At 33.5% G+C, this 68,906-nt stretch overlaps 9 protein-coding genes across 23 annotated transcripts in view; 8 read left to right on the forward strand and 1 right to left on the reverse strand.

Annotated features, from left to right (window-relative positions):
* The window catches only part of LOC105630808 (uncharacterized), a 4,980-nt gene extending 2,537 nt beyond the window's left edge, over nt 1-2,443 (forward strand). Inside the window, exons 4-6 of one of the 4 annotated variants that reach the window (XR_001046704.4) lie at nt 1-160; nt 805-949; nt 2,197-2,443. The exon at nt 1-160 is cut by the window's left edge and continues 26 nt beyond it. Coding sequence is in view for 1 of the 4 variants with exons in the window: in XM_012212777.4 (XP_012068167.1) it covers nt 1-160; nt 805-834 (190 nt within the window). In the remaining 3 variants the exon portion in view is untranslated. Of the gene's footprint in view, nt 161-804; nt 1,028-1,523; nt 1,927-2,028 lie in introns of those variants that run through there. The other 3 variants (XR_002284046.3, XR_005177747.2, XM_012212777.4) reach the window with 3 other exon arrangements.
* A 4,588-nt stretch (nt 2,444-7,031) lies between these two features.
* LOC105630807 (AP2-like ethylene-responsive transcription factor ANT) lies at nt 7,032-11,347 on the forward strand. 2 transcript variants are annotated; one of them, XM_012212776.4, is made up of 9 exons: nt 7,032-8,060; nt 8,159-8,828; nt 8,968-9,050; nt 9,222-9,230; nt 9,321-9,409; nt 9,498-9,571; nt 9,688-9,738; nt 9,830-9,906; nt 10,328-11,347. In XM_012212776.4, exons 1-9 carry the CDS (start codon nt 7,718-7,720, stop codon nt 11,005-11,007), a joined length of 2,076 nt encoding a protein of 691 aa, XP_012068166.2. In that variant the 5' UTR covers nt 7,032-7,717; the 3' UTR covers nt 11,008-11,347. The 2 variants fall into 2 exon arrangements, with proteins under 2 accessions (XP_012068166.2, XP_089581792.1); XM_089725666.1 differs by lacking the exon at nt 9,222-9,230.
* Nucleotides 11,348-20,833: 9,486 nt separating this feature from the next.
* Nucleotides 20,834-25,029, forward strand: LOC105630806 (basic helix-loop-helix (bHLH) DNA-binding superfamily protein). Of its 6 annotated transcripts, none has more exons than XR_002284022.3 (8): nt 20,840-22,848; nt 22,942-23,175; nt 23,258-23,323; nt 23,414-23,482; nt 23,913-23,994; nt 24,080-24,220; nt 24,307-24,388; nt 24,580-25,029. XR_002284022.3 is itself a non-coding variant. In XM_012212774.4 (8 exons), the coding sequence occupies exons 1-8, from the start codon at nt 22,297-22,299 to the stop codon at nt 24,600-24,602; spliced, it is 1,239 nt and encodes a 412-aa protein (XP_012068164.1). In that variant the 5' UTR covers nt 20,855-22,296; the 3' UTR covers nt 24,603-25,029. The 6 variants fall into 6 exon arrangements, 3 of the variants coding, with proteins under 3 accessions (XP_020533688.1, XP_012068165.1, XP_012068164.1); XM_012212774.4 differs by having other exon boundaries at nt 20,855-22,848; nt 23,913-23,984; XM_020678029.3 differs by lacking the exon at nt 24,307-24,388 and having other exon boundaries at nt 20,836-22,848.
* A 929-nt stretch (nt 25,030-25,958) lies between these two features.
* LOC105630805 (Chaperone DnaJ-domain superfamily protein) lies at nt 25,959-30,740 on the forward strand. 2 transcript variants are annotated; one of them, XM_012212772.4, is made up of 7 exons: nt 25,960-26,336; nt 26,831-26,872; nt 27,148-27,276; nt 28,311-28,543; nt 29,477-29,513; nt 30,189-30,246; nt 30,348-30,740. In XM_012212772.4, the coding sequence occupies exons 1-7, from the start codon at nt 26,193-26,195 to the stop codon at nt 30,425-30,427; spliced, it is 723 nt and encodes a 240-aa protein (XP_012068162.1). In that variant the 5' UTR covers nt 25,960-26,192; the 3' UTR covers nt 30,428-30,740. The 2 variants fall into 2 exon arrangements, with proteins under 2 accessions (XP_012068163.1, XP_012068162.1); XM_012212773.4 differs by lacking the exon at nt 26,831-26,872 and having other exon boundaries at nt 25,959-26,336.
* Nucleotides 30,741-31,597: 857 nt separating this feature from the next.
* On the reverse strand, nt 31,598-36,170 carry SQE (squalene monooxygenase). Its single transcript, NM_001308727.1, has 8 exons — nt 35,916-36,170; nt 34,306-34,417; nt 33,965-34,139; nt 33,547-33,715; nt 33,158-33,376; nt 32,733-33,008; nt 32,271-32,549; nt 31,598-31,890 (listed from the first exon to the last, which is right to left on the reverse strand). The coding sequence occupies exons 1-8, from the start codon at nt 36,168-36,170 to the stop codon at nt 31,780-31,782; spliced, it is 1,596 nt and encodes a 531-aa protein (NP_001295656.1). The 3' UTR covers nt 31,598-31,779.
* A 5,622-nt stretch (nt 36,171-41,792) lies between these two features.
* Nucleotides 41,793-46,305, forward strand: LOC105630802 (DNA binding protein). 5 transcript variants are annotated; one of them, XM_020678027.3, is made up of 5 exons: nt 41,795-42,135; nt 42,220-42,415; nt 42,506-42,592; nt 43,793-43,976; nt 46,165-46,305. In XM_020678027.3, exons 1-4 carry the CDS (start codon nt 41,915-41,917, stop codon nt 43,943-43,945), a joined length of 657 nt encoding a protein of 218 aa, XP_020533686.1. In that variant the 5' UTR covers nt 41,795-41,914; the 3' UTR covers nt 43,946-43,976; nt 46,165-46,305. The 5 variants fall into 5 exon arrangements, with proteins under 5 accessions (XP_012068159.1, XP_020533686.1, XP_020533687.1 ...); XM_020678028.3 differs by lacking the exon at nt 46,165-46,305 and adding an exon at nt 44,089-44,684; XM_012212768.4 differs by lacking the exon at nt 46,165-46,305 and adding an exon at nt 44,117-44,684.
* Nucleotides 45,043-48,725, forward strand: LOC105630801 (amino acid transporter AVT6A). Its single transcript, XM_012212766.4, has 5 exons — nt 45,043-45,791; nt 46,165-46,317; nt 46,758-46,961; nt 47,475-47,940; nt 48,075-48,725. The coding sequence occupies exons 1-5, from the start codon at nt 45,386-45,388 to the stop codon at nt 48,217-48,219; spliced, it is 1,374 nt and encodes a 457-aa protein (XP_012068156.1). The 5' UTR covers nt 45,043-45,385; the 3' UTR covers nt 48,220-48,725.
* An 8,630-nt stretch (nt 48,726-57,355) lies between these two features.
* Nucleotides 57,356-61,186, forward strand: CSLC12 (Cellulose-synthase-like C12). Its single transcript, XM_012212765.3, has 5 exons — nt 57,356-58,792; nt 58,928-59,236; nt 59,408-59,698; nt 59,831-59,944; nt 60,046-61,186. The coding sequence occupies exons 1-5, from the start codon at nt 58,019-58,021 to the stop codon at nt 60,667-60,669; spliced, it is 2,112 nt and encodes a 703-aa protein (XP_012068155.1). The 5' UTR covers nt 57,356-58,018; the 3' UTR covers nt 60,670-61,186.
* Nucleotides 61,187-63,007: 1,821 nt separating this feature from the next.
* On the forward strand, nt 63,008-66,861 carry LOC105630799 (putative pectin methylesterase CGR2). The gene is made up of 7 exons (XM_012212762.4): nt 63,008-63,158; nt 63,297-63,457; nt 63,613-63,652; nt 64,012-64,053; nt 64,660-65,034; nt 65,643-65,698; nt 66,591-66,861. The coding sequence occupies exons 2-7, from the start codon at nt 63,323-63,325 to the stop codon at nt 66,741-66,743; spliced, it is 801 nt and encodes a 266-aa protein (XP_012068152.1). The 5' UTR covers nt 63,008-63,158; nt 63,297-63,322; the 3' UTR covers nt 66,744-66,861.
* The last annotated feature ends 2,045 nt before the right edge of the window (nt 66,862-68,906 follow it).

The following is a 68,906-nucleotide window of genomic DNA, read 5'->3' on the forward strand; positions in this document are numbered from 1 at the left end:
ATCTGGACATATTCCACCTTATACTTTTATCTTAGTAACAATGGGAAGCACTGCCGTTTTACTTATTGGATGGCGAGCTCTATTATCAAGCATTCTTCCTAATAATGAGAGTAAGAAGAATGATGTATACCGGCGTGGTAGCCCCTTTGAACTATTTGAGGTATTCAGTTTTTCATGCCTAATTAACATTCTGAAATCTAAAATGGAAATTATATAATTTAAACTTGACACACGCAAGTTAAGTTACTTGTGAAGAATTTTGTTATTTTCTTATTATGGTAATGATACTTTTAGATCATTTTATCATGAGCTGCATATGCTCATTGTATTTCAAAAGGGCACCATTATCCATGTAATGTGCTCTTTGGTTCCATGACCAAATTCTGGTCTGTCGAACCTTAATTTTATATTTCGTGTGGTCATTTTGAAAATTTCTATTTTAAATGTATTTTGTTTTTGGTTGAATTGGAATATTTGGTGTATGAGCCTAGGGTTCTATATCAGTTATGCATATTGGAGCCTTAATTGTCTATTCTATCATTCAAAAGATTCAAATCTGAAATTAAATGTGTTAATATTGCTTCCTCATTCTGCCCCTTTTCTATGGTAATAAGTGTATTGTTGTCAACAAGACTTAAAACATATAAGCTGCACTTTTTTCATTATTAAAATCGTGTCTCAGCATCCGTTTTGTTTCTATTATTTGCTATTCCTTTATAGGTTTTGATTGCGCTTTTATGCTTCTGCTATACTTTGAGATACCAATTGTCAATTCCTAATAAAGAATTTTATAAATAATTGCAGTTGCTCACATCATTAGTGCGAAGGTGGTGAGTACGAAAGCCATTTTGTCTGTGATTGTACCTGTGATGTTATGTTCTCTCGAGGCATCAATATCTTTCTTTTTTGACTTCATACTGTTTGTAGCCATTAGCTACCATTGTAACAGGTATGAAACAAAATCCTGGATAGATGTTAATTGTATATGAGTATCATGCATTTGAATTTCAATGTTTTGCTTAATCTATATTTTAAATCCATTCTTTTCCTAGGCTGTTTAATTTTAAGATATAAGGAATGAATATTATGCATTATGTGTAATGGCTCAATAATTGGTCTGTTCCAACTTGTGCCATATTTCTTTTTAACTTCAATCTGCTTTTTTTGGGTTAACCTGAACATTTTCTTTTGAGAACTGTTATAAAATAGGATAATGCATGATATTCTAATAGAGATGAAGAAATACTATTGTCAAGCCATCTGCTGAAGTAGTTACTGTTGTATCAATTCTCGTACTATTTTCTTTCGGGTTTTTTTTTTTTTTTTTTTTTTTTTTTGGGGGGGGGGGGGGGGTTGGCGGTGGGAGAAGGGGTTAAAATTGATGTTTTTGGAATTGCTGTAGCATTTAAGGAGCACCTTAATAGGCAAAATTTGCGGCATGTTAAATAATTTTGGAAAGCTCAATTGCATTTTATGAAGTTGTTAAAATATTTTTACTGTTACAACATTTTGCTTTTTACCAGCAATTCCTGCAATGCAAGACAATAGAAAAACAAAGTTACATTCCCATCTTTCTTTTATTCTATGGATAGTCAAGTGTTTGTCATCCACGCAATGCACTTAATATCCGGACTATCAAGCATTGTGCAGAATAATAAGGCTAGACTAGGGTAAGAGCTTGAGAGTGGGTTAATTTAGCCATATGAAAGGTTCAAGATTTATAATTTCTGTTACCTCTTCTTACTGATGATAATTAATTGTTTGATATCTGTTTTTATTTACTTTTTTCTGTTGATAGTTTAGCACTTAGGTCATGTATTTTCGCTTCCTTTGGGCCTATGTGTATGGAAAACAGAAGAGTACCCTGTTTGTATATAAGTTGCAAAATGCATGAACTACCCACTAAGGGTAAAAAAGATATATGTATTCTGATGTCGCTGCTGATGCCGTAATGTTTGCCTCGTTCTTTTTTCTGCAAAATGATGCATATGGGTTATGCACATTGCTACTCGTATTTGCCTTTTGCAGTTTAACCTGCAGTGAAAATCTGGTTGCCAGAAGAGACTGAATTTTTTTCTTCACTTGTCTTTCTATAGATTTGAGACCGCAAACTGTGCTCCATTACATTCAAATTTATCCGTTTAACTGATGAAGGATTCTCATTCTACTGTTTTTTTTTTCCTTTCCTAATATCAGGAAGAATCTGCTGCCTGGTACATGAGCTAGATGCCTTGGGGCTAATAATTATCTATATCTAATTAGCTTAAACCTTTTCCATGCATTTTAAGCGTTGTTATTGCTATGAAATGGGATCGGAGAAATCTGGATTAGATGCCTTTTCCTCTGAACTGGTGGTTTTTTTGATGTTCTTTACTCTTGTTCCAAATATTTGCATTGTTAAATGAAAATGCAGCGGGAAGGGCAATTTTGCCATTTACACGTATTGTATTTCTTCTTTTTTATTTTTAAAACAACAATATGATAATACTAAATCGGATAATAGGATCGTATTGCATATTATAATGGTAAATTGGCTCTACCCTACCAGCCTGTGGTTGCCAAAAAAAAAAAAAAAAAAAAAAAAAATTCATTGCAGGAGTGTTCTTTCATCCAAAAGGTATATTCGACGCCTGGATTGAGGAATCCCAGAGCAGGGGATGGTAAAATCCTAATTAGTGACAAGGAAGTACCTAACCAGGCTGCCAAACAGCGAGCGGAGGATTTTAAATGTGATGAACTGGACAATTGGCCATGTTGGAAAAGATATGGCCAGGGCCTATATGATCCAACGGATTAAAATACTCACAACAGCCGTCATGACAGTGAGGTAGGATATGCCCTAAGACGTCCTATCAGCCCCAAAAAACTGGTAGTTTTCTTGAAATTTCTATAGCCAAGCCATAGCCCATGTTTGACCATCAAACGCTAGTGGATCATTTTGATCTCCAAATCTAGATGATTATCAGAGAGTAAATGGATAAATTTCAGTTGTAAAAGAAAGTGGGTAAAAGCTATTAAGCCTTGTTATTGCACACTAGATAAGAGAAGGTCCTCAAATGACAGGCGATCATGTGAAAAAAAATGAATTGGGCGATGGTATTGGCATTCCCTTTCGGTCACATTCCAGACCCCAGTCCACTATGCTATAAAAGGTAATGTCCTTTGAAGTCTTCTTGCATTGACAAGCATCTTCGTAACTAAGTGGTAATCAAAACTTCAAAGGGCCAAAAGGGAAAAAAAACAAAAAAAAAAAAAAAAAAAAAAAAAAGAGAGAGAGAGAGAGAGAGAAATTAAATGTTGCAGTAGGAGGTAGATCTTTTAAACCATCTTGTGATCTAAGAAGAGCATAGATTGCTTAAAGATTTTATTTCCTTTTTAGGTTCTTGATCTAATGTTAACAAAAAAAGAAGCTAATGCTTTTCTTTCTTTATACTGCATCGAAACAACTCATTTGGCTGTCTTTTGATTGAAAGAAGGCTAAGAAGCAGAAACCTTCCTCCCTTGAGGAAACAAGAAGAGGATAGAGAGAATCTAAGGTGATTGGGACGTGACAAGTGGGCTTAGATTTTGACATTTCATCGCCCGATTAAGAAAGAAGGTAGACAATGGGTTATATGTAGAGATAGGGAATCAAAGGTTTATTAGTGTTGCATGCAAATGTCTAACATTATGTTTGGTATCAGGTAAAATTTGAGTGAGGAAATGAGGTGGGTGAAAGTAGGATAAGGAGGTTGATTTTTTCTTTTTTGGGTTTGGGAAGTGAGGGGAAAGACGGAGGAAAACAAAAGAGGTGAAACAAAATACTAATAACTTAAGTCCACCATATTCGAATTCTAAGCCAAAAATGGAGTCACTCTGGGAGAAAAATTATTTGAAAATACATTTTTATCCGGAAATAAGTAATGAGTTCATATTGTGATTTCAATTTTCTATAATCTAATTTATTCCGTCATTCCTCATTTTCTCTTCTTCGTATTTCCCCTTTTCCACCGCTCTTTCCCCGAACAAAATGTAAAAGAGGACTTGTTAATGGAGAGCAGTGCTAAGGTGCATTTGAGCAATGTTTAGGAGGGTTTCTCGAGTAGGGTAATTAAAGCAGCAAACCATTTTTTCAACAGGAAAAGGTAACAGTGTCATAGTTGTCGTCCTTCTGAGTTTAGGGTAGCCAGTGATCCCATACATATATAATGTGTATATATTGTAAATCTTCTTTCGTTGGGTTGACCCCACCTATGGGTTATTGGCCATTAGTTCTTGCTGTGATCTTTCTTTAGATTTTGTTTGGATTTTGTGTTCTCACGTGATTCTCATAACTCCTCGCCACATTAAACACACAACTTGCTGCCTCAGAATTAAATGAAAGTTGAAAAGTATATCTTACAAATCTTTCTTGTCGAGAAATAATAAGAACTCTATTGTTCTTGATAGGTTATCTTCGTAGGAGTGATTATATATTGCATTGCATTTTCAAAGAACAAAGATTTAATACATGTGAGTTTTAAGCCTTAATTACGCACTAATCAGATCAAATGCTAAAAAAGAAAGAAAGAAAGAAAGAAATGTGGGTGTGGGAAAGTTGTCTCTGAAATTAATTAATTAATAAAAGAAAAAAAAAAGAAAAAAGAAAAATCACAGAAAACATTCTGTTGTCTCCTGGATTTGAATAACATTATATATATGTATATATGCAAGTGTTTGTGTCAGCCAAACTGACTACTTGGTATGGAGTTTATGTCCTCCAGCTCATTAAAATGGAACTGAGCACGGGCTCCCCATGCAATTGTTTTCTACTGTTTTTGTCTTTCTCATTAGAGTTTTTGTTCTTTCGTTTCACACATCTCCGTTTCTTTACTTCTCTGCAACTCGCAAGGTCCACATCTCTGACTATATTTATGCCTACAATTCAATGTCAAGACTTTTTTTTTTTCTTGTTTTCTTTATTTTTAGTTTGGTTTCTTTTTGTCAAGAAGATGCTTTCTTCTACTATTTTACAAGCAAAGCATTAAGATTTATTTTTATGCTTACCCTCATAATTAGACTTGTAATTAAACTGGCTTACATTAGTGAGACTAAAATAACTTAAATGGCACAAATTCTTTTTGTGCAGAAATATTGAAGAACAAGGCATTTATTAATATATGCAGATAAAGAGGAGAGTATGTAGAAATATTAAAAAAAAAAAAAAAACCTGCACCTAACCCAACCCCACCACATTTGCTTCTCAGTGAAAAAGTGTGGTGAAAATAAAGTGAATTTTGGGAGATAAGAGTCATAAGAGCATCGCTAAGGCCATTCTTTCTTTCTTCCTTTTTTTCCTTTTTCTTTTTTTTTCACTCATAGTGCTTGTGGATTGGATTCACTACTCATCATTACTACATAATCGAATGAATCATATCCCTCGAATGTCCATGCACACGCACTCACTCCCTAGTAGAGTACAGTTCCCTTTCCCTCCCAAACTCAGTCTTCCTTTCAAGGTTCAGACCAAATCATTCACATTTGAATATCTGTCTCCATGAAAATACTTTCATGCACATCTCCATGCAATACCAAAAAGAAACACACCAAATGACAAAACCCAAATAAACAACATATGCTATTGTAAATTCCTTTATTTCAAAATCCTCTGCCATTTTGCAAGTGAAAGAAAATTTTGACCAAGGAAAGGTGAAATTGGACAGATATCTATAAAGAAGAGTTTTGTTTAACAAAGGTCTTTAAAAAAAAAATTAATTTGCATATACACAGTAGCATTCCTAATTAAACAAGAAAATTAAGCAAAAATAAAATGCATTTTTCTGCAAAAACAAAAGGGTTTTCTTTTGGGGGCCCTTTGCTCATCATTCCAGGAATATTTCAAGTTGATCACAGACCCACTTCCCACTTTTTGTCTGGAAGCTGGTGATCCACCTACAATCAAAGTCCTTTAAAAAGCAAATGCAGTTTCTGCTTTTTTTTCCATTTTTGCTACAGTGCCCTAAGTTTTATATTGGATTTGGAGCTGTTGTTCAGTAAGACTGGAGTACTGATTCCTACCTTCTCATGTGTCTTGTGATTTATCTAATTATTATATATATTATTATTATTTAATTTTTGATCTATCCATTGATACAGAAATTTCATCAACATGAGTTACTTGGCACGTGATCAACATGTCATGTCATGGCACCCTAGCTGATAATTTCTTTTTTTTCATCCATATTATATATAATGAATTTTACATGTTACACCTGAGTGGACAATAGTTACAATAATTTGAATTCTCGTCGTGGGCAATATAATCCATTACAAATCCCATCGCATCTAACTGATAATTTAAGTCATATAATTAATTTTATGACATATTATATAAATCAGAAAATGCAGAAAATTAAAAAGACTTGGAACAGTACTAGCACTAGGTCATAAATCTCCTTTTTTTTTTTTTTTTTGTTCGTTTGCACTAATATCTTGTTTTTTACACGAGCTCTCAAGTATCATCAATGATAATATTCCTCGCTGATTTAATTTGTGAATTACTAGATTATCCGATGTTTTTATTAAGTTACAAGAGCATGATAAATGAAAGTTATGGCCAAATAAAAAGCATAAGGGCAGAAGAGTCACATCAGAAGACCCACATGAAAAAAGCAAAGCAAAGCAAAGCACAGCAAAAAAAGTTTTTTATCCATATCAACGGTGAGTGAGGCCGACGGGGTTGTGTGTGACCAATATATGGTGACAGATACGGTGGGGAGAGTTTTGTCCGAGTAGTAGAGTGTTTTGAATTGAATTGAAAGCTGTGAACCAAATTGGAGGAGTATTTAAGTTGAAAGGAAAAACAATAGATATAAATTGGATTGCAGAGAGGCACAGAACCAGTGTACTGTATGAAGTGACTGGAGGGACAGATTTCCTGCCCGTCAAATCTATCTAAGGCCCTGTGGACAGTAAAAATAAAGCTAACTAGTTTTGGTTACTGCCCTTTCTCCCTCCCTATTGGCATAGTACACCCACTATATTCAACTGATTATATCGTCTCATTGAGGAGAGAGAATTTTAAAAATAATAATAAAAATTGAAACTTTATGATAAGATTAGTTTTTTCTGGGTGATGACTGATGAGCGACGGAGGATATACTTAAAGAATGATTTTTTTTTTATATATATAGAAGTTAAAGAAAAGGGTTTTGGGGTTATATTGGATCTGGGTTTCTTGTAGGGTTTTAAGGGAGTGGTCTCACTCTTATTAATAAGTCTTTAAGGAAAAAGGTAAGATAAGGAAGCGAGAGATAAAAGCAAAAGACGTGGTCTTTCTCATAAACACAGATCCCTATGGAATGCAGGGGTGCTCCCCAGCATTGTTTACTAGAATTCATTCCTTTTGTTTAGTTTAAAGAGACCAGTTTTGTTCTCTTTAGTGAGAGAGAAAGAAAGAAAGAAAGAAAGAGAATTTTATGGGTGGTTGCATTGAGTGAAGATTTGTTTTTGGGGGAGGGGTCAGAGCCAAAATTTTTACTAGCAATGAGTTCATTTTGCTAGACAACAAAAAAAAAAAAAAAAAAAAAAAACAAAAAAAAAACACCAAGCTTTCATATGGAGTAAGGCAATTGATTTTGGGTATGATTAGTTTATTTCCTTCCCAATGATTGAGTTGGCTTGCTGCAATTGAGTGAGAGATACTTGTAAGGAACCTCTGTAAGTAAAAGAAAGCAAGAGAGAGAAAGAAGGCAAGAAGATGAAATCTTTGAATGATAATAACAATGGAAGCAATAATAATAATAGTAACTGGTTGGGTTTTTCTCTCTCGCCCCAAATGAAAATGGAGGTTGCTTCTTCTGACCCCCAACATCATCATAACCAGTACCATCATGAACCCGAAGCTCCTTCTGTTGCAGCTGTTTCTGTTTCCAGTTCTGTTCCAACAAGCTTCTATTTGTCTACTTCTCACTTCAACACTCCTGGAATCTGTTATGGAGTTGGAGAAAGCGTTGGCTTTCACTCTCCTTTGTCTGTTATGCCACTTAAGTCTGATGGGTCTCTCTGTATTATGGAAGCTCTAACTAGATCACAATCTGAAGGTTTGCTTCTTTTTCCTTATTTGTTTCATGCCTATCTTAAAATTAGGATATTCTTTTCTTTTCTTTTCTATACTAAACCAGTTATTTTCTTCAATTAGGGATAGTATCAAGTTCCTCACCGAAGCTAGAAGACTTTCTAGGTGGTGCAACTATGGAAAACCATCAATATAGTAGCCACGGAAGGGAAACAATGGCTTTAAGCTTAGACAGTATGTATTATCATCAGAACACGCAACCAGAAACCAACAGGCAACATTCTCTTGACCTCCATGAGCCCTATAGGCATCAGGAAACGCACTTTTCAGTTCAAAGTCATCCATATTATAATGGAATCGCATGTCATGGAATGTATCAACCTCCATTAGAGGAACAAACCAAAGATACCCATCTTTCTGACTGTGATTCACAGATCCCCACAATGGCAGATGATGGAATGCCTTGTTTAAAGAACTGGGTTGCGAGACATTATTCCACTCATAATGCACTAGAGCAGCAGATTAGCAATAGCTTGGTTGATGAAGGAGGAGCTTCTGGTTCTGTTAGTGCTCTGGGTTGTGGAGATTTACAATCTCTTAGCTTGTCCATGAGTCCTGGTTCTCAATCCAGTTGTGTTACAGCTCCAAGACAGATTTCACCTACTAGTACTGAATGTTTGGCTATGGAAACAAAGAAAAGAGGACCTTCAAAAGTAGGCCATAAGCAACCTGTTCATAGGAAGTCTATTGACACATTTGGGCAAAGAACATCACAGTATAGAGGTGTTACCAGGTTAGTAATGAAAAACTGTTATTTTTTAAAAAAAATTTGGGTTTATTTCTATTTACTTTCTACATTTTTTTAATTCAGTTGTTATTTTGTATATACCTTAAGCAATTAGCTCTTCTGAAATTATAATCATCTCACCCAGGCACAGATGGACGGGTAGATATGAAGCCCATCTATGGGATAATAGTTGCAAGAAGGAGGGCCAGACCAGGAAAGGAAGGCAAGGTTGGTCAAAACAAAATAATACATTTACAGTATATATTTGGAAGTATTGCTTTTCTCACTACAATACTTGGTCCCTCTCTGTCCTCCTGGCCTGACTCATGTTATTTAATTCTTACTTGTCATGTTTATGCTTCGTGTGGATGCTATTCCTGTCAATGTTGAATTTTTCAGTTTATCTTGGTAAGTTTTCTATTTTTTATTTGTGAACAAAACAATAATAAATAACCTTATTATGATGTTAATCCCAATTTGTTACCATTGGACTTGCAGGAGGCTATGATATGGAAGAGAAAGCTGCAAGGGCTTATGATCTTGCTGCCCTTAAGTACTGGGGACCTTCTACTCACATTAACTTTCCGGTAATTATATTTTTACTGTTTGTAAGGGTAATTTCCTCTGCATTACCATCTTTTTTTAATCAAGGTCATCCTTTTCTTTATGTTTCAGCTGGAAAATTATCATGAAGAGCTTGAAGAAATGAAGAACATGAGCCGACAGGAATATGTTGCGCATTTGCGAAGGTAACTACATGATTTGTCAACCATAAAATGGAGATACTTATATGTGGTCCTGATACATTAATTATTGATATTAATGGTTTTACATTTATTTATTCTTTTTCTCCTTTGCGTTACAGGAAAAGTAGTGGGTTTTCTAGAGGGGCCTCAATGTATAGAGGAGTAACAAGGTTCTTATTAGTAACATTAGTGAAGTTTCATAGTTTATCATTTTTCAATTTTGTCTTGTTTTGAAAATTTTGTTGCATCATCTTTATGCAGGCATCACCAGCATGGAAGATGGCAAGCAAGGATAGGCAGAGTTGCAGGAAACAAGGACCTTTATCTTGGGACTTTCAGTAAGTTTGTTATATAGTCATCTAAAATAATTCTCCAATATGTTATGTGGGCTATATTCTTTTCAATCATTCTCATTTCAAGTTCAAATTTTGTTGTGCTCCTGCTCATAAAGAACTTTTAAAAGGACTCGTTTTTTATGACACATCCGCTCGCATGTCTCCACTAAAGACTAGTTATGCTTTTATAAGGCTGATGATAGCTACTTTGCGACTGCACAATACCATGCCTCTGATTTGAGTAACCTTTCAACCTTTTTTAAGGCTGTTTTCCTCGGTTGAGATGATAAAGAAGAATAAAAAGTATTTCTGACTAAAATTCTTGATTAAAAGACCAAATCTTGAAGTAACTGTAGTCTTTTATACTAAGTTGTAGATTTCTCTTAAAAAAGTTTTTTCATGTTTTTATCGAACCAAATTCTAGGCACCCAGGAGGAAGCGGCTGAAGCTTATGATATTGCCGCAATCAAATTTCGTGGGGTTAATGCTGTTACTAACTTTGACATAACAAGATATGATGTTGAGAAGATCATGGCAAGCAATACTCTGCTAGCAGGAGAGCTAGCTAGGAAAACGAAAGAGACGGAGACGAGTAGTGGGGCTATTGAGTATAACCCGTCAGCACAAAACAGTGGAGAAACAATACCAATTGAGAATAGCAATGGCAATGGCAATGACTCAGATTGGAAAGTAGTTCTATATCAGTCGCAGCAGCAACAACAGACGAATGGTTGTGTTGATTCTCTTGATCAGAAATCGACAAGTGTAGGGAATTATCGAAATTCCTCCTATTCAATGGCAATGCAAGATTTGATTGGAATTGATTCACTTAACTCAAGCCAGCCTTTAGTGAATGAAACAAACTCGAGATTAGGGACTCACTCGTCGAACACATCATCGTTGGTTACTAGTTTGAGCAGTTCAAGAGAAGGTAGCCCTGATAGAACTGGAACTGCAATGCTGTTTGCTAAGCCTCCATTAGCATCAAAGTTTATTAGCCCTAACAGTGGTGTTACTCCATGGTTCCAATCTGCAGCTCAGCTTAGGCCTACTGCAATCTCCATGGCTCATTTGCCAGTTTTTGCAGCTTGGAATGATACCTAAAAACGCTCTCATGTGTACTATTGTCAAAACAGGTTTTTGCATGGACATGAAAGAGAAAAGAAAAGGAAACAAATGTTGTTGGAGGGAAAAAGAACGGAAGGGACCGATTAGGATTTTTCATTATGTTTATCTTTTTAGGTTAGGTTGTTAGTGGAGCGAACTGGTGAATTAATGAAAGACAAAGGTGGGCGGGCCCAACTATCTTTTGTGTAAGAAACTTTTGTCAAAATATTGGAATGAAAGATTTTGCAAAATGGAGGGAAGTGATTAAGAGAGATCTGATGATTAAAATTCTGTGGAAATGATGTTGGCAATATAGAAATTGGGCCTATTATAATTACTGAATCTTCTTTTTTCCCTCTTTATTTTCAACTTTTTAAGGTGCTCCTAAGTACATAACCAGCTCAATGTTTTGCAATAATGCAAAAGCTTTTCACTTTGACCCCAAAAACACAATCATTGCAATACTCTTCTTTATCTGAGCTTTCCTCTATCGCAACAGACATTCCCACTAGTGGTGGGAGAGATTCTTCCTCTTCAAAGTGACGACTTTAATTAGGGTTTATATTTTAGTTGGGAGTTTGTCTGCTAGGTCATATTTATTTTTTAATTTTGTGTGTAAAGTGGGTTTGGTTAAAAATTGCTTTAGCTTTTTCTTGTTCTTCCCACTTGATATACCGCACGTAAAAGCTATTCCATGTCCGATTGAGATCTCCCTCGTGTGGACACTGCTTGCGCTCATGTGTCAAAGCTAATTGATTACATCTTGACTAATGTGGGATGTAATAAATATGACAACGAGGATTTGCTGCCGGAAAAGCTGCCTCAATTATATCTCTAAATTCCAAATTACAACAAATTTCATCGTCAAACAAAAAATTATTTAAGCTTTAAGACGAAAATTAGTGTCAGTGAATGTAAACTAATATGACAATATCTTTGATCATAATTAAGGTTAACCCAGTGTATAAAATATTCTATATTTATAGATTTTGAAGAGAATTGATATATGCAATCACTGGCCCTTGTATAGTTGTCTTAAAATATAAAAGCAACCATGGAGCGAACTTCAGTATCATTAAATTGGGTAATTAATTAACAAAAGTTTGCAAGTTGATCATAGTTTTAAGTTATAAAACAAGAGGTTATGATTCTATTTTAGTATCAATCTCTCTAATAAATTTAAATATAAAAATAAAAAATTGTTATCATCGTATTCCTACCCCATGTCTAGCTAGCTAGCTACTCCAATAATTAGTATATATAGTTATTGAGAAAAAGTCATTATTTCTAATTGCAAATAAAAAATGATTGGCTACAATAAAGATTGCTCAAAGTAAAGGTTTATATTTGTCTTTTTTTGGTTATTAGCTTTATAAATTTACTACTAGATGTTAAAAAATATATATATGTCCTATAATGGGTTTATGCAATTCTTTTTTTATTATTTATTTTAAGACCAGTGTCTAGTGAAGTACTTCATGCATGTGTTACTATTGCATGATAAAACTAAAGTCTATGATCTAAAATAAAGCTTGTTCTATTCTTCAATTCCCTTTTCTTTTTGTTTGGAATTAAATGCCCTACAGATTGTAATCACCGAAAATGAGTACCTGTCAACATAAAAAAAGCCAATTGCTAGGACAAAAATACAAACTTTGATTGGACAATGAAGAAATAGGCACGTAAAGGAAACCGAAAAATCTCCAAACCAACCATAAAAATGGGAAATAAAGAAAAAAAGGAAGGTCCACCACGTCCGTTTGATGGTCAAAAAGATTGCAATTCATGAAGAAAAAGATTATAAAGTGGATAGGTACTTGTCATTTTTTTAAACACAAATAATAATAATAATAATAAAGTTTATGTAAATTTCTTCAAATCCCTTTAATCTTAGTCAAAAACTATAATTACATGCCTGTTGTTGACAGCTTGTATTATTGCCAGAGCAATTAAACAAAGTTCGTGCAAGACAGCATTGGAAAAGCAATGTGCTATATCTAAACTTGCACACGAGCTAGCAGCGGATTTTACATGGGATCTCATAATTTCAAACGTTAATTAATCATGGAAGTTCATGTCATTAAGCTAAATAATTATATGTTTTCTCTTCAGCAGATCTGGATGCACATGCAGAATATGCCAAAACACATACATAAAAGAAACTTTGGATGGTACTTACTGTTTGTATATATATGCTTCCTTGGATCTCAACCTTTGGTTAAATTATTACGTTAATGCCATTGCTTTCAGTCGCAAATATACTACTTAGTTAGTATTTGGACCCTAGGCTTCCTATTTTGCATTTTCAATCTTCAAAAATTAAGGGGGAAAAACTCAAACAGTAGTTTGATTAGGGCCATAATGTGAATTGTTCTTTTTAATGAAATGTGCATTGACATAGAGAAGTATATTTCTAAAAACATGATATGGGGTTAGGAAATTCTTGCCAAAAAAGCTAGTTATTCCATGTTATTTGGCAATGTTTTAATTCACTCGCATATTTTATATATATGTATGTAAACAGGAATATAGGTTGCTTATCAACTTAACTCACACCTTATTGGTAAATGAATCGCATTTTTAACCAAACTGATGACGTAAATTTAATATGCTTAATTAAATCTAATTTGTAGTATGCATTACCAAATCACCTTAAGTCAAAAAATAAATTTAGTTAAGTTTTTTTATTGTTATCCGGAGTTGCCACACCATTCAAATTAAAAATAGAACTAAAAAAAAGGGAAAAAAAATCTTCTTTTTATGTTCCAAACACATTTAAACATATCATTCATATAAATTATTAAAAAAGAAATTAAAAGATAACTTTGGTGAATTTTTTTTATCAGCAAAGATAATTTCATTCTATTTATTTTTTTGCATCCAAACCTAACACTTGGATGTATCAAGTAAAAATACATGGTCAAAACATCTTAATTAAATTGTAGTGTAGTCGAGTTGTTGACATCTTAAAATGGTCCCAAAATTTGGCATTGGACCCCAACGGGTAGAGCTAACGTAACAGGTGATTGGAAGATTAAAATCAAAGGCTTATGTTTATAATTACTCTGTCCAATAGAATTGAATTGATGATACGTACAGATATCCATATTTGGATGTTTGTATTTGGGAGTCTGTTTCTCCAAAGGAGACCTCTGCCTCTGCTATTTTCTGGCTTTTCCTTCAACCTCACCCCTCTCTTATTCTACACTTTCACGCCATAGCTTCCACTACATGACAAATGCTGTTAGCTAGCCCTAATCACCCTTATCAATTTTTATCTATCTAAAATTAGTTTACGCATATTCAATTTCTAATTATTAAATAGAATATTGAGCAAGTTAAGCTACAATTGCTAACGCGTAAGCTAGCACGAAACCCCACCATGGGCATTAATTACCGTTATCGTCATCATCTCCATTTCTCATAAATATGTTGTTGCAAGTTTTTGTCACTTCTTACACCAAACTTGTCCCCCATCTCTCAAGCACACACCAAACTATGACATGCTAATTAATTATCATGCATTTCTTAATGCCACCCTTCTCAAATTTATAATTACTTTCTGCAGTTCAAGAAAAAAGAACTTACTTCCCACTTTTCAGTTTTCACCATTCCATCCATGCACATAATTCGTCAGCTTTCAAAAAAATCACGACGATGGTTAATCTAATTAACATTATTAGTTTTAAACAGGTAGTTAAGGTTAATCGCTCGTTGTTGCAGAGAAAGAAACGCGTTTCTTGTTGAGCTAGCTACAATGGCAGATAGGTATATGTGTAGGGGGGCAGAGAGAGAGAGAGACAGAGGGACGGGCTGAGGGGTGAGGGTCAGGTTTATCAGGGCTTTAGGAATCAGGACAAGGACGATTGGACGTGTCAACGTCCCATATCTAACTAAGAATCTTTTGGACCAAGTCTTTGTTGACTTTTGCTTTTTGCACCTCGTGATCTCCTTCTCTCTCTTGTCTGTTAAATGTTTGATATCTATTTTTTTTCTTTCAATGAGGTACTTCCACGTGGGATTTGTACGCCGTCACTGTTACTGTTTCAGCCGTAACCGTCGTTGCGTGAGTGCCTTTTGTCCTTGAAATTTTTATATTACCGCACATACAGCATAGGCTATGGTCATAGAGGGTGGCGTAGATTCAGCTCGTAGATAAAAGTGGTAAAAAATATCTCCGCTCTGTATTTTACACGGCCAGTTACGGAACCGTTAAAAGGGATCTGAACAGTAATAATTCATTATTACCATTCAGCGGCAAAATTATAATTTTACTATATTATTTTTTTTAATTAAAAGTTTTCCTAAAATAACCTTTTCTTAATTTTTTTTTTATAAAAAGATTTTCTAAATAGCTCATTTATTATTATTTGATTATAATAATAATAAATTTAATTAAAAATAATATTTATAAAACTAAATTATATAGTTTAGAAATTGAAAATTTTCATATTTACAAGGATGAGTTGTTGTGACTAATTTGTTAGCTTTTTAATTATAATAAATTTGTTAATATTTAAAAATATTTTTTTCTCTCTTTAAAAAAGAAAGACTGTCATGTTCTTTTAAATAGTTTAGGTTTTCCTTTTAACCATAAAAACTTTTTTCATTAATTGATTTTTTTTATTGCCTCAAACATAAACAAAAATTTATAAACTATTTTCTAAGTAGAAATAATGTTTTGTTCTAGTGTAAGAAGAAGAAAACCGTTTGTCAAATATGATCCAACATGATAGAATAATTTATCATGCCATTGGCAATGCCGAAGTGGTACTAGCTAGCAACGACATTCTTGAACTCAAAACTGTTTATTTACTATTATAGGTCAGCTTCATGTTTATTAATGAAGCAAAAAGTTTCCATTTTTGAACTCGAAATTTCTTTCACTTGATTCGACAAATTGAGAAATATCTGAATAACAAATTAAAACTCTGAAAATAAAATTAATTAATTGTGGGTTTCGCCATTATTATTGTTATTTAGTTTTTATTGCAGCTGGCAAGGGGAATTTAAAATTGTGAGGTGGAAATAATATGCCCTACAGATTGTAATCACCGAAAATATGTACTTTTTGAAAGAAATGGCAAAAAACTGTGTCAAGAAAATAAAACAACACTGATTAGACAATGAAAAGGAAAGACGCATGTATAAAGCGAAACACTCCAACAACTACAACGACAAAGCCAAGAAAAAAATAAAATAAAATGGTCAGATCAAACAAATGAACGATTGATAGTCAAAAAGTTTCCAATTCATCATTATGAAAATATAAATATATATATATAAAAATTAATATAGAACAAGACATCAATTTCTTCCAACCTATATTATGATTCAGTTAAGTCAAAGATTGAGATTTATATTACGTTGTTTACAGGTTGTATTGGTGAAAGAAACAAACTTCGTACAAGACAGCAGTGGAAAAGCATGTCTTAACCTCAGTTTTTGTTCTTAATTATGCCTGATTAGCGCGTATATATAGTAATAATCGAGCACAATTCAAAAACCTTAATTATTATGTTCATGGCTATAAATGTCTGACTTTAAGGAAGGTACATAAGGAAATTTATACATACATAGTACGTGTCTTATATCTGTCTCGTGTACAAAAAATCTCAATTTATACATACATTGTAAAACTGAGATACCAAATAGGTTGTTATATACGGCCCCTAACATGTTGAACTATCTAAAAACTTCATTAATGTGAAAGTGGACGGCGAGATAAATGATTATTTATAGCAACCCTCCGATGATTTTCATTATGGTAATTCTTATATCAAACGAAAGGAAGAAGATTTTTTCACATGACAGACTGTACGCTTACGAAGAGATGGTCCATACAAAAACCAAAGAAATACCCTGTTGGAGGAAAAGTCACAAAATGGTGAGAGGTCTCCCTACAAGAAACAGACTCCCTTATGCAAACATCCATCGTCTTATTTCTCTATCAGACTGTTGGACCATATGTACAGACACCACCCCACCTGTTTGAGCCATGCAAGGCCAACGAATGAGACACAGCCTCCTATACATATTGGGACCATTTCTCATATCTATATTGAGTTTTTTAGTCCTCCAATTTTTTGAATGTGAAATGAGAGTATTATAGAATTATATGCATCCCCATTCAAAACAATATAATAACAAGGATCCTTTCTCTATTAATCAGGATTTTCAAATTCAAATATAGGTATGAAACATTTTTAAACTTTGTAAGGAATGTTTTATCCTTATGGGCCTATCCAGCTGCTCAAATCTGAATTAGTGAGAAAAGTGGATTTCCGACACAGATGATTTAAAAAAATAAATAAATAAAGCAATTAGAAAATGTGACAAATTTAGGTTTGTGTTTGTAGTTGAAGGTGAAGGTATAGCTGGGCCCCTAGTGTTAAGGCTTTCTTGGTAAAACGAACTTCGTAGTTGGGACAACCTTATATGTTTGGTCCATAGATCTCTTCATTTGCTGGATGGGCCACTTTTGTCATTGCTTATGAAGAATAGGTTGGATGTGGCCCAAGCTATCAAGGCTTTAAACTTAATGAGAAATTGAGAATGGGCCTTCATATTGAATAGGATAAGATTGGTTTAAAATCAAACCACTCTCAGCTAATTTAAATGGCGATTTCCGAACATTTTGGTTTTAGTTTAGTCTCGATTTAGAATCAAAATCAAACTACAATTTTTTTTTGGGATTTTTTTTCTTTTTTTATTTTTAGTTTTGCAGCATCAATAAATAATAATAGTAATAAACAAGTAACAGTATTAAAAAGTTTAATAAAAACTCATAAAATTTATTTAAATAATATAAAAAAAGCATTTATTTGCTAAGATTTCGAACTGAAACAGCTGATTTTTGCTTAAAAAATGAAAAATCGGCATTAAATCTTAGATAAACCATTGTGATTTAAATTGTTTACCACAATTCACTTTCAATTTGAAATCGAATCATGGTCATATCAACGAATGGAGAAGTACTTAAATTCTAACATAGGAGATTATGGTTTTAAACCCCATTAATTTTATGAACATAGTTTATGTTAGTAATTTTTCATTTTATTTTGTAAGAAGAGAATAATTCTCTCGATTCATTTTCAAAAATAAATAATTATCGAATTTTATGGATTTCGTTCCTGATTATGACTTTACAATTAGAATAGCAGAAGGGTTTACATTGTTAACCAGTTTACAGTGATATAGTTGTACAAAGCAAACTAACTGAGCAAGAAGTGGAAACATTTGCAGTAGACGAACAAATGATGTCTTTGAAGAAAAGGGTCAGTTAATATTACATTACATACATCTGCAAGTCTTTAGGTCTTGTCTCTGTAACCAGCGTAGTAAACGGAAGGGAAGTACGTTCAACTTACACTCACACATATATATATATAATATCTCTGGCATAGAGAAGAATTTGCAGAAACTTCTTTATGAGGAAAAATCAATGGCTGAAAATGATTGTTTATTTTGAGTGTCGTCATGGCCATGGGTTAGATAATCGACATATATAAATAGCAAAGCAAGCATCATTATTTTCAGTTTCCTTAACAGCAGCCTTTCTGCTTTTCATAGTTCTAAAGTGAACGAAACTGCATTATGATTACTTCTCTTCTGCGCATGCTTCCATTGGATGAGATGTTTTTCAAGATTCTTTTCTTTCATTTTCTCTCTGAACTTAACCCTCCATGATGGGATTCTTTTATGAGTTGTAGTGTGTTTTTTTAGCATCTTTAGTTTAATTATTAGTTTAATACTTTTTAACTTTTTGTAAAGAAGAGATAATTAAGAAAAGAAAAAAGCTTTCTTTAAAAGTATAAATCCCAAAAAGACCAGCACTAAGCAGTAAGCATGGGGTGTTAACTTTGTAAAGCAACAAAGAGAGAGTGATAATAAGTGATGATTTCTATTCTAAGAAAATATAGGGAGGCACAAAACTTGTGAGATTCTTTTTATCTTAGCTTAGGTATCAACCCATCATTGCTAGCTAGGGAGGACCACATCTTGTGGACCAGAGGGTACTAGGCCCACCCACAGCTTGACACTTGTCACACGCGTGATTGTTGTGGGGTCTTGTTTGATTTGGGTTTGTTGATGATATTCAGATTGTTGATCGACCGTTTCAGCAACTAAATCACTTGTGCTTAAGAGGAGGATCTTTGATCACACACCTTTTTCATTTCATTGGATCATATAATCAAGGGAGATTATCATATAAATCATTTCTTTTTTTTTTTCAAATTTTATCTGTCACTTTATTCTGTTTCTTATTATAATTGATATTGTTTCAAATAACATTATGAGCTATACGAGAATAGTAGCTTTCCTCTTAAATTATCAAATTCGTAAAAATTTTTATAGTTTCGAATTCAAAACATTACTTTATATAATTACAAGAGAGCAACAGTTTTTCAAATATGAAAAACATATCTTTTTTTACCTCAATTAGACGATTAGGAGTAATAAAATTGTGTATGAAATACTCTTAATTAGTTTACAAGAACCTAGTCCTACGTCTCGAAACTCACTTATACAAAAGAATATTGAAATATATATCGCCTATTTGCATAAATGCCGAATTATATATTAAAATTCTATCGTTCATATAAATTCATCTTTCACGTATTTAAATTTTTTCCCCGCCGATTATATCAATAATTGTAGATTCTAGTTTTTTAGTAATTTAACAATCAATACAATAATTTAACATTGTTGAAAAGAAAGATGATTAAAATTTTAAACATAATTATTCACTTTCTAATGATCAAAGCATTACCATACTTTTAATCTAAATAAAAATGAGTAATGTTTTTGCAATTTCCACAATCCGAAAACAAACAATCCATTGGAGTCCAAGAAAAAGTTTGGAACCCCTCTATACCCTAAGGCCAACAGTCTGTCCCGCTTTTAAATCGTACCCTGAAGAATGATTTGGTGTGAGTACCCACATTGATTAGTTCGGTGTACCATCTCAATCATCATATCTACATACTGATTTTGACTAGGCAGTCCCTTCACCTGGGGTCCACTCCCCATATCGTACAAAATCAAATCACTTCAATCTCACCCTACTATTAGTTCATTTCAAAAAACATGATACAATTTAATCAATCAACTTAGTGTTAATTCTTACAGTGAGGTGGCTCACACTGGATTGTGATTTTTCTGTTTGAAAAGCAGAATTAGCCGCTAATCTCGGAATAATAATTTGATTAATACAGCAAGATCACAGCCGGACCTTATGTTGACCAGATAATTTGGTTTGACCAGGTAGGTTAGGCACAGGAGGGACTACTCTAACATCTACAGCTGGAAACTGTACCAGGACAAGAAGGTAAAATTCATGATTAGATTCCATTATTCCTTATGTTCTTCTTTGCCAAAGTGAAAATTATAAATATAAATATAATATAAGAAAAGAAAAAGATTGCTGCAGGTAATATTTAATTTAATTTAATAAAAAAGAAAAAAAATACATTGGTTATATAAAAGAATGAGAACCTTATTGTATGTTTTGTAATCAGAGTATTTTTCTGCGTTGTCAAATCAGAGCCAGACACCTGTCCCACAAGCGCCTAGGTGACTAAAAATAAAAGTAAAAAAATAAGTATGTATTTGTACATGCGCCAATGTGGCCCACAGATTGAATGGTTAATGGAGAGGGATTTGGTGGGGCCATGTGATGAGGGACTGGTGGAGCTTCATGGAGAGTGATGAAGGTTAGATGCATAATGAGTCTTCTCAAAAGAAATGAAAGGGGTTGGGTTAGTTGGCACTGAGAAAAATGAGTGTGTAACAGCAAAGAGAGAGGCCTGTTAGAATAGTTGGCAAATGTGTCGGTAAAAATATACATAATATGTATAAAAAAAACATTAAAGAAAGGGAAGAAAAGAAAGTAATATGTCAAAGAAGCAAGCTTGGGGTTGAAGAGAAGAACCTCTCCAATCTCATCTCAGATAAATATTTTTTAAAAAAAAAAGGAAAAAAGGAAGATTTTAAAAAAGTTTCTAATAATTTTAGATTAAAAAATTATTTTAAAAGAGAAGGAAGGAAATTACAAGGAGTAAAGTGATTAGGTTCTGTAATAATTTAGCAAGCAAGAGCAGTTGGGCAGTAGTTAGTGTGTCTTTTAAAATCATACATGTCACCTGTTGGCTTGAGCAGGTAAGCCAAGGCGTCTCTCTCTCTCTCTCTCTCTCTTCTTTTGTGCATGTTTTTCTCTCTCTTGTTAATGTCTTTCTAGGTTCATAGGGGAAGTCTACATTGTCTGTGATCTATTTGAATAATAAAGGTTGGTATTTGATTCTTGCTTTACTGTTTGTGGAAATACCCAATTGGTGAATTTGGTTTTTCTTGTCAAATTTAAGCAAGCATTTGATGCTCTTGGAGGTACTATCAAATGCCCATTTAGGGGACTGTGAATGAAACTCTGTTTCATTTCGGTTTTTGCATAATTCAAGTAGAATTTGATGCTTTTTGGCCTTATCTGGAATCCCATCTGAGAATATCTCAAAAGGTTCTCTGCAACTTCCCTTTTCTTGGTTACTTGGGGTTGTTGGCCCTTCTGATTCAAAACTTGAACAACTAATCTTTTCAATTCTCTACCACCATTTTTTTTTTTCTAATTCCATATTCACCCCTTTAGAGTTTTGAGTTCTTCCTCCTGAGTTAGCTCCTAAATGAAGAGATTCAAAGACTGCTAAATGATATTACTAATACATTGGTGTATTAAATGAGTGGAGCTGCTTTCTTGTGCAAGCAAAAGTGAAAAGGGAATCTGCTTTCCTTTTGTAAGGTCTGGTGAGCTGTTAGTTGGCTAATGCAATTGTTTGTCTACGTCTACTTTATGCTCTGAAAGGTTCACTTTCTTGTCTGTGGGAAGCATTTTCCGATTTTTGCCTTGCATATTAGAGTAGACTTGATTCTAGGGTTTTTGAAAGACCAAGTTAGTAGCTGGTGCTGGTTAGATTTTATGCTTGATACATTGGATTTCCTCTTTTTCACTTTGTGTGTCCATGGGATGCTGCATTGAGGTGTTTCTTTTACTTTAGCATCCCCCCAGTTCTATAAAGCTGCCAATGTTACTTGTTCCTTGTTGAGTCCTGCAAGATATCACCAGCCAATTTTGGTCAAACCCACTTTGCCTTTAATTTTTTTTTTACTTCTTTCTATTTTGTGTCTATATTTAGCTTTTTATTAGCCAATCTGTTGGGTTGGGGTGTCCACAAAATCATAGATAGGTTTTGTTCCTTAGAATTTGGGGGGTTTTGCTTTTGAATCTACCACAACATGGGCAGTACTAGTGATAACAATGATGGTATGGCGTTTCAAAGTGGAGGGCAAAGTGTTATGAATTGTCAGTCTTCAGGCATGACCACAAATCCCTTCTTTGCTTCTCCTGCTTGGGATCCAGTTGTTTCACTAGGTCAGCATGACAGTTTTGGAGGTTCATCAATGGTCACTCAAACTGAATTTACCAATTCTTCTTACCCTGTTGTGATGGAAAACCAGGGAATCACTACCACTTCCCATCTTGTTCATTACCCATCTGATTCAAGTTATGTTGAGCTGGTACCCAAGTTCCCTTCTTATGGAAGTGGAAGCTTCTCAGAAATGGTTAGCTCCTTTCATCTCACAGATTGTGGTCCCCAGATTGCCAATACTGGGTCCCATCCTAATTACGCCTCAAACAAGGACCCGAATAGTGAAAGGACTGTGACAAATGGTGCACAATCTCAAGAGGATCATCAATTAACAGAGGATCATATTTTAGGAGCTTCACCTGATGGAAAGAGAAGGAAAAGATTGGCTGAGCCCAATTCTGCTTTTGATCCAAATAAGGTCTTTTGGCATTGCATCTGTTACCAGCCATGATATCAAATTCAGCAGTTTAAAAAGATTTATCTGTTTGAACTGTTTTGTTTTTAATTGCAGACTGCTGAAGGAGAGCCACAGAAGGATCCTTCTGGAAATAGCTCTGATTTTCAAAAAGAACAGGATGAGAAGAAACCAAGAACTGAACAAAATACAGGTGCTAATTTGCGGGGTAAACAAGCAGCCAAACCAACTAAGGACAATTCTAACAGTGGAGAAGCTCCCAAAGAGAATTACATTCATGTGAGAGCGAGAAGGGGTCAGGCTACCAATAGCCACAGCCTTGCAGAAAGGGTACCTTCTTACTATATGTATAAAAAACTATAAGAACATGATGTTATCATATTTTTATTGAAAACCAAGTCTGTTTATGCAGGTCAGAAGAGAAAAGATTAGTGAGAGGATGAGATTACTACAAGAACTTGTTCCTGGATGCAATAAGGTAAATTTTCTAGTTGACGATCCTTTTTTTTTTTTTTTTTTTTGTGAAAAATAAAAAAGAACGCTGATTAGTGTTGATGGTTTGTTTTAGATTACTGGAAAGGCAGTGATGCTTGACGAAATCATCAATTATGTGCAATCATTGCAACAACAGGTCGAGGTATTTAGCTCAGCTGTTCTCAGATCATATGCATAATGTATAAATTAAATTATTGATACCCTGTGAAAACATTAAGGGTCCCTTAGGATAGCTAGTCATTTGAAATGATTGAGCATTTGAAATTTTTGTTCGAGTTCGAGATCGTCAAAACCAACATGGTGAAATTCCCTACGAATTTGCTAGTGAAGTGTTGTTCTGCTGTAGAATCCTATATAAGTTTAGTGGCTGTCTCACCTTTTGGAATGGATAGGAATCAACTGGAGCCTCTTTTACAAGCATGTTTACTCATATGGGTTTTCAAATAATTCTAAAACAGAGAACAAAAACAATTGAGAATTCTATGCTTGTCTATAGAATGCTAAAGAAGTCATTCTGTGGCTTTTAAATGATCAACTGTTTGCGTAGTAATGCTATTAATTTTTTGTTGCAGTTTTTATCGATGAAACTTGCCACTGTGAATCCAGAACTAAACATAGATATTGAGAGGATTTTATCCAAAGATGTAAGCCAAGGTTCACACTATGCAAGATTTAAATTAACTTTTATTCTCTTATGGTATTTTGGATGATAGATGTCCTTGGTTTTCCTTCAATCTAGATCCTCCATCCACGAGGCGGCAATTCTGCTTTTATGGGATTCACTCCTGGAATGAATGCTCATCCTTATTCTCATGGAATGTTTCCATCAACCATTCCTGCTATTCCTAATACTAATCCACAATTTCCTCATGTCCCTCATGTAAGTAAATCACCTTGGCATTGATGCTACTCCCATTATTTGGTTGTTAAATTCTTGCAGTCACCATAATTTGTATATGTCTACAGACTGTATTAGACAACGATCTCCAAAGTCTTTTCCAAATGGGATTTGATTCCAGTTCTGCTATGGATAGTTTGGGACCCAATGGTAATAGTTTTGTGAACTCAAACTTGCGGCTTTTCTGGTGTAAATGAAAGTGAAAGTACAGAACTTGTTTATAAATTGATAGAATTTTATAAAATTGCATTCATGATAGTGAAATCAATATTTTCATTTATGGAAACAAGGCCTAGAATCTTTGCTGTTCTGACAATTAATACTATTATTAATTTCAACAGGGCGCATGAAACCGGAGCTCTAGAATTTGGAAGAGACAAAAGGCTCTAATTCCTCCTAACAAAGAATTGGAAGTAGTTCAAGTTGATTTGCACATTGAAGATCTAGGAAATGAAAAAAAAAAAAAAAGAACAGTGAAAAAAAAAAGAAAGAAAAGCTATTTGCTTGTATAGGTTTCAGCTCCTAACTGCTTTGTTCTTCGAAATTTTAGCAGAAGAAATGATCAAGTGTTTAGAATCACACAAATGTATATTTTTAGACAAAAAAAAAAGGGGAGAGTTTGATTGAAGTTCCATTTTTTTTTTCTTTGGCAGTTGGCCTTGTGAATTAGAGGAGGTTCATATGGAGCTTTGTAAAAGTGTATTTTCCTTGGGGAGAAAAGAGTTTCTTGTAGACTAGATCAAGCTGCCAAGTTAATTCCCATATATACTGCTTTGATGCAGGTTTTGTCATATTTTATCTGAACTGCGACATTGTCTTTAATTTATCTATTTGTCGTTTTTATCTTCGTTTATCTGTTTTTCGTCGCATGGAGGCGGGTCCTATTTCTGTCTGTAAAAACTGTCATTCCAAATTAGTGGGATTCAAACACGATACTCTTCAGTCTTCAGAATTCAGAGCTATTGTGGCTTGTCTGAATTCATATTACCATATATATGTACGCTGCCAATGTGAGCACAGGAACGCTATTGGGCCCATTATCTAGAAGTCCAGCCCATAAACTCACAAATTCCGAACATAAAACCAAACACTTTAATTTATTTTCTGTAAATTTTGTTTATTCAACAATAACTGTGGCTTTCTATTAAAAAAAAAAAAAAAATGGCTTAAGTGATAATGCACACTTTCAGAGGAGAATATCTGAAAAATTAAGGTTTCGGTCTAAATAAAAATAGTCTTCTATATGCGAGGATACTCGTGGTAATTCTAAAAAATTAGGGGTTCAATTTGAATAAAAAAAAAAAATAGTCTTCTATGTATGAAAATACTAGTGGTAAATTAAAAAATATATATATATACAATAAGATAGATCAGGACAATTACAATATTGTCAATACATAAGCTTTCAATTTCTTTGAAATTATGTTTGGTTTGAGCATTTTGAATGATTCATTAAGTGCAGCACTAATGGGATCTTTTTATTCGTGTACTGCAACATTAAAAATGATTGTCATAAAAGTGACAGTCGTTTCTGTTGGACGACTTGTCAAATTGTCCTGGTTGCAATGTAGCGGTGACACTCAGGGCCGCCGTAGCATGCTTTGCTTGCAAGTTGCAACAGCCAGTTAAATAACGCCACATATTAGTTTGGCGCCTCAAAAATTTTGCGTTTCATTTTATTGAAAAAATATAAATATAAAATATAGTTTCATCCTTTTCTGATTTGACGAGCAGTTTCTTCTGTCCTTGTATTACATGGCATTAACTATTACTATTACGGATACAGAAAGGACTCCCATTCGAAAGGCGGTGCAGGGAAAACTTTAGATTCTCAACAAGAATAACACTTAGGAGAAACCCTAACTATGGTTTTAGGGTTTCGCATTTCGAATTGCCATTTTCTCGGGAGGAATCGTTGAGAATTATTACTGTTGAATCATTAATCTATAAGAATATGGGAGGCGACGATATTAGTCGGAACAACGACAAACCGTGGCAGTCGCCGCCAAAAAAACCCAATCAAGAAAAACCGGAGGAGATAAAACTTTGGGGAATTTTTCTTTTCGGTCTAATTGGCGCCACTGCGACCACTTTCGCGGTGAGTTCTATCTCTCATTCTTCCTTTATTTTGTTTATTGTTTGCTTTTTTTTTTTTTTTTTTTTAAATTAATTGGGGTTGATAATAATTGTATGTATTTACGGGGAATTTGCCGTTTTTTCGATGATTGCATTTATAAAACATTAGCACAGCAGCAATCAGAAATTGAGTGATTAAGAATTAGTGTAATGTGTAATGCAATCTGGATTTTAGCTATGCTTAGGATTATGTTGTACTTTGGATAACCAATGGAAGAGCAGGACATTGTAAAGTTCTTAGAAACTATCTAACAATTTTGGGTTTCTACAAAATGTATACCCCAATTTGCTTATCCTCAACCTAGAGTAACCTTTTGGATTAGCAAACTAAGGGTTGGGCCTTGGGCGTGTGGTTAAAACATAACTCCTTGGATTCTGTGAGAGTAGATAAGTGGATTTATTGTTGGTGGACAAGTTCTTTAGAGACAACATTTGATGGCTGTAGCAATCTGGCAGGTTGGTCAGCTGCGGAGGACTGTTGATTGGTTCTATACTCAGGTATACACTTACTTATAAATGATATGCGTGGCCTTTTTGTCTTGTTATTGGAAATTGACCTAGTGTAGTGTTGAAAGGAAATCATTTTCTTTGTAGCAACTACATTCGAAAATAACATTCTTCTTTTCCTTATGGAAAAAAAAACGTATAGGATCAAGCTAGTTTAGCTGGTAACAGCGCAGTTTAGGAACATGTTATTGATTTTTTCTTTATCTTTATGACTTGTTCTTCATGCCATCTGCCAAGCTGATGATACATGCAAATGTACCTTACAGCTAACAAGGTCGCACTCATCATGGAAAGGAGGAACTGGAAGTTCTTTTAGGTCAACTTTTCAGGAGGAAGCATGGAAAAGGTATAATCGTCGGATGCAAGAGGAATATGAAGAGGAAATGGAGAGAGTAGTGAGTTTCCTCCCCTTTATATGTTAGTTTACAAAAGCAATTGTTGCTTGTTTAATTTCTTCTAGGTGCCTGCTGATTTTTTTAAGCAAATTTTAGATTGCTTTCCATTTGCATGATTATTTGCTTGGGGCAAAGTGAAAGGTTTTTTTTGGGGGAGTCGGTTGTCATTTGTCAAAAAAAGTAGCAAACAATAAAAATAACGGTTGGATATGGAAAAGATATGAAAGTATCCGTCAAGTTAGTTCCTAGACACTGCTCTGACATTTGAATCCTCCATGAGCTTCTTTTCCACAGTTTTGCCATTTAAATTTGCATCAATGCTTTGACCAGTTATAGCAGGAAGGATATAAAGGCTTGTAGTAAAGATTCAGCTTGAACATGAATTGATTTAGAGTGCACGTCTCTTTATAGTTGTATTTCAGGTTCTCCAATAATAAATAGTCCCCCACACTTGTTCATTCATTTTCTGCCAGCTTCCCTTTTGTACCCCTCTCATTGGTTTAGACTCATGGATAAGTGAATTGGTGTTGATAGTAATTTAAATAAGTGGATTATATTCTGGAAACTCATGCATATATACTATGTAACAATCTAGCAATTATTGTTTAAACTGTATTTGACAGTGCTGGGCTGAGATTCTTGGTGCTAGGTTTAGATAATATTCATGATGTGTTTAGTTATTATGACTTAGTAACTTTTCTCACATTATCTTATTATTTGCTAACTAAACTTTCCCATAAAACTTCTTAAGTGGTGTGTGTATGCTTGAAATTTGGGTTCAAATTTGGCTGACTGGAATAATGAGCATCTGAAAGCCTCTGCGGTTTCCTTTTCTAATTGCACGGTGGAGTTCGTTTGATGAATTACAGATGGTATCTTTTTTGCATGCAAAAACATTGCACTGATAAGCTTACCTTTTTCTTATGGTGTCTAACATCTCAAACTTGCAATTTGGATCTGGTGATATGTAATTGTCCCATTGCAATGTTTCTTAACTGGTTTTGGTTGCTAATATATGATATTATTGTTTGTAGGAACGTATAAGGCGCATGCAAAGTGTGTTTAACCGGGAGAGGAACAAGTACAAGAGAAGCTATGAAAGCTGGAGGGAAAATGGTCCAGGTGCGTATCATGAGCACTTTCAGCGAGATGATTGGTACTGGAAGGCTGATGCATCCTTCAGAGATCAGAGAACTAACTTCAGGACTCCAAGAGAGAGTGCAAGCTACCCATTATCACATCATTATTCAGTTTTGGGCCTTGACAGGTAATGCTAAGAGTCATCAGCACTTTATGTAAACCAAATCCTATGCACCAATTGTGTAGTGTTGGTAAAATGTTTCCTTATTGAATGGGAAACCATTTAGATAATTTGAATTTTGAAATACTATACATGCTAATCGGAATAGGAAATGTTATTTAATTTTCTGAACAGTACAATCAAGAAAAGAACAAATTTGTTGAGATATTAACTGATCTTCTCAGATAGGGATTTAAAATTGAAACATGAAAAAAGCTGTTTTCTGGTAGATTATTGTTATGGGTTGCTAATAGAACAGAATATTGGAATATGTTGTACCGAATAGAGTTTTCTTTCTTTTTATTTATTTTCATCATGTCACGAGGTTAACTTGGTTAGGCCATGCACTACATGCAAAGCGTTTGAAAATTATTAATTGAGACTTGGACAGTTAGACATCCTAATCCCAAATATCATGTTATATTGTGAGATACAGCAGTTGTAGCTCATGTTTGAATAGAAATCTCAGGGAAAATCACTGATAAAGCTCAAATATTTGTTATCAAATTGCTGTTTCATGTTATAATTGAAATTATATAGAAATAGAAAATTGAAATGCTTAAGCTTGACCTGTTTATCTTATGCTTCATGTGAAGCATTCATTTTGTTGAGCCAATGTGGAGTTGATCTTAAGTAGCTTTTGTTTGAATAACTGGATAGAAAGTCAATTTCAGAATTGGCTTGGTCAATTTCAGAATTGGCTTGATCAATTCGTGCCATGATCCTAGTGTGAGGTTGCTGATATGGCTTCTTGTCAAACCAATTGTGTTTTAGCATGTTTATCTTTCCTGGAATTAAAAGTTACTCTTCATATATAAGTTTTTCTCAGTTGAATAATGCATAGGAGGTGCATTGGTAGCAGTTGGCATTGATGTTGCAACTTTTATTTCTGTGCTGCAGGTGCAGGGCAACACCATACACGGAAGCTGAGATTAAGGTATTGCTCCTTTGAGTATGTTAGCTTCATTATTGATGTTTACTTGCAGATTTGAGAGTTGTGTTGGTTCCCAAACAGCCAACTTTGTATGTATGATTATCTTAGCTGATTGCGGACTTTTTAATATTTTTCCTACTGCTTTTTGTGCATTCAAGACCAGTGCTCATCTCATCCAGACAATATAGCTGCTTTATCCAAGATAAAATGGTTCTAATAGCTTTTTCTTTTCTTATCAATGTATTATCTCTTTCGAGAGTGCTGGTGATCCAAGTGCATGATTAACAAAGAATTAGGTCTAATAGCTGTCAAGGAATGAATAGGACATATAAAGAAAGGGTTGTGACAAGGTTTTTCTCTTGTGTTTGATTTTTGGGGACAAGTGCGATATGCACAATTTGTCTACTGACTACATTATTCACTTGGCCACTTATCATGTTTGAAACTGTTGTAATGCTCTAGAATTCCTTACTGAGTGAAAAAAATAATAATAAAATAATAAATAAATAAATAAATAAAGAAACGAGAAGGAGAGACTGGCTTTATAATGATAATTTGATTATATAATTAAAGTTGTGTTTCTGTCCTGCTTCTTTACTTACTTCAGTTGAGAGCTTATGAATTATTGCATTTCTTGACCTAGTTGTTGCTCTGATACTGAATCCTTTTATACTTCAGAAAGCATTCAGGGCCAAGGCAAAAGAGTTCCACCCAGATCAGAACCAAGATAATAAAGGTTAGATATCTCTCTCTTTTTTTCCCAATTATAATCCCATTAGCAGGTGCCACGATTATCAATTAGTTGCTCATAAGTCTATTGTTAATGATTTGGTTCAGAAGTGGCTGAGGCAAAGTTCAAAGAGGTAATGGTATCATACGAGGCCATTAAGCAAGAAAGGAAGGACATGAAATCATGAACTGGCTCACTGCTGTAGGAGTTGCAGGCCCTTCGTCACTTTTGTCCTTTTCCGTGTAGGGGAGTTTTGTTTTATACTGAAAATTGAAATTACCTCATTGCAAACTAATTTTTGGGGAGGACTTAATATTGTATCTAGAGAGAGGTAAGATATATTGTTAATTTCATAAAGTTTTTTAAGTCTAGATATAAAACAAGGGCGACTAATATATCTATGCACAGCCCTTGCAATACGTGTATTGGCGTAATTCCGGTAATTATGTAAAAAAAAAATTAATTCATTATATTAACACACTGAATAAGTTTTTTCTGCATCTGTATTGTACAGACCTTGTAATATTTTACCGTACTCGTATATGGTTACACCCCCAGTGAGAAGAAGTGATCGATATTTTGGGACAACTTATCTTCATATGGTTTTAGGTTTACACCTTCATCTATGGTCTCAGTCTATTTTCAACTTTTGTTACTTGCATCATTTATTGAATGTGTCATCATTAATTTTGTCGAATCTCATGCGATCGCAACCATATTAACATTTGCATTTTTTGCAACATTCATGTGTTGGAGCATTTGGATTCAACATGACAGAAAAGGAAGGTGCTTCCATTTTAGATGGAGAGGTAATCGTGCCCGTTTCTTGGACTATTTAAATAAATAAATGAAGGATAAGGGACGAAATTGGGTAAATGCTTAATAACACACTGAGTCTCACAAAAATGGCATGGCACCGTTGTGAATAAATTATTTTATTTATCTAACGCTGACAGTTGAAAAGCACTTAATCACTGTGCTCCGATAAACGCGGAAGGCACAAGGCTTAGGTCCTTTGCAACGTTAACAATTTATAACATACTCCTTTTTAAAATATGAGTCTGTTTTGAATATTTCAAGAAATATTTTTTTAATATTATCTTTGTTTACATTTAATATAAAAATTATCCTCATAAATAACTATTTTTAACTTTAAAATGAAAGATAATTTAATAAAATTACTCTTCATTTTATTATAATTTTTAAAAATTCTTTAATATCTGTGGAAAAACTTTAAACTAATTTATATTTTGAAATTGAGGGAGTATATCCTTAGAATAATTAGATGCTAGAAAACAAGGTACAATACCGAAAAGGCAAGGATTAGGTCTACGTGAGAAATTAATTCCATTAGTAATTTTTTTTTTTTTTATATATATATATTTTGAACTCAAGAGTCACAGTTATGAACAGCCTAAAGGATATGATAATTCACATTTCACAGTTGTCCACTTCTTTGGTAAGACATTCACCCACCCCATTTAACTTTGAAAAAGGAATGGAAATCCAATGCAGCTCTGCTTCACAAATTCTTTATCTTCAATTGCATTTAGTGGGAGGAGCTCTATAATAAGCTGGAACTGTTGCAGGGAAGAACATTTGCCTAACCCCTTCTGCCTTAATAATAGGGAAGATGATTCCCGAGGCACCCTGCATGAAAAAGTACCTTGATATTTTTAGTACTTGAAAAAAGTAATACACCGTAAATGAACTTGATGAATTGTGATGCAAACCTAGGCCTTGTTTGGTTCACGAAATGTCATAACAACAATTAAAACAGCTATCCCATGTCATGGAGATACTTTTTTTTCCTCTCTTTATAAAATGTGTTCTATAAATTGAATAATTAAATTATCTATTATAAACTATCATATTTTTTAATAAAAACTAATGAATTTGCTATTTAATGGAATAGTTATTTCATATTTAGATTTGAAGCAAAGCTAAGAATGGCTACTCCCTCCCTGTTCATGTAATATCATGAACCAAATGTGGCCTAAAAAGTGGATAGAAGAGAGATAGATATGCACCGATATCAGCCTAGCACCAATCCAGATGCGCTTGGGTGAAGGAAAAGGCAACAACAACCGACCACACCCATAAACTGCAACCGCAAAGAAATGGAGAACCAAGCTCAACGGACGAGGATTTAAACCCGAAAGCAAAGAGACTGGTCCTGTTGAGAATACGCCTCCAAGACTCAAATAATCAAAGCAAGCCCTGCGCATTTCCTGCCTTGCTTCATCAGGTGAAGAAGAAAACACCTTGTAGAGGGCCCCTGCCAGTGTATTGATTGTTGATGCCACGGGCTGCAAAGCAATGAAGATGTTGAGTTGAATGAAGTAACATGGAATCCTAATCTTTGTCAAAGTTCCATTTTGAAGTTTAGTTTCCATAACCAAAAAGCATTTCATGCCAATACGAGAAGGAAAAGCAGCCACTACTCCAGTTGTAGCAGGCATATAAAACTGGCATATGAATATAACTCATACCTTACGCAGAGTGTAAAAGGATTCAAGATACCGGCAAAGTGTAGGTGCATCATGTAGATCATGCAGAGGTTTGAGAAGATCCCGTAGCACAACAATGTCAGATAGTGCCACAGTCATTCCTCCCCCAGTTAGAGGATGGCGCATGTTGAATGCATCACCCATTAACAACGCACCAGGAGTAGGATAGGGAGAAGCTGGCATGCTTCTGTTTGGCATTGTCCTAATGTTTCCCTTGTCAATTGCAGCTATAAAAGAATCATATATTTCTGGGGGAACCTGCAATATACATTTCATAAGGTCAGTTGAACACACCATCAAACAAAAATCAAGATAAAAGCAGTTTTAACATTAATTTGTGATACAGAAAGCAATGAAAATAAAAGCTACAAATTCATCATTAAATGCATTGATCCTAAATAATATACCTGAGGTGCCACAACATTCTTCAAATACATTGCCATTTCACCATTTGAAATAGAAGGGACCTTCTGTCCAGGTACATCAACCAGACAGCGAACTTCTGTGCTACTGATAGGATAGAATAAAATTGGGGAAGGGTCTGCTAGTATAACATGACCATGATTTGCATAAGGGAGATGGCAATTCTCCAGTACCAAACCAACAAAACAAGAGGGAACATCTACCTGCAGAAGATAATCAGAATTCAGTTTGACTCTCTAATTCTAGGAATTACTTCATCACATCAAAAAGAAAGGTAGTGAAGGATTTATGTAAGAAAGGTAGATAATATGCTTAAACACATGAAACCAATCATTATTTAGCAGTAATACAGTAATGATTCCTGTGTCATCACCTTAGGGTTGCAAAGGGAGCGACGCAAGTTCGAGAAACAGCCATCACAAACAATTGTCAAAGGCGCAAAAGCTGTAAGCTCTTCACCTGTTTTTGTTTTGTACTGCACCCCTTTAATTACCCCATTTTCTTCAATTAGGGAAGTGACAGTTCCTTGCTCCAATCGTACACTGAAGAAATAAAAACGAAGTACTATTAAGATGATTATAGGATAAACCTCGTAAGATCACAATATGCCCTTAGATAACACACGGATCCCCATTTCAGAGAAACAGAGATCAGCCAATTTAACCAAATTGTTAATATGAAAAAATTATGGTAGAAATACTGGATAAACTATTGAGATCAATTTGAGATCCAGTACAATTTTCCCAAGGCATTACCACATTTATACATCTATACTCGGCGAAAAGACGTACTTGGGAAGGGATGCAGCCTTTTCACGCATCCTCTGTATGAAGCGTCCATTATGAAAGCTCCTCCCTGCCACATCCGAGTGAAACTTTTCTAAGGGATAAGCAAGTTGGGTATGTTTTCCATCCTTGAAAAGCGCATAACCGAACACCCTTTGTGCATCAATTCCATCCACGCAATCTGCAGCATGAAATATGATAAAGGTTACAGCAATTGGGTCTTACTGTAATTCAGCTAGGCAAAATATGCTATTAAACTAATAATAATAATAATAAATTCAATAAAAAAAAACACTAGTAAGCTTAAAAATTTGTACAGGTGAATAAAAAACTATCATTAAACGCACCTTCAAGTCCTAATTCAATTAACTTTAGATAGCCTCCTGGTTGAAGTAGTTCACCAACAATTCTGTCAGGTTCAGTCAAGTCTCTTTCAATTACATGCACTCGACGCCCTTCCTGTTTTCCAGATCACAAACTCAATTTAAAATTGAAATAACTATAACTTAAAATATCCAAATAAAATAACCGTATGATTCAATGGGCCAACCATGGAGCAAATCAATACGAAAAAAAAAAACAAAGAAGTCAAATTACGAAAAAAAAAAACAAAGAAGTCAAATGATGAAGCATAATTTATTAGTTTCTTTGAGAATGTTACAACAGAATAAGGATTAAAATAAGTTAAATCCCAACGAAATTAAGTAATAGTTTATAGTTACAAATTATAGAAAAGGAACTTCAACGAATCCCAGCAATTAAGAGTTATAGCATGTATGAGTTATTCAATCCATGTCTTGCTTGCTAGCAGATAATTATAATTACAAGAGCATGGTAAAGGAATAGCAAACTAATTCTATAAAACAATCAAAAAATAGACTCGACCACAATCCACATATGAAGAATTTTTTAATAATAAATTCTTTTTTGCCCAGCTTGTCCTACCCAATCGTTAATTGTAAAGCTATCTGTTACGTAAGAACTAATGTTCCACTAGATAAGACACCAGAGGATTGAAATTTTCCACCAAACAAGTCCGAACTGTTTCCATTCATCACCCAAAGACAGATCAAGAAACTGTTGAATCCGTAATACTGTAATAGAAATTATATAAAACCAAAAAACATAAAGAAAAATCATATAATTAACTTGACAGAAGTGACTTCACTACTGACAACCCCTTTCCAATCATAAAAGAAAAGGAGTAAACTAAATGGCAGCTGTGCTTGGCATATGGATCGCTCTAAGCGCATATTATTATGGTATCTGTTGTTTTCTCAACTACTAAGAAGACCAAAATATTCCTAGAAGCTTCGCGTGTTTATGGGCCTGCAAATATCTATGCATACGTTTGTATGATACTCGTCTTCTATCTATGCATCTGATGGAAGCAGAAGGGAAATAAATCTAAAATAATTCTGTGACACTGTAAATAAGTTGATAATTTTTAAAAAGAAAATTAAACACGTGTCCCCGATGGCATCTGGAATTGGAAAACAAAAATGACGAAACGGCATGTGTTCAAATAAACACGAAACAAGAAATCCATTTGGAGATGAGTATAAAAATCATCTAATTAAGCTCAAATCAATCTAAGTCATATAATTCTAGGATTTAAATGTTGAAATCGAATCCAGCTAGTATCTCAGGACCTCTTAACAGACTCCTCTTTTTTTTTTTATCGTGAAAAACAAGATACAGATGGCGATATCAGGTAAAGGAAAAGGAGGAGCACAGCTGACACTTTACAGCTCATAGCCCAATTTAAAATTCTATTCGCTACTAGGGAAGAACTTTTCTAATTTCAAAAAAAAAAAAAAAAAAAAAAGGAAAAGAGAAAGCATTCTATAGCTAAAATAAATAATATTATAAGAAAAACGAAACAAATCATGCTTCTCTATGGCTGGTTGTCGAGAAAATGCAAGGGGAACATGTGAAAGGGAAAAGTTAAACTCACCTTGCCGAGAGTATGAGCGAGAGCGGAGCCAGCCACACCGGCGCCGACGATGATGACATCTACACCGGAGCGGTCATCGGATCTACATTCTCCATTGATAGCAGATATAGTCCTGACGGAGTCTCTTCTAGCCTGGAAGAAAGTTCTTCTACTATTCTCCTCTTCCCTCTTCACCACCAAATACACCATATAGTATAAAGCGAAAAGCCCAATCACAGAGGCGAAGATCCACCCAAGCAAGTAATGATCCGCCATTTTCACAAGAAAATAAAATTACAAACGGAAACGATGCTCCGGTAGTTGTCAATTTCTAGCGTTTGCTTTCGGTAGCTAGAATACGAAAGATTTGCTGGCAATAGCTTTTATGATAAAAAAGGCTTTTTAGTTAACTTAACAGAACACGAGAACCATCAGGAACGACATGATCCTTTTATAGAGGCCCTCACTCAAACGGAGTGTACACATTTAGTCTCAGCAACAAAGGTCAAAACGTGTACGTTTTACTTCTAACGTGCGCCTCCACTGTGATTCGGTTAACGTGCGCCTTGACTCCTTTGTTCGTTTTTCTTACTTTATGAAAAATTAAAATAATAAATCGAAAGTCCCTCCCTGCCCTTCGTATTCGACAAAAGACAAATCGCTGGCCACTGGGTATATTTTTTATCAATGAGTTGGAATAGCCTCTATTTTATTTTATTTTATTTTTTTTACTGGCAACCATATACTTCCGCTCCCGCGGTAAATTAGAGATTAATCTCTTTTGAGTATTAGAGTAATTATGTTGAAAGTTTTTTTTTTTTTAAATACGCATACTATCCCTTTAAAAAAAATACATATATTAGAAATGCATTTTGAATCATAAAAATGCTCTAAAATCGATTCAACGATTCGATCAATTATATTAAAAGTTCTCTCTAAAATATCGATTCCATGGAGTCTAATGTGCCTCAATACTAGACCAAGTTATTTTGAATTTCATTCTTTTTATTAACTACATAGGTATCCCAATTTAACCTAATATTAAATTATGCTGACCACTAATGAATAGAATGCTTGTAACACGTATTAACTATTTGCTTGATTTATAAGAATTAAACGCTCAGTCTTACTAAAGGAGAAGAAAAATGGTGAACTATTCATTCTAATCTAAATTTATAATTTGAAATTATTTATTTATTTTACATCATTTAAAACTCTCAAATAAATTAAAGATAGTAGGTCAAGATATTTAAATTAAAATCAGAAAAAATTTCAGGAACACAATAACAAATTATTATATTTTTTAAAACAATTGTTTTACTTAGTTTCAGCATTTGATGTTTAGTTTTATCAAACACCATTTAAATTTGATAATATTTCTGGCAATGTTTAAAAAAGAATTGCAATGAAATGCAATTTATTTTTAAGTTATTTTAATGATAAAAAAAAAATATGAATACTCTTTAAGCATTGAAAAATCAAAAACTTTTTACTATAATCTAGAGTTGAAAATATAATTATGCAAATATTATCTAAATGTGCATATTCATGTGCATGATATTTCTGGTTAGGAATGTTAATATAATTTACAATTATAATCTTCTCATTTGCAATTTTTTTTATTTGAAAATTTGTTTTATTCACATTTTATATATTTTATACAAAATAAGTTGTCCAATTATTATCAAATAAAAAAAAAAAAAGAAAACTCATAAGTCTTAACGATGTGTCCATACCATTCTTAATTGATCACTGTGCTCATAAGTTGAGATTAACAATGAAATTAATTAAATTAATTAACCAAACCATTAAAAAAAGTTGGATCAATGAACCGTAATGATGGTAGAGCCGTAGAGGTGGACGGAAAGATGGCTGGGCGTGGTCACTCCCTAACTCCAAATTTTTTTTCATTTTCGCCATGAATTAAAAAAAAATAGTTGAAAAAAAATTTATTTGGCCCCCTTTAAATTTTTGATTTTTTTTTTTGTCCCCCAAATTTGATTACTGGTTCTACTATTATATGGTAATTTAACACTTAAATTTGACAAAAATGAAAAGGCCAACGGCTTGTTCAATTTGTAAATGCCAAAATAAAAATATTTTCACCAAACAAAATATAATATAAATTGTGATTATACCTAAAATTTAGTTACTAACTTTAGATGTGGACAGTCTTAATTAGTCTTATTGTCAACAATTAAGATACGATTTATACAACTGTAATTTTAAAAATGTGAGCGGTCCATGGCTTTTTGATTTCCTCTACTGGTGGATGTGCGATAAGGATAGTTAACTAATTAATTATAATACCCAACTATATTTTCTTAATTTTCTTAATTAAAAAAACATACGTGTCTTTAGGTTTTGTAAGAAACCATGGGAATTAATCAATGGGCAAGCATAGTGTGTGTTAGAATTATGGGTGGTCAATCTTCTCCCTTCGATACAATTTATGTACTTGTTTTTGGCACTATTACCTAACTAATTGGCTGTTAGAAGGATATCTCGTGAATGAATTATATGATAATATATAGTTGGTTTATTCTATCAATTGCACTTTTGAAAATTCACCTCTTTTTTTATTAGTAAACGTATTTCTATATTCGATTCATACTTTGAAACCCTAATTTTACAGAACGTGAAGATGCAGTTTATTTGCATTAAAATTTAAATATTGTTGGTTAAAAATTCACTATTCTAAGCTGGAAAAATGGTACATTACTATATTTGCCAATTTAGGCAGCCGGCAAATAATTGCATGGTCTAAAACCTAACGGACCAATAGTTTGGCTTGTTGAACTGAATCTTAGAGGTAATTAACTTAACATGTTTGACTCATAATAATCACACACAAAGAAACTATAACAATGATCCAAAGGTCAAGATATTTCCTGATGAACGCTAATGTTAGGTTCAAGATTTATGGAAAGAAAATTAAACCGACTCCCATATGGGAAATAAAGTGGTAGACTTAACTTTTGAATCTTTATAAAGAATTAAGTGGATGACCAAAACAAAAGTGTAGTCCATTTGAAGAATTCCACGAAGCAACCAAGTCAAGAAAATTATATATATATATATATATATATTTTCTAAACGAAACAAGATATCTTTCAGTTACTTCTTCAACTAGTTTTGCAATTTTAGTTGTTATTTATTTGAGATTAAGGGGCAAAGTCTTTTTCTTTCATTTTGTTAATCCAAATAAGCAATGCACTTGGTTATTGGAGTCAATGAAGTGATGATGAAGGTTTTATCATTCTTGTGGATGAAAAAATTTGTGTAATGGGAGCTACAAGGAAATGTTGCGAATGTGAATTATGTGAATGATGTGTTTTCCATCCTAATAAAGCCAAACCCAGTAGTTGAAATGATTGACACTTTGCAAAGCAATGAAAAGTTTTTGTGGCCAAGAAGGTTTCAAGAAAAAAACAAATGGGGGGGTTGGTGGCCAAGGTTTCAAGAAAAGAGCTACAAATTTATATTAACAGAAAGCAGTATGTTTGAAAAGGTTTAATTCAAAATAAAATTTGGAAGATTTAATTTTATTAAATTGAATATTTATTTAACATATCAAATACGAAAATTAAAAAAAAAAATTACTTATTGCTAAATTAAAGACAAAAAGATGGGAAGGCCGATGAAGAGGAGAATAAAAAACCACAGGCTCCAAAGTTGGCAAGGGATTACCATCATCATGCACGTGCTGCACTAACACGGACAAAACAACTAGTATTTCTTTTAACTAATATCGGCTTCTTCTCAATGATGAACAAAGGGAGGACACGATATATATATATATATTAACTTAATTGGTTGGGTTTATGGTTCCAGTTCTGATCTTATACGTAGCTAACCAAATTAGTCTTTTATGTTCAAGATAGGTGATTTGGTTCGATACTGAACCGATTTTTATAGTGTTCGGTCCGATCTGTACGGCTCATTTAGTCAGACGGAACCAATTCTGTCCGGTTCAGCTAAACCAAATGCTAACCCCTCACAGAGCTAAGCGACAAAGTTGATTGTTTGTGCATAATTGTGATTAGAAATTTGTAATCTAGTGGAAGATGTGACTAAAAGGAATTTCAAAAACCCAAATTCATTAGCTCAGGAAATTGATTTACATATATAAATCACCATAAAACTGTTGTGAACGTGATGATGGATGTTGGTTAAACTATTGTAAATTCAAAATTACAAGCAAAGCAATGGTTATCAATTTCTTAATTAATTGGTGTTGGTGGGTGCAATGAAGAGTGGGGAAATCGTATTGTTGGTCATGCAAATATCTCTGTACAAACGTTGAATTTTGTGCTAACAAAGTCAAGTTTGATATCAGTCTATTTTATGTTGATACGATTTAAACACAGGAATTTATTAGTTAGTTAGTTAGTTAGTTATTTATTACATCGAAAAATAAAAATCAATTAAAATTTTATTTAACCAGCATCATATTAAATTTATTTTTTAATTTTATTATAGACAGATTACTCGCATCAAATTAAAAAATTTATAAATGAAAAAAAAAAAAAGCATTATTTATATTTTATATTTTAGTTTCTATTGGCTTAGTCTTATTTTTATCTGGAACGATATTTTTTTAATTGTTGGGAATAATTTAGATGGTCCCTGAAACATGTTGCTTTCTTAGATATATTGTAACGGTGATGTCATTCATTCTTTAGAGGTGATTTAATTTTGTTTTGCTCGTGGAATTATGTAACATTATTTTGTCAATAAATCTTGAGATGGTCCTAAGAAAATGCTGCTTTTGTAATTGTCTTATAACGTTTGGGGAACCTATTTTGTGATTGCTCAACAATTCATTTTTTCAATTTAAGTTGGCGGCTCATCTTGGAACATTCAATGTTTGTTCTTAACATATGAAAGGGTATAATTATATTATAGTGTTAAAGATGCTTACTCAAAATTATATTGATAAAAAAGACAATCACGCTATCAATGTTTAGCAGCGTCATATTTAGAATTTTAGGTAACAGATTATAAATCAGTATTCTTTTTAATATTTGATGAAACACTAATTAAATAATCGGCAACACACTTTGACGGTTATTTTTTTTTTCCTTGAATGATGAATTCTCAATAACAAGAGTCATTCTTTATACAATCTCCTTATGGCAATTTAAAATTTCGGCAGGTTTAATGAGATGAAATGTTTTACAATCTAGTAGTATTCTACTACAAAGCTATATATCTTCCAAATGTAAAGGAACTAAGTCATATTTTAGAGAGATCAATAATATGAAAGATAATTTAAGTACTAACTTCATATTGTAGATCTAATTATTTAATCAGAAATGCTATTGCAACAATTTTCTATCTTGCATCTCGGGATAGAGTGCAATTTAGTTAAAGGAAGATATTTTTATTATTTTCATACAAATTAATGGCAAAAATTAAAAAATAATTGCAAGGATTAAAAGGTCAGATGTAATTAAAAATTAGTGACGAAATCATATATTTTTAATAATACAAAGATAAAATAATTAACTTGATTAAAATCAAGAGGAAATAATAGTTATTCTAAATAATTATAGCCCAAATACAATTGCATTGTATTAAATTTATTTTTTTTATTTAATCAAAGGCACAGTATTTGCATCAAATTAAAAATTTTGAAAAATAAAAAATAATTTATAATATGATATACAAACTTGCTTAGCAATGAAATGTAAAATCCAGATATATATTGCCGTTTGTTGTAAAACAAAACTAAAACTATATTTGAATGGTATTTTTGAAATAAAATTAAGTGCTTTACATTTATCAAGTATTTTAAGTTCTAACTATTCAAAACAAATTCTTGGCAGCCCACTTAGCAACTTAGCCTATGGTTGTTCTCGGCCCAGCATAGGGAAGATGTAGCACGGCATAACTCATTGTCGAGAGGTTAGGCCCGAGATGAAGATCACGTGCCCAATCCACAAGAAAGGCAATCAGAAATTGAAAAACTCCGGCGGAGGGAAGCGAAACCATCGCAACTGCTACTATTGCCTGCAATGATGGATTTTCGGAGCTCCAATCTCAGTTTATGGAAGGAGGCCCTCTCTTCCTATTCAGCCCACATAAAATCTCTCAACAAGCCCGACCTCGTTTCTCTTGACGAGTTCTACAGAATCCAACTTCCTTCTCTCCTCCACCAACGGAACCCTAACCCATACATCACCACTCCTGAGCTCTCCAAGCTCATGCAATGGAAACTTTCCCGTGGAAAATGGAGGTAACCGCTGTTTCACTCTTTATTCGTTTATATATCTTATAAAAAATTGCTGTTAATATTTGGTGAGTTTATGTACATTTTTAGGCCCCGCTTGCTGGAATTCGTGTCCTCCTTGGATGAGGAATTAGTGAAATCTGCTTCTCAAAAAGCCTTTGAATCGCTTCCTGATGTTTCGAAAGCTGTCTCTCAGCTTACAGTTCTGAAAGGCGTTGGTCCGGCAACTGCTTCCGCCGTTTTGGCAGCTTACGCGCCTGATGTTGCACCCTTCATGTCTGATGAGGTTATCTTGGTGTTACATTTTATTTTGATTGAATTTTGTTTTGTTTCTGTCTGGTTACTCAGCTATTAGCTTATTCGACTGATTTGAAAGGCCATGGAGGCAGCTTTGGGTAGCTCCAAAAGTTATACATTGAAGCAGTATCTATTTTTCGTGGATAAACTACAGAGTAAAGCTAAGGTCAAAAGGATTTTCATTTTTATTAAATTGCATGGGTATTCTTTTATCAGACTGTTTTCCATTATTTTTAATCTGCATTGAGCAAGGAATTTCTGCTTAGAGGATGCATAACTGTTGCTAAATAAATAAGTTGTGTTAAACAAAGGAAAGGCGTCATTTTGATGGTACATTTCAATCTAATCTCTCTCAGAGGATGCCTGGTTTGTCCAGTGGTAATTTGGACAGTTAGACGAGGTTAATATTGATAATATTCTGCTGAATTTGCTATTACACTTAACCAAGTGATGGGTCCAGGTTATTTATGAGATACTGGATATTTGTTATATTATAAAATATCATTCATCCAAAAGTTACAGAAGAAAAGAGCGCTATAATATGATGTTAGGTAACGAAATTTGAAAGTCAGCTTTTTTACCACTTCTATAATTGACAATTCAGCTATGTGCTACTTAGGTGCTGTTGCTGAGTAGTTATTTCTCATTAGTCATTTAGTATATAGGAGATATTAAAGATGATGTTAACGTTGCTTTTCATTGAAGTCCACTGCTGCCTTGCAAGGCCAGAGGCAATTTAAATTTTGGCGGGTCTAATTAGAAGAACTGTTCATAATCTAGTTATATTCTACTGTGAAGCTAGCTTCCAAATGCAATGGAACTCAGTCATTTTAGAGTGAGCAATATTGTGGAAAATAATTCACCTGCCTAACTCCATATTGCTTGAGACATTGTAGCTCTAATTATTTATTTATTTATTTTTTTTTTTTTTTGGATCTTGTGATGATTAAGTGCTGTTAAAATGCAACAGCTTTCTACCTTGCATCTCAGGGATAGTGTGCAGATTAGTTAAAGCTTGCGAACTGGAAATTCATAATGCACATTCATCAAAATCTTTCTGAAAGACCATCATCTTTTTAAGCTGCTTTAACTAAGAATAATAAAGATGATGAATGACTTATAGATTGACTTCTTGACTTGCCGGTTTGCCATATTGAACAATTCATGTCCTTTCAATTGAGTGTATTAATAAACCTATATATATTATAAGCATTGCAAGTTCAAGATTTCATTTTGTTTGGCCTTTTTGCATCAGTGCTTGTTGTCTGTCAAAAGAATGGTACAAATAATCCAAGCTCCAGCAAAACTATGCTGGCATATATTGGTTAGTTCTTTATTTATTATTATTTTTTGTTTCTTTTTCAAGGAATTAAGCATAGATGGGGACTTCTTCACACCATCTGATGTAGAAAGAGCCTTATGGAGTTCTGTCGTTGGGGCCAAGTTGCTAGCTTCGCAGCAAGATCCAGACTCAAGGACTAATGCAGATAGAGACATAAAAAGAAAGAGAAAACGTTGATGTGCTGCTGTCTGACTTGACACCTATGCTTGTAAGTGATTGGTCTGTAAATTATGGATGTCCTTAGCAGTTACTTTCAATTCATTAATGCAATCCGACTTCCAGTTTTTATTTACCTATCCGTTTGGCTTTCAATGATGCAGTATATTAATTGTTAGCTCATGGCTGCAGATAATGCATGTTACTGGTAGTTTCTACTGCCTACTGTAAAGTCTACCAATCTGGTAACATATTCCATTTCGTTTGACTAAAAGATGAGTATAGAAATGTCTTGGTCCTAGTCTCCCCTGCGGACTTTGGATAAAGTGATAATTACGGCTTATGACACAAAAACCTGCCTTGAATGTTGTTCATTTTCAACTCGCTTGGGTTTTGATATTGTCAATTCATATACAAGTTAGGTTAAGAACATTGAGGTTAGAAGCCATGCCAGAAGCAGTTCGTTTTCTGTTTGTTTCTTCTCCTCCATTACATCTTTTGCCTGCCCCGTGCTATCTTTTACAACTGTATTCCCGGTCCCCAAACTCTATTTTCAGACCAGACCTGGGATCTCCCTCATTAGAAAGTGAATGTGCCACCAAACCTAGAGGCCTAGTAGATATATGGTTGGATGGATATAGATGGATCTAGAGTGAAGCTGCTTTCTTTTTAGTGCATGTGATAATATTTGACTGTTTCTATGCCACCCAAACGATTAATAAAATATCAGAAGTTTTCTGATGGAATATTACAAGTTAAATTGCATCTGCTTCTTGATTAGTTAAAATCAAGTATATGCGCTTAATTTAAGAAAAATGCATCATTGTACGGTGGGGTGGGCTAGTCAGTGTGAAACTACTGCTTTGCTTACAAGGCTAAGTTGTTGCAGTTTGGCCTAAGCGAACCGCCTCAAAGCAGCATCAGATCCAGGTCAGTTAAAACGAACAGAAGACAAACCAACGAGCAGAAGATTTTTTTTTTTTTTTTTTTTTTTTTGTAACTATTGGCTTCCCTTCCGGCATTTCCAATTTGAAAGAACACAAGACAAGGGAAAAAAAAAAAAAAAAGGGAACTGCTTGTGACAAACACCCAATGACTAACGACACTACTTTAATTTTTTTAAAAAATATTAACCATTAACCTGTTTTGGAAAAAAAAAACAAAAAACAAAAACTCATCATGGTAGGTGTTCTGTCCTCATTCTCTTTCCTTTTTCACCTTTCTGCAACGGCTTTCTAACGGACGGGGATATGGAAAATCTCGTTTTAAGTCGATCGTTTCAACAAATAGCGCTAATTTTCCAGGTGTCAACGCCTAATTGGTTTTGGCCCTTGTAATGACCGTAGTCTCCACGTCGATTCCCGCGTGAAAAGTGAACACCCCTATAAAATCTCGCTTCTCACAGGTCACGACTCTTCTTTTTCAACGTCAACGCCCACTTCAACGGCTAACTGTTTCAAGATGACCGTTATATCCTCCAGCGAACCAAAATACCGCCGGAGTCCCAGGACCCCTCTCCTGCCTCAAAAGCACGACGACCACGAGCCTCTCGAGGTCGGATTTGATGGCGCCTCCTTCTCAGGAGCCGTTTTCAACCTCTCCACAACCATCGTCGGTGCCGGGATCATGGCTCTTCCGGCCACCGTAAACCAATTGGGCCTAATTCCAGGTCTGACTATGATCATATTGGGAGCCATGTTAACAGAGTCATCGGTCGACATGATTATAAGATTCGGTAAAGCTTCCAAGTCCGCCACATATGCTGGCGTTGTCGCCGATGCGTTCAGTGGGCCCGGCCGAACCCTCCTTCAAGTCTGCATTGTCATCAACAACCTCGGCATCCTCATCGTATACATGATTATAATCGGTACAGACATTAAATTATTTTTTTAGTTTTATATTATTTAACTTAAATTTGTCAGGAACACGATGTTATGCATGTTAAATTTCTGTTGTTCGCTTTCTGGTCTTGGGTTTTCGAGCTAAAGTCGAATTCTTGGTTCGGTTGGTCCTTCCTTTAGGCTTAACCGTTAAGCTATGACAGGTAGAAGTTCTGGGTAGCTAGCACGTTTTAGACCGCGTGTTATGTCGAATGTCTTTAACAGCGTATTAAGACGTCTTTGTGAAGAAGTTCAAAACTATTGTAATATGTGCGCGTTCAGTTTTCAATTGTTCTCTGCCGTTAGATCATGATCCAATGGTTGGTGCTTACTAACTTTTTTTTTTTTTTTGCGTGGTAGGTGATGTGTTGGCGGGAACATTGTCAGATGGGGTCCACCATTCAGGAATTATGGAAGAATGGTTTGGACAACATTGGTGGACTTCACGCTCCTTCTTGCTGCTGCTCACCACACTTTTTGTATTCACTCCTCTAATTTCATTCAAGCGCGTTGGTAAGCTTACTTCTTGTCTTGCATTTGAAAGTGTATAACAATGTTTAACGGAGAATTTCATTGATTGGTTCGCTTTGTAGTTTGAAAATGAAGTAACTCTTAGTTGATAACTTTATATGTGCAATTCCAAATTCCAAGAAATGTTTTTTATGCAGAACAAACTTAGTAGTATCACAAACATCCTTATTTAGTTTAGGTTCTAAATGCTAGAATTAGAGGTGACACTTTTAGCATGCTGACTCAAACATATTTACTGAGTTCAGCTCTTCGTGCAAAAAATTGTCTAACATAGAGAAGAGTTTTGCTCTCATTCTTTCCATATTTGCAAGAATTCTGACCTTTACTCTAAATGAAACATCCCTTTTAGTTTTCCTTCTTCTTTAGCATAATTGTAAGAAACAGCGACTAACTTCTGTACCTTACCTTTCTTGCGATGTTAGATTCATTGAGATACACATCAGCATTATCAGTGGGACTAGCTATTGTATTTGTGGCCATCACAGCAGGAGTGGCAATTGTTAAATTAATAGAAGGAGGTGTCAAAATGCCACGTTTGATCCCCGAACTCATCGATCAGGCATCTTTCTGGAAGCTATTTACAACTGTACCTATCCTGGTTACTGCTTATATATGTCACCACAATGGTAAGTCATGTAATTATGGTTAAGGGCAGCTATCGGATGCTTATCTTTCAAGTGCTGAATATTATCAATTGATTTTACTTTAATATGTTTGCATTAGCTTCTCTCTTCAACTTCCAAAATCATTTTAAGGAGTTAATATTATTGAGTTCACATAAAAATAACATTAATGAGAGGAACTTTTGTTATGCTGGTCCTTTTAGGATGGGGAAGGTCTTATTTACTAAGACTTGCTCAGTTGATCCAAGTTGAATCATTACATTTTCAAATATATCTTTCCACTCAAGTTCACCACGAGCATATTACTCATGAGTGGGCAGCTTGAACTTAAGAAATTGGAAAAGCCCTGAGAGAGGACTATTCTTCTTATGCATTATAAAGTATACATTGTTATTTTTCACAAATCCATGAGAAGATATACTTCTGAATTTATGCACAAACTGTAACATGGCTGCTTGCTCCCACTAATTAACTTCTTGGTTGCCTCATGCCTGCTCGTTCAAATGCATTTTGCAGTTCACCCCATAGAAAATGAACTGAAAGACCCCACCCAAATGAAGTCAATAGTGCGGACATCCCTTACTTTATGTTCATCTGTCTATATTGCTACCAGCTTCTTCGGAATTCTTCTTTTCGGTGATGAAACACTGGATGATGTGCTTGCCAATTTTGATGGTGATCTTGGAATTCCATTCAGTTCACTGTTAGACGACGTGGTTAGAATGAGCTATGGTGTCCACCTGATGCTTGTTTTCCCAATCGTCTTTTTCTCTCTTCGCCTGAACCTGGATGGTCTTCTCTTTCCATATGCCATTCCCATTGTATATGACAACAGAAGATTCATATCAATAACTGCAGTTCTCATGGGATTTATCTTTGTGGGAGCCAATTTTGTGCCTAACATCTGGGACGCATTCCAGTTCACTGGAGCCACAGCCGCTATATCTGTCGGTTTCATCTTTCCAGCAGCCATTGCTCTCAGGTTAGCAACTATGGATAATTCTTACTCTTAACATCACAACCAACAATGCTCAATGTCATCAAAATTCATATCCCTATAATATCTTTATTAATAATATCAGCCACTTATTCCCGATATTGCGGTTTGCTTTCCAGGGACACCCATGGAATTGCAACAAAGAATGACAGACTAAAATCATGGGTGATGATACTATTGGCTGTCTCATCGAGCACGGCAGCCATTTGCAGTGATGTTTATAGCATTTTCAATTTTGACAATAAGAGTTTGAAGCTGAACTGACTGAGAAGATTATAACTGGTCGTTATAACAGAATCCTACATAAAAGATGTACAAATATGTTACATCTTGAACATGGAAAGAGCTGCAGCTCCTCATTTAATTGTTGGTGCTTACAATCGTTGTACATTGAAGCAAGCAACTAATTTTCTTTGGTTTTGATACTTCTCATAAGAGTGAAAGAAAGAAATATTTTTCCCTTTTCAAATGTTGTTGGGCCTTATAGGTAGGGTCTGGGTTTGGCGATACTGAAGCACTTAAGCCCAGAAGGAATGAAAATGAAAATGATTTGGGCTCTAATTTAGTTCAGATCGGCCCATCTATGAGTTGTACTATATCCATATTCCATCCGTTTGTTTTAATTTTAGCACATGTGATGTATATGAACATTATTTTAAGCTCTTCCTTTTGAACCGACACAACACAATCTAAGTTCATGAACCTGTAACCTGTTTAAGAACAGTCAAAATGGAAAGGGTCATCATTTAAATTTTTATTATTTTTCTGAATTATAATGTCTCCAAATGGCTCTTCTGCCGCCTTCTACCTAGTTCAGTCGATGTGATTGTTCGGTAATATTAGACTCTAGTCGATGGATTTGTTCTGTAATATTAATCCATCAGTAATATTAAACTTTTGTAACAATTGTTAGCTATTTTTCTTTATTTTTTGTAATAAGCTATTGTTCTATTAGCTAATTGTTGTCTATAAAAAAAAAATACAATTATTAAAAAATAATTAAAAGCTAAACATTAAATATCGACACATTCTGTGAAACAAAATGTAAGCTCGTGTGTGTATATGTTTTTTGATAGAAACTAAATTGAAAGGGGCCCATAGACCTCCGGTATCAAGTTATATGGCTGTCTGCTAATGATTGCCCACAAGATTTGGTTGCTTGCAGTTGAAACTATTTTAAATTTTAGAGCATGGCACCGACACGGAATTTAATCATGTGTTGGGTATAGAAAATATCAAACGTGTCAAAACTTGAATTTTAACTATTCTATTAGAGGACAATGCATGGGTTGAGGTAGAAGTGCGCACTATATTAACTTATTCTTATCATTTATATTTTTCACTTCTTTTGAAAATGTCCAAATTAATATCCCGTCAAATGGAGTTTTGCTGTAAGGTACTAAAATCGATCAAGAATGGTGAAAGGCTACTATCATCCATCACCTTCTACATTATTAACCTAATTTTGTCATTGACAAATAATTTACTAATCTTTATACACTTTTTGTTTAAGAATTGTTAAATTTGACAAGGAAAAATAATATTTTCATATATCTATGTTAATTATAAATTATTGCATAATATTTCAATTCTTAATTCTCAATTGGATAAATAAGCAAAGCGTTAAAATGAATTACATTAAATTAATCCAATCTCTTAAATATATGAAATTTGAGAATTATTAATTTAACCGAAGTATAATAGATCAACGGGTTTTTATGATTTAAATAGAAATGCGAGTTAAATCTAATAACTGTAAGTAAATTTTTGGATCAATCAAAGCAGAAACTTCCCTTTAAATCACTTAAAAAAAGAGTGGAAGAAAAGCAAAACATGCAAAGCACACCTCATCCGGTGCACGTTTCCAGTGAATCATTAGGTGATGAAGAGAAATCTATAAAAACAAGTCAACAAAAATATGTTGAATATTGAATTGTTTTTAATTTTAAGGAAATTAAAAAAGAAAATACTATTTGTCTTTCCATTAATCCAATTGACCGTCATTAGCCATAACATCAATGACCTTTCCCATTTGTTGTTAGCCTTCTTTTCCATTCACGTGGGTCTACTTTCCCATCAGGGTACTAGTTTAAAGAAACAAAAATAATTCCTCTTCGTTGCATTATTGGATGAACATTTATTTTATTAATTTTTATTTAAAAAATAGGTTAATTTAATTATTGAAAATCCTCTTTGTAAAGTGTAAGTCCACTAAAAAATAATATAAAACCATAACATATTTGGTTGATTGAAATTGTTAATGACTTCAATTTCCGTAAGAGCGAAAATATAAATTTAATTTTAAAAAAAATAATTTACTGAAAAGGTAAAAAATCTTTATATTGTATGATTCAAAATGGATTATATATTTTGATTATAAACAAAATTGACGCAGGAGATGATCGGTAAAAGACAAAAAAAAGACTTTCATTGACATTTTAATGAAGCACAGTGTCGTTTCCAACAAAAAACAAAGGATAGTGTCGGTGATGATCATGGTATGTACAAAATTAATTAAGGTCATAATTTGAATTTTAAAGTGTAATAATGGACCCAGTTGTTAATCTTTTGTCCGCAGATGAATTTATAAATTTTCTTCTAGAAAAAAAAAAAAAAAACTTAATTTACAAACACGAATGTCCTTTTTCTCACTCAACACCTAACCATTGGCCAAACAATAAATATAACAAATTAATGGGACCTACCTATTATATTAATTAATTGTTTATGTGTCCTGTTAATCACACTTTTCTTTTTTATTTATTTTAAACTATACTTTATTTTTCTTTTTAAAATATGTGTATTTACTAACAAATATAATGCCATTTACTAATAACCGAATTTTAAAATAAACGAAGAATTAAGGTAACTAATATCATATTAAATTTTACTGCTCTTTTCGTGTAAAAAAAAAAGCAATTAATATTTTCATTTTACGATACTTATCACATTTGAGAAAATAATTTATTCCAAAATTATTTCGAATGTTTATGATTTCAATGAGCAATAAATATCTTTTTTATATGACCAATGATTATTATTTCAACTTAATAAATTTTTAAACAAAAATAATATTAAATTAAAAATAATTAATTAATTTATTAAATAATTTATCATAATTTAAATAAATTTAATGATTTTTTTAAATGATATAAAATTAAAAAATGTGATAAACACGATGCAAGACAGCGTTTACGCGTAAACAGTGTAAAGGCAATCACATGACAAGCTGTGATCCACGAGTGAAGATTAATAGCATTATTAACGTCAGACTAATAAATCCATTATCAAAATCCACTGCCGCTAATAAATGTCCAATCTCGTCTCCTTTCGCTTTCTCCTTTCCTATAAAATCCATTTGACCTTTGTTTTTTATTTTCCCCGCAATTTTTACCGCTAAAAATAGATTGGTCAAAAAAAAGAAAAAAAATATTCCATACCTAGATTTAATTTTAAATTATAAATCTTATGAAGTTTTTTTAAAATTCTTAATAAAAAATTATGATTTTTATATTTTATTTTATGTAATTAATAATTAAATTGTTGCAATGAAGACAAGCACTTTTGACAAAATACAAAGAATTAGGTGATGACATGGCAGTGGAGATTGTGGTAGCCGGCTATATATATATATATATATATATATATATATATATATATATATATATATATAAATAGAGTAGTTTGTATTATATAAAAGCCAAGTGTAAACATTTGAAATTGTCAAGTATGAATAAAACAATAATTATTTAGCACGGTTGTAAGAAAATCAGGTGTAATGACAGCAATTGTAAGAAGATAAGTTGTTTTATATTTTTAAATAATGTTTTTATCTTGATAATATCCATTAATTACATCTTATCAAGATAATGTATTGAATTAAATTAAAATATAAATAACCCAAGTCATAAAATAAGAAATATTTAGTTTATACCGCGAGTTAAGTTGCACGGACACAGAACACGAGATATGGAACGTACAAAATATATGATAACAAATAAACAAACATTTATAACAAATAAAAAACATATAATTAAAAAAAATTTAATTTTTTATTTTTAATGATTACCTTTATGTATGAGTAATCTTATATATGTTGCATAGACACGGGACACGAGATATGAGAATGTATTGGATATAATAATAAATAAACAAATATTTATAATAAATAATAAACATAAAATAAAAAAATACTTCATTTCTTATTTCAATGATTAATTAAATTCTCAAAATTATTGTCACTCTTGAAAAATATTTATTTATTTATATTTATCTATATAATATATAAAAGCAGGGTAGTTTGCTTTATATGGAAGCAAAGTGTAAATAACACAGTTTGCTACTTGATATTATTTTTGGATTATAGAATGACGAATAATAAAATTCACACAATTTAGCATAATTGTAAGAATAATACAAAGATTAGTTATTTTATATTTTCAAATAATCATTCTATCAATATAATATATATAAAAAATATTATCTCTAGCATTTAATTTAATATATTAATATAATTTTATTTATCCTTACAAAATAATTAATAAATAATTCACACACTTAAAAAGAGTGTGAATAAACAATATATAAGCAATTTAAAAATATAAATTGAAACGTACGAGATATGATAATTTTTAAAAAAGTAGGACATCCACACGCTTATGATACACTAAATAAATAATATATTAATATTTTAAATAAATAAATAATAACTTATAATAAATTATAAACATAAAATAACAAAAAAATAATTTCTTATTTCAATGACACAAAGGCAAATTAAAAAAAAAAACACTTTACTTTTATTGGTAATAAAAAAAATATCTTAGTTGATTAGCTTAGTGTAAGGAGTAGTCTCATATACCCGAAGCTAGGTTGAGCACGGAAATGATAATTTTTAAAAAGTATGACATCTATACGCTGAGGACACGCTACACTAAATAAGTAATACATTAATATTTTAAATAAATAAACAATCTTTTATAATAAATCATACACATAAAATAAAAAATACTTAATTTATTATTTCAATAGTTAAATTCTCAAAATCATTATCACTATTGAAAAATATATTAATAGTGTGCATGCATTTTTTTATGCAGGTCATATCATGCATGACTTTTGCTTATTGCATACCTTATGAAAAACTTTTGCATGATATTTAAGAAGACGTATTTTAGCATCGCAACTTTTCAGCATATTTCAATAAGATACAATTTATCATTTTATTATATAATTTTACTTTTTTTGAATGATGTTATAAAATACTATTTCATCTTTTAATATTACTCTACGCATTGTGTGGATTATAAGGAAAAAATAATTATATTTTCAGATAATCTCATATAGGAGGAAAAAAAAACTAAATTAATATTAATAAGCAAAAATTATTTTATTTGAAAATAAGACAGAAATATAAAGGAAAAGAATTTTGATAATTTTTGAAATTAGAAGGAAAATAAAAAACTATAAAAATAATAAAAATTAATTTTATTTTTCTTTTATATCGAAAGAAAATAAATAAAAAAGGTTGTCCAAAAAAAAATTAGTCCCTTCTTATTTTTTACTATTCATTAATAAAACAAGATAAAAAATATATTACAAAAACACTTCATCACGTGACACGGGAACGTGCGCGATTATAATTTTTTAAAAATAGAAGATTCACACGTTTAGGACACACTAAACTAAATAAGTATAATATATTAATATTTTAAATAAATAAAAAAATTATTTGTAATAAATTATAAAAATAAAATAAAAAATATTTAATTTCTTTTTTCAATATAATTAGTTAAATTCTCAAAATTATTATCACTATTGGAAAGTATATTAATAGCGTGTTTATTTTTTTTTATGCAAGTCATATTAGAGGTGTCAAAATAGGTCATGACACCCGCACACGATCCTCCTAACATGCGAAATAAATGAGTTAGAGTTGAGGTTAAACGAGTTCATGTTATGAACGAGTTATCCATTTATGACATGAATATAAACGTATTGTGTCACGGGTTAGACGAGTGACCTGTTTATTTAAGAGTAAAAAGATAATTTTAGTGTTAGATATAAATACTCAAACTAAAACCTATTTAAATTTTATTGTGTATTATTTTTTATTTTAATTATAAATCTTGAAGAATTTATGCATTTTACATGTGAAAATTTATTTTTAAATATAATTGGAGTTAAATAGGTTAAGAGTTAAAAATTCTATAAACAGGTTACGTGGGTCATATATAGGTCAACACATCCACTTAACCTATTTTTTATATTAAGCAGGTTACATGGGTTGTATATGAGTCAACACGATCCACTTAACATATTTATGATATTAAGCAGGTTAAACTTGTCGTGTTCATGTCAGCCGTCTAATTTTCGTGCCATGTTTGTGTTGAAGTTATAAAAAATTATTTCATTATTAAATAATTCTCCGCGCATCGCGTGAGTTCTAACACTAGTACTGTTTAAAGTTTAAACATTATATTATAATAAAAATAAAAATTGTGTATGGGATTTCCATACATTAAATTAATACGTAATTATCAATTTTATATATGAAAAATACTTCAGTTTTTCTTATTTATCATCGTCTGATCACCTATAAATTAATTATGATTAATTTAGTGCATAGTGGTCCCATATAGTAGGTGAACTTGGATCACTGTTCTGCCACGTGTCCTAATCTCATCTCACCTTACCCACGTCATGTGCGGTCTCAGAGCTAATGTTACCCATGAATCTTAGATAATGTACTGTACAGGCCGATCTCTTCTCTTTACATCTAACATCCAAACGTGTCCCAATGACCTTAAGGCTGTCATTTTTTTTTTCCACTCCTCCAATTCCAAGGATTCCGGTAAATAAATATATTAAAAATAAATAAAACTTACAACTGTTTTTTCTTGCAAAATGACGTCTTCACCCCTTATCAGTTATTCCTTCACCTGCTGTATGTCCTACATACGGTCCTAGTATTGCCTTTTTGCAGTGTCTTTAGTAAACTCATTTTTCTTTACTTTTGGACTGTTTTGAATATAGTAATGTGGGTCTGTGGAGATTATTTGCATACTCCTAAGGAGCATGAAACCTGATGCTGCGCTACAGCACCATGACCGTAGCTAAATGGATGTACTGCCGATGATGAAGTAATCGACTTGGACCAACAATTGTGCTATGTTTGGATGAAAGGAACGTATATGAGAAGGACACATAATAAATTGAAGGAAAACATTTTATTTTATTTGAAACAAAGAGAAAAAAATATTAAAGATAAGAAAAATTTACAAAATTGCACTTGGGCCTCAAAATTAATCTCTCTAAATTTGAGAGGAAATGAGTTTATGTTGGAGGAAAAATGATGCTATTTATATATAATTACAATAATACCATATATATATATATAGTTTTGACTGGCAAATAAAATTTTTTTATTATAGTTATAATGTGCAGGAAAATTTTAATTTATCCCGGTAATATTTCAATAAGCCACTCATATTTTGTCATAAAGTATATATTAATAAGGTTAAAATTATAAAATTATAGCTTTCAAAATATGAAAAGGGGTAAATATTTCCTCCCATGGCCATCCAAACAGAAGAGAGAAAATAATAAAGAAAATAAAATTCAGTTATTATTTTAATTTTGAAAAATTACAGTAAGATCCATGTGGTTTGCGAAATACAATTAGTCCATTATTGTCTTTTAGAAAATAAATTAAAATGTTTTTATATTTTATTTTCGGCAAACTATAAGGCCTTTTGGTTCAATTTTTTTATATTTTCCGTTAAATATCATATGAAATGGCAAAAATATACTTTTTATTTTTAAAAACACAAGTACTAATTAGTTGTATTTTTAAATTATAGAAACTGTATTGTAATTTTTATGTTATAATATTTTACTAACTTTCCTTTAATATCTATATTCTATTATTGATTTAATATAAAAAATATAAAAATTGGACAAAAATTAATACTAAAACAAAATATAGAGAGAAATTAATATATTTAAAAAAAACAGGAACAGATTAATTATATTTTACAATTTAGATGTACCATTCCCTTTAATTTTTCGCTTTTTATTTTCTTTTCTCTCTAATCGAAACGGAGCTACAATAATTGAACAAACCGGGACACTGATTTAGCAAAGAGTACCACCGTAGCCCATAATTGCTCTTGCCTTGTCTGGCAGCAGAAGATATTCCAGAACTATCCTTGGGGAAAGGTTCCGCTCTCTGACTGGAATTTGTCGGAGCCATCCAGAAGCACAAAGGATAATACAGGTAATTTACAACTGATGTTATTAGTAAAAATAATTTATTATTTTTAGAAGAATTTATATATTAAACTTGGTAACAATATGTTATTTATATAAAAAATTGAATTTCGATCTCGAACGCAATGGAAAAAGAAATTGACAATTTTGTGATGCAAAATAATACTACGAAAAAATAAATTTGAAAGGACAAATCAGGAGAAACATGTAATTACATAGTAGGAATGACTCAAACCAATCACTGTAATGTAATGACGAAGTAAAAAATAATGAGTTACCAAGTAGTAAGATTCACCAAATGATTCTCTCCCTCCCTTAATCATGAAATAGACGAATCAAAAGGAGTACATTACTAATTACTATTACTAACAAACAAATTTAGCACTATTAACTGCCAAAATCATAATTAGCCGTAAATAGCTTTGATCGCGTAAACTGCACGCTCTTTCTCGGGGCGTGGTATTTTTTAATTAAAATAAAAAACGATTTCAGTTTCAAAACAAAGGAAAACACAAAACTGTGCCTTTTGTAGTTTTAAACTAACGGCACTTAACAGTATCAAGGGAATCGGTTTTTGTTAGATGAAATTTCTTTTTATCTTTCTCGACCTGCGTTTTCGCGTGTGATTATTTAATGTTTATTACTTGGTTAAAGAAGTTTAATAAATAGTAAAACTTATTCAAAAAAAAATAAAAAAAATAAAAAACAGAGGAGAGAGCTGTGTGTGTTTTTACTTTTAACTGGATTGTTCTGTTCTGGTTCTTTCTTTTTCTTGACCTCCTATCCTATGTTTCTGTAATAATTAGTGATTTTTTTTTTAATTTGAAAAGGTTTTAGGTGAAAAAAACAAGGAAACTGTCTTTGTCGGATGCAGTGCTTTTTTTTTTTTTTGTGATTTGAACCCTAAAGTTAGCGTTGGATTGATTTTATGATTGTTATATGTCTTCTGTTCCCATATTAGCAATAGAAATTTATCCGCGGAGGTTGCCGTGAATCGTATGTTTGGCTGGAAAAGGAGAAAGAAGAAGAAAAAGAAAAAATAAAAAGAAAAAGAAACAAAACCATCGAAATCTTGTATTTTAGGAAGCTCCAATTGATATTTACAAAAGAACGTGGTGTTTGTGTCTGTGTTATTACCTGGACTGGGTCTGTGTGGATGTGAATGTATATTTTGGTCTTTGGTAAACATAAAAAATTTGAAAATTTAAAAATTGATTCTTTTTTGAGAATATCAAACATCAAAGACGTGTTGAGCTGTTACCATCTCTTTTTCTAAATCTCTCTGTACGCCACTCTCCCTCTCTCTCTCCCCTATAACTTCTTCTCCTTCTTAATACGTTCTCATATTGCAAGCTGGAATCGAATGTGAGCTTTTTTGGACTCATCTCACTGCTCATAGCTCGCTTTCTCTCTTTCTTACCTATCTCACATTTTTCAGTTTTTATTTATTTATCAAGAATAGATCTCTCTTTTATAAGTTGTGTCCCGTCCCCTTGTTGCCATGATTTAGAGACGCTTCGCTTTCTTGCTTCTGCTTCGTCTTCCACGCGTCTTTCTTTCCCATCCATTTTATCTGTTTTTCTCTGACAATGTTATCAAAGTTATAGCCTTTTCAGCCCTCGAGAGAAAGAAGGGGAGAACAAAAAGAAAAAAAGAAAAAGAAAAAACAATTAAGAGGAAACAGTTTTTGGGCTAATATTGATTGCTTATTTTGTTCTGTTCCGTTCCTTCTTTTGTTTGTGTGTCTGGTTTATTTTTATAGATCAGACCCAAAACAGAAAAATTAACGACAATGGCACCCTCGTTCGATTGGTGGGCTAAGGAGGGCCATAGAGGCACACCCGTCGTGGTCAAAATGGAGAACCCCAACTGGTCAATGGTCGAGCTAGAGGGTCCATCCGAGGAAGATTTCATCATCGGCGCCAACTCCCCGGCGCGTACAAGGGATAAGTCTCGCAACAAGAACGCCAAGCAGCTAACATGGGTTCTTCTCCTCAAAGCCCACAAGGCTGCCGGTTGTTTAACCTCCATTGCCTCCGCAATGGTCTCCCTGGGCTCGTCCATCAAGCGTCGTCTCCGCTCTGGCCGCACCGACACCGACACAGAAGGTGACGCCGATATCGACCGGGTAAATGAGGACCCAACTGTCAGAACGCGGTTCTACTCCTGTATCAAGGTGTTTTTATGGCTATCAGTTTTACTTCTAGGGTTCGAGATGGCTGCCTATTTCAAGGGCTGGCATTTTGGTGCTCCACATCTCCAATTGCAGTACTTATTAGCCACGCCGTTTGGGTTTAAAGACATTTTCGATTCGTTGTATTCTCGGTGGGTTTTGATTCGCGTGGAGTATCTCGCTCCTCCATTGCAATTCCTCGCCAATGTATGTATTGTGCTCTTCCTTATCCAGAGTTTGGATAGGCTTATTCTCTGCTTGGGTTGTTTCTGGATCCGATTTAAGAAGATAAAACCCATTCCCAAACAAGACGCAGTTGCTGATCTTGAGTCCGGTGAAAATGGCTTCTTCCCTATGGTTCTTGTCCAAATCCCCATGTGCAATGAGAAAGAGGTATATTTCTTTTTTCTTATTTTCAACTTTTAATTCTACTTGGTTACTTGTTTATTTCAAGTTAAGCTCAAGTATAGTTGTCTACTTAAGTTAATTTTGGTTTCAATGCTTACTTTTGTTTATAATACTTCTTAGGTTTATCAACAATCAATTGCTGCTGTGTGTAATTTGGATTGGCCTAAATCAAAAATTTTGATTCAAGTTCTTGATGATTCTGATGATCCAATCACACAATTGTTGATTAAAGAAGAGGTGAACAAATGGCAACAAGAGGGTTCCCACATTGTGTATAGGCATCGTGAAATTAGAGAAGGCTATAAAGCTGGTAATCTGAAGTCTGCAATGAGTTGCAGCTATGTTAAAGATTATGAATTTGTTGCTATTTTTGATGCCGATTTCCAGCCCACACCTGACTTTCTTAAAAGAACAGTCCCTCACTTCAAGGTTGTTGAATTTGATGCTTTGTTGGTGTAGGTGTTATAGTTTCTAAAGCTGAATTTGAGCTTGGAATTATTATTTGTCTATTTAAAGAGAAGTTTATTTGAAGTTTTTACTCTAGAATATAATGAAAAGACTGAAATTTGTATGTGGTATTGTCTTGTGGTGAAACTACAGGATGATGAAGAGTTAGGACTGGTTCAAGCACGATGGTCATTTGTAAACAAGGATGAGAACTTGTTAACAAGGTTGCAGAATATTAACTTAGCATTCCATTTCGAAGTAGAGCAGCAGGTAAATGGTGTTTTCCTTAATTTCTTTGGGTTCAATGGGACTGCCGGTATATGGAGGATAAAGGCTTTAGATGATGCTGGTGGGTGGTTAGAGAGAACTACTGTTGAGGACATGGATATCGCTGTCCGTGCTCATCTTCACGGCTGGAAATTTATCTTCCTGAATGATGTTGAGGTATAATAGTACTTCTTGCTTAATTTATCAGAATGAACTCTTTTATCATTGATTTTCTTTTGAATCTCTCTCTCTGAAAGTGGCAATTGTTGATTCATATGAGACTAATAGATAGTTCCTTCATGTGTTCAGTGCCAGTGTGAATTGCCTGAATCATATGAAGCATATAGAAAGCAACAACACAGATGGCATTCTGGACCCATGCAGTTGTTTAGACTCTGTTTACCTGCTATCATAAGATCAAAGGTAAATACTTGGAGGAACTTTTTTCTTGTGATGACAATTTAACAAGTATTCCAGTTTGTGTTGGTTATAGTTGCTAATGTTGTTTTCAACTGGTTTTGCAGATTGGCATATGGAAGAAATTCAATTTGATCTTTCTCTTCTTTCTGCTAAGAAAACTGATCCTGCCCTTTTATTCTTTCACCCTATTTTGCATAATTTTGCCCATGACAATGTTTGTACCAGAGGCAGAGCTTCCAGCATGGGTTGTGTGTTATATTCCAGCCACAATGTCATTTCTCAATATCCTCCCTGCACCAAAATCCTTCCCCTTCATTGTCCCGTATCTTCTATTTGAGAACACTATGTCAGTGACTAAGTTCAATGCCATGATCTCTGGTCTATTCCAGCTTGGAAGTGCCTATGAATGGGTTGTCACTAAGAAGTCTGGTCGCTCTTCTGAGGGTGATCTTGTATCCTTAGCTCAAAAAGAAACAAAGCATCAAAATGGGGCGTCAGTGCTAAATCTTGGAGATATGAAAGAGGAACTTCAACAGAAGGAACAAAATACTCAAAAGAAGAAGCATAATAGAATATATACAAAGGAACTCGCATTGGCTTTTCTTCTTTTAACAGCTTCAGCGAGGAGTCTCCTGTCTGCACAGGGGATCCATTTCTACTTTTTGCTGTTTCAAGGAGTATCATTCCTGCTGGTTGGTCTTGATTTGATAGGGGAGCAGGTCGAGTGAATCGAAAATTAGATGGATTACAGGGGGTTATAAGGCAGCTGTAGATGCACAGGCGAAATGGATGCACACAGAATATCAATGAAGAAGAACCGACACTGGGAGATCATTACCGCTGGCTGAGAAACGCTTCATTTTTTTTTTCTAGCCTTCACCCTTCAGAACCCCAATACGAGAAAACATTTTAAAAAATTGGACAGAAGAATGACTTGCAGTTGGGAGACACCGAAAATTACATAATATCAATGCTCTTGATTATATGTAAGGTTTCCTTCTTCTTTTTTTGTTTTTTCATTCTTTTGTTTTTGCTTCAATTCTTTTGTAAGAAAAATTTGTCGTTAAAACATCAAACAATTACTTACATTTTTAAGGAGAGATAGCAGAACTCCACATGAGATGCCTTTTTTTTTTCTTTTTACTCTAATCAATTCCGAACATGTGCATTCAAATTGTAGTTAATTTTACTGTAATTATCAAGAGAAGAAATTGAATCGCAGTTCAGGTTTTGCTTTTCCAGAAACTGGAAGCCAATCTCTAGTAGCAAATTGCTTATCATCTGTGAAGTTCCTCTATGAATTTGTACTTACCTATCTGTTTAACTTCAACCCCTCACCGACATTGAAACATGAGAATTCTTGAATACCCTTAATTTTTTTTTTTTTTTTTTAATTTTAATTATCAAACTTTTGAATTGAGTTGGGTTGATCCTCTTGAATGTACTTGCTTAACACGTGTGATCAGTTCTGCAAAGTTAAATTATCAACTGAAGTAGTTTTCCAAGCCCACAGACACGGAACAAATAAAAGTGTAATGTAGTGGGAAGCACATGGGATTATGTTTTATCTGATAAATATTTAGTGTGGCCCATTTCAAAGTTGTCCTGCCGAATTTATGGTTGGGAAGCAGCTGGACCACTCCATCGATATGGACCTTCTAAGATACCTATCTACAAAGCCACACATCTTCATGTTCATTCAAAAAAAATTTACGGAGAAACTGAGAATTGAAGAGTAAGTCTTCGTGTTCTTTCTGTTTATCTTCCTAATTTTAACCCTGTTTCTAGGACACACTACTAGAAGGACAAACCAGGGTTTTAGTTCAGTTAGGACTCTGAAGGATGGTTTAGGGTGTCGAAGTGGCAATTCATGGCATTGAATATTGGAGTGAAGACCCACCTTAGCAAGTGGAAGGAGTGGCACTTTCTATGAATTTGATGGGCATGTGGCATTTGTTTGTGTGGGGTTTCTTTTCTTCGAGACGGCAGGTTGCTGTGCATCGGAGGCATATAAATGAATCTTTGTTTAAACTTTCTGTTATAAATCCAGCTCACACCTTCAATTTAACTAGACTGATTTCTTTTTGTTTCCATTTGAAGGCGACTTCAATTAGTTAAATAAATATATTAGTAATGATTTATAAAATAAGTCCAAATCAGCCAGATTATATATGTTGAATCTGTAATTTTTTTCTTTTTTTTATTTCTTAATCAGGGAACAGGATCTCCTTGATTTAGGACAATCATTTGGTTTTTATTTTTCAGACTTATCCTTCTGTCTTGTGTTGAAAGCTGATAGTAAAATATTCTTGTCAGTCGGTCAAATAGTATCAAATTACGTACTGTCTGTAACTCTATCCTATCCCCATTAAGAACCTTTTGGAAGATAGTAGTACCATATGAGCTGGATGAAAGGAAATCCACCAAGAAAGAGAAAAAAGGGAAGGAAGGAAGCATCCCCTACTCAGGTTTCTGGGTCGTTGGGTTCGATATGGTTGGTTTGGTCCAAACCAGGGATTTATAATTGAGCACTTGGTTCTGTTTTGAAAATCGACGTCAAGGTTACCCCACCTGAAACTGCTTTGTCTTCCATGAAATAAAGTAACACAACAAAAAAAAAACAAAAGCTTTAGTAATGGTCCAACTAAACTAGGCACCTTTGTTACAATTCAATTTTATTTTTTTGACACAAAAATTCATCAATTGGAACCTGAAAAAATATTTTATTTATTGTATTGGTGGTTCAATAATTGATATGACATTACTGACCTACCAGCCATTTTGGCTTAAAATAACTATTAATCCACGATCTGTCGTTTTGTATCTCGGAATAAATCAGCACTATCCTAACCCAATGGCCCATATAATTATATGCGCAATTGCGCGTGCGTAATACTAAGAAATTGCACTTGTGAGTGCGACGTCGTTTTCCAATTATGTAGCAAATTGAATTATATTATAGATGGACTGGGCTATGGAGACAAGACAGTTATATTAAATGGAGCTAGACAAGTAATAAATGGGCCGGACATGTCATGGGCTTATCATGAACTCTCTCCCATGAGCCACGTGTCAACCGCTCAACTTGAGAACGCTCCTCACTGATTGCATTTCCTGATTTCCAAAAACATGGAATTACGTACAAGAATACAAAATTAAAGATCTGGAATTGAATTGAATAGGCGATTTTCTCTTGCACGTGGAATCTAACTGCAAGGTTTCTACAGTTCCTCTCCCTGGATAATTATAATCTCATTTGCCACAATCGCCTAATTGTAATTATTAGTGATTGTTAATTATATTTATGGAAAGCTTACTAGATAGTTTTGAAACAAACAGCATAGTATATTTGCAGGCACATCAACGGTTAAGTTTTGAGCTATGTCAAGGAGGCCAGTCAATCCGTCTCGGCGATACGGAGACAGTAGTGGAGGAGGAGGAGGAGCCGCTGGTCTCTTCGCCTTCAATTACAAGTCGCGTTCTGCTCCATATTTTCCGATTGTTCTTATTGTCCTCGTAACTTCTTCTTTTAACCACTCTTTATTTTCCACTTTCAAATTTTGATTTTATTTTAGTGTGTTTATATATATGTTCAAACTTATTGCATTGCAAGGTATACTTGAATCCTGATTGCTGTATATAAGTCTGATTTATTATCGAAATTTTTTCAGGGAGCACTCTTTATTTTTGCCTACTTGTTCAGGGGCTCAGGTTGGTTCTTGATTTTTTAAAACAAGCTTTTTGTCCCGCTCTTATTGGATTAATACTGTCTATTGTGATAGTTGAGGAGGAAAGACATTCAAAATTGTCGTTGTATGTATGTGTATATAATTTTTGTTTCCTAAATGGACAACCATTGATCATTTCCACATTTGCAATGTATAGATAGTATTATGCAAAATTTCTTTTTGGTCGTTAAAATTGTTGCTGCAAATTACTTTTCATTCTGCAGCTCATTTACAAAGTGCGAAATTGTTTATGATCTATCCTCTTATGATTACTAATTGTTGACAATTTACAGAATTTATTTGCATTTGCCACTCATTGACTGAACTATGTTCATGTGATAGGAGGATTTGGTAGCAACAAAGGGGTTGTCAGTACGATTGAAGGTAAAGTTGAGTGACTTTTAAATTTTGTTCCGCAATTTTTGAGATTTCATATAATTAATGGTCATCTACAAATTCCTTGCTGACAACATAGTTGTGGACTAATTGGCAAATATATTCAACAAGAAAGTGAGGAGAGTTTCCTTGTTAGCCAAAGGTTCATGAACTTTTGGTTGATTCTAAAATTTTTTCCTTTGGATTGTGAGTTTAACAAAAGTTTGAGTTGTTCTTTTTTTTTTTTCAACTTAATGTCTTTGAAAACTTTTTGTTCTTGTATATTGTCATTATCTACCAGAAAATTGTCTAAAAGACATGCCTACAACTATTTTCTATGTGAATTTGCACAGTTCATACTATGGATAAAGATGCCAGAAAGAGAGGTTAGGAAAATGCAATAATGCTAAAAATAGTTCCAGAAAGTGCAATGACAGTTGTGAATTTGGGTCGTCGTGGCATACTTTATCTATTAGCAATTCGTTGCTCTGCTGTATCATAAGAGATTAACCATAGTGACTTTGTAAAACTATGATTGTTTTTGAATTGAGTCAACTGAAGACTGAAACACGTCCTGTGTTTGAATTAAAGAGTAAGCTTTGCCTGCATGTATAGGTGATTTTTCGTGCACAGTAGAGGTTCAGCGAGCAATTCCAATTTTGAAGAAGGCCTATGGTGACCACATGCGTAAAGTTTTGCATGTTGGCCCTGATACTTGTTCGGTGGTTTCTTTATTGCTGAAAGAAGAGGAAACTGAAGCTTGGGGTGTGGAACCATATGATATTGAGGATGTGGATAGTCACTGCCGAGCACTAGTGCAAAAGGGCAATGTGCGTGTTGCCGATATCAAGTTTCCTCTTCCTTACAGGCCAAAGTCTTTTTCTCTTGTAATTGTGTCAGATGCATTAGACTACTTGTCTCCAAGGTATCTCAACAGAACGCTTCCTGAATTGGCTAGGGTATCGAGTGAGGGTCTGATAATATTTACAGGTAAAAAAAAGCTCGACTGAGCTAGAATTTTCATTTGGACGTTTTAGTATCGATTAGAATATTTGTTTGTTGACTTATTTCAAATCATTTATTTGTTTGCTATTCTTGGTCTTTTTGGCTGCCACTCAGGCTTCTGGTTTCTATTGTTTGTTAGAGTGAATAAACAGCAACTTAATGGTGTTATTGAAATCCTCTTACAGAAGTAGCAACATACCCTATTTCCCTCTGCTTAGTCATTGATTAGGAATTTAGAATCTCATGATGTTGGAAAAAACAATTGTTGATGGACATATTTAAGGACTTTTAGTTGATTAAGTATTTACCCTGTTCTGGAAGTTAGGCTTTCATTCTCAGTTTACCAATTATCTAAATTTACAATTACTTTAAGTTGTAAGTCAATTTTGAAAGGATACCATTTTGCAAACAGCCTCCCTATATCGGCTTTGACAAATTTTGGATTTGTCTGACATATGCGGCTTCTTGTCTTGTTGAATAGGCAAAATTACCAATTTATTCAGTTTCATCCTTCTTATGAGATATAATGCAGGGATAAAATCTAGAAGGCATATATCTAACCTTGGCGCATCAACCTTTTGTGTTACATGCAGGCTTTCCAGGTCAGCATAGATCTAAAGTTGCAGAAGTATCCAAGTTTGGAAAAGCAGTAAGTGGCTTACTTGTGGGATGCTGGCTCCTAGATTAAAGCTTGGTTATTTACTTATTTTATTTTGTTGATGTTTAATTTTTTAAGTTAAAAATACAATTATATTTCTTGCATAACCTGTATCATTTGCTTTCCTGTTGTGTATTGCAGTTTTGATAAATAGCAATAGTCTTGCCTTACTAATTTCTGAGATGGGATTGGCAGTTTGTCATGGTTTTAGTCTATAGAGTGTTTGGAATCAAGTGGCCCAAGTGCCAAATGTCAATTTGCTTTGCAATTGATCTGTAGTGGAACCTGTAAATTGCATCAGAAAAGAGCATCCCCTCCTTTTATTTGCTGAGAGGGTCATAGACTTGTCCCTATAACCTCTAGCTATAAAATTTCAAGTCTTAAATGCCCTTGGGGTAGTAGAGAGGAAAAATTATAACGCTAATTGGCTTACTGTCATTCTTAGTACCAAGTAGTCATATATCATCTTTGTTGCATAGTTACATGAAATCATTCATTCTTATTAAGAATCTTAATTTGGAATATCTGAACTTGAATGGAATTTCTCTCTGCGCTTATTTTATCACATACTGATTGAGTGGAATTTTTTGTGAACTTCATTAAACAGTCATAAACTTCAAAGGAGTAAATCATTGTTGTATCTCTTAAGAGAATTATATTGGAAGTTAATACATGTTACTTTGGCGAGAGCCAGAGATGAGAAAACCATTGCTTGATACCTAGAATTTGATTTTTTTTTTTTTTTGGGTGCCAAATTATTTACAATCACATTTCTTATCATTAGCTCATTTACTTCTAAATACGACTCTCTGAATGGAGTAAAAGAAGAACTTGCGATGTTTATATCTTACTTAAGATTAAGATTTAAGTTTTTTATTTGCAGGCTAAGTTGAGGAGTTTGTCTTGGTGGACACGATACTTTATCCAGACCAGTTTAGACGAAAATGAAGCTGCTGTGAAGAAGTTTGACCAGGCAGCAGCAAAGAAGTCGTACAGCCCAGGTTGCCAAATTTTCCACCTCAAGGCATACAGTTGACTTCCTGCATAATTTAAATCAACTTTTACTGAAGCTCATTGGTATAACTAAACCCAAATTTTTTTCTGTAAATGTGGATCAGAGTAATTCAAATTCTTCAATAGAATATTTTTGCTAATTATTTTGTATCATGCTGTATTTCAACCCACATGACTTTTATTCTTTGATTGTCATTGTTATACCGAAATCGGAGCATGGATCAATATTCTTAGCTCAAATTATGTTTCGGTCTGACTGTTTTAACTTGTAACAAGAAGTTGTTTAGCTATTGATACCCTTAAAATTTGAATTTTGGTTACATTGTACATCTCTCTTCGATAGCAATAACAATTTTTTAGCGTTTTTGGCTTATATATGCAAATTTGCTATCAATGCAACTTTTAATATTTTTCTAATACGTGTTTTAATCGATTTAATTATATAAGTTGAAGTATTTAATATAATTTCGTAGTTGAAGCGCTTAATAAATACAATTTTATAATTTGATGTGTTTAATAGATTAAAGTAAAAGTTAAAAGTTTACATTTTTTTTTTTCTACAAAGAATATAAGGAATTGCCATTTTTCCAATAGGAAAAGGAGATTGTGGATCGTGATGCATTAGCTCACTAGCGTATACAGCTTCGAAACTCAAAATTATTGTCATTCTGTTTGTTTCCAATCTGTTTATTTGAAGCAACAACGGGACAAACAAACTTGAAAATGAAATGCAGAAGGGACAGGTAGTATAGTCATCCTGTCTCCATCTTACAAAATGCAAATAATCAGATTGCCCATAACGAAAGATTTATCTTTGACTTAGAGAGAATACAAAGTTGTGCTTGTCTTTGCATCATAAAGTCTCCTTTTGAAGGATGTTTGAATAGAAACAAGCACTTGTGAGACAATTATAATTTGAAATAAGACCTTCAGTAAGTTTTGGTTAGTGCCACTGAGACAGCCTGAGCTTCTTTTTCCAATCAAAAACTCTTGTTAGGTCTTAAATGGTTAGCCTGTCGGGGTATGTGTCCGTTTGTGTGCTTCCGTTGGGTTGTTCCTGTGCTAGATGGAGAAATTATTAAAGACAATTTACTTCTGTTTCTGTACATTCTGATTGACTTGGTTAACACGTGTTGGAGAATTTCTTAAGCTTTATGAAGGCAATATCCCACACGTGACAAAAGCAAGCCGTATTATGTTATGAATTAATCTCAAATAATTCCACAATAACCTAGATCGTGCAAATCACTAGATTCAACAAAATAGATTGAATAAGAAAAGGTTGCGTACCTGACATCATTGTTCGTCGATCTTGATGTGTAGAATTAGGTTTGCAGCCTTCCAGAGAATTGAAGAATCGATTTTGCGGAAGCAGTGCGAAAGGAACGTAAAACTGAATCGTATTCAACTCCTCTGGGGACCACGACCTTTATATACCTGTAGGGTTAGTACAATTCCTATTTCGGTCCTTTAACGAAATAGGAATTATATAATGGTCTCTACACTTAATATCTATAATTAGTTGATACCTCAATAGTCAATTATTCACAATCAAGACCACATTTGAAATTGACTTTACAATTGGACTGCTGTACATATTTAATTTTACATATTAAGCCCACAATAGAAAATTAAATCCAACAATCTCCCACTTGGGCGAACATATGTTAAATAAAATACATACACCAAAATGAGCTCAACAAACGCAGTCATACAAGGTATCCAAAAACAATCTCGTCCATTAGTTATATTGATAAAGAGCTGAAGAAACATTCGCCATAGATCTCATGACTAAGTTCATCATCAACTACATTACCAATACCCCTAAATGACATAGATTCATTATAGAAGTGTAGCATGAAAACTACATGTAATGTGATCATCATGTCTGTTTCCAACTGGTCACCAACAAAAGTGAGATCAAGCAAAACAATAATAATAATACAGAGTGTAACCATCAACCAAAATGAGTACTCAACAAAATTTCATAATAAAACATATCCAAAATAAAATAGAGCATTCAAAAACATAATGTATGCATAAAGAGCAAACTCCCACTAAAACTAGACAGTCTCAAACAAAACGATACCCATATGAGCGGTGTGCTCATGGAAAACTTTCGGTATCACTGCCTTTGTAAGCGGATCCGCAATCATAGAGTTTGTTCCAATATGCTCTAAGGATA

The sequence above is a fragment of the Jatropha curcas genome, chromosome 9, assembly GCF_041381405.1.
Source record: "Jatropha curcas cultivar XTBG-Jc1 chromosome 9, XTBG_Jcur_1.0, whole genome shotgun sequence".
NCBI lineage: Eukaryota > Viridiplantae > Streptophyta > Magnoliopsida > Malpighiales > Euphorbiaceae > Jatropha > Jatropha curcas.

Bases quoted from the DNA above. Each gene is read 5' to 3' on its own strand.
- LOC105630807 (XM_012212776.4), top strand. From the start codon at position 7,718: ATGAAATCTTTGAATGATAATAACAATGGAAGCAATAATAATAATAGT. The intron at 9,572-9,687 runs GTAACTACATGA...TTTGCGTTACAG, and splicing joins TATGTTGCGCATTTGCGAAG to GAAAAGTAGTGGGTTTTCTA. The intron at 9,907-10,327 runs GTAAGTTTGTTA...ACCAAATTCTAG, and splicing joins CCTTTATCTTGGGACTTTCA to GCACCCAGGAGGAAGCGGCT.
- LOC105630802 (XM_020678027.3), top strand. From the start codon at position 41,915: ATGATGGATTTTCGGAGCTCCAATCTCAGTTTATGGAAGGAGGCCCTC. The intron at 42,136-42,219 runs GTAACCGCTGTT...GTACATTTTTAG, and splicing joins CTTTCCCGTGGAAAATGGAG to GCCCCGCTTGCTGGAATTCG. The intron at 42,416-42,505 runs GTTATCTTGGTG...CTGATTTGAAAG, and splicing joins CACCCTTCATGTCTGATGAG to GCCATGGAGGCAGCTTTGGG.
- LOC105630801 (XM_012212766.4), top strand. From the start codon at position 45,386: ATGACCGTTATATCCTCCAGCGAACCAAAATACCGCCGGAGTCCCAGG. The intron at 45,792-46,164 runs GTACAGACATTA...TTTGCGTGGTAG, and splicing joins CGTATACATGATTATAATCG to GTGATGTGTTGGCGGGAACA. The intron at 47,941-48,074 runs GTTAGCAACTAT...TTTGCTTTCCAG, and splicing joins CCAGCAGCCATTGCTCTCAG to GGACACCCATGGAATTGCAA.
- SQE (NM_001308727.1), bottom strand. From the start codon at position 36,170: ATGGCGGATCATTACTTGCTTGGGTGGATCTTCGCCTCTGTGATTGGG. The intron at 33,716-33,964 runs GTACGTCTTTTC...TTATTTCTTCAG, and splicing joins AAGGCTGCATCCCTTCCCAA to TGTACGATTGGAGCAAGGAA. The intron at 32,550-32,732 runs GTATGAGTTATA...ATTGCTTTGCAG, and splicing joins CCTTTTACACTCTGCGTAAG to CCCGTGGCATCAACAATCAA.
- CSLC12 (XM_012212765.3), top strand. From the start codon at position 58,019: ATGGCACCCTCGTTCGATTGGTGGGCTAAGGAGGGCCATAGAGGCACA. The intron at 59,237-59,407 runs GTTGTTGAATTT...GTGAAACTACAG, and splicing joins GAACAGTCCCTCACTTCAAG to GATGATGAAGAGTTAGGACT. The intron at 59,945-60,045 runs GTAAATACTTGG...CTGGTTTTGCAG, and splicing joins CTGCTATCATAAGATCAAAG to ATTGGCATATGGAAGAAATT.
- LOC105630806 (XM_012212774.4), top strand. From the start codon at position 22,297: ATGGGCAGTACTAGTGATAACAATGATGGTATGGCGTTTCAAAGTGGA. The intron at 22,849-22,941 runs GTCTTTTGGCAT...TTTTAATTGCAG, and splicing joins CTGCTTTTGATCCAAATAAG to ACTGCTGAAGGAGAGCCACA. The intron at 23,483-23,912 runs GTATTTAGCTCA...TTTTTGTTGCAG, and splicing joins CATTGCAACAACAGGTCGAG to TTTTTATCGATGAAACTTGC.
- LOC105630799 (XM_012212762.4), top strand. From the start codon at position 63,323: ATGTCAAGGAGGCCAGTCAATCCGTCTCGGCGATACGGAGACAGTAGT. The intron at 63,458-63,612 runs GTAACTTCTTCT...AAATTTTTTCAG, and splicing joins CGATTGTTCTTATTGTCCTC to GGAGCACTCTTTATTTTTGC. The intron at 63,653-64,011 runs GTTGGTTCTTGA...TTCATGTGATAG, and splicing joins CTACTTGTTCAGGGGCTCAG to GAGGATTTGGTAGCAACAAA.
- LOC105630805 (XM_012212772.4), top strand. From the start codon at position 26,193: ATGGGAGGCGACGATATTAGTCGGAACAACGACAAACCGTGGCAGTCG. The intron at 26,337-26,830 runs GTGAGTTCTATC...GCAATCTGGCAG, and splicing joins CCACTGCGACCACTTTCGCG to GTTGGTCAGCTGCGGAGGAC. The intron at 28,544-29,476 runs GTAATGCTAAGA...TCTGTGCTGCAG, and splicing joins TCAGTTTTGGGCCTTGACAG to GTGCAGGGCAACACCATACA.